The 71,912-nt window shown below is 29.4% G+C and overlaps 8 protein-coding genes across 9 annotated transcripts; 7 read left to right on the top strand and 1 right to left on the bottom strand.

The window, feature by feature from the left end:
* Positions 1–11,563: 11,563 nt before the first annotated feature.
* Positions 11,564–15,052, top strand: LOC123296950 (facilitated trehalose transporter Tret1-like). Its single transcript, XM_044878684.1, has 2 exons — positions 11,564–11,683; positions 13,485–15,052. The coding sequence occupies exons 1-2, from the start codon at positions 11,611–11,613 to the stop codon at positions 14,873–14,875; spliced, it is 1,464 nt and encodes a 487-aa protein (XP_044734619.1). The 5' UTR covers positions 11,564–11,610; the 3' UTR covers positions 14,876–15,052.
* Positions 15,053–16,435: 1,383 nt separating this feature from the next.
* Positions 16,436–20,057, top strand: LOC123296951 (zinc finger protein OZF-like). Its single transcript, XM_044878685.1, has 5 exons — positions 16,436–16,632; positions 16,813–17,466; positions 17,627–17,747; positions 19,459–19,680; positions 19,872–20,057. Exons 1-5 carry the CDS (start codon positions 16,495–16,497, stop codon positions 20,051–20,053), a joined length of 1,317 nt encoding a protein of 438 aa, XP_044734620.1. The 5' UTR covers positions 16,436–16,494; the 3' UTR covers positions 20,054–20,057.
* Positions 20,058–20,970: 913 nt separating this feature from the next.
* On the top strand, positions 20,971–24,659 carry LOC123296952 (zinc finger protein 567-like). 2 transcript variants are annotated; one of them, XM_044878686.1, is made up of 5 exons: positions 20,971–21,164; positions 22,036–22,617; positions 23,277–23,400; positions 23,740–23,955; positions 24,367–24,659. In XM_044878686.1, the coding sequence occupies exons 1-5, from the start codon at positions 21,021–21,023 to the stop codon at positions 24,546–24,548; spliced, it is 1,248 nt and encodes a 415-aa protein (XP_044734621.1). In that variant the 5' UTR covers positions 20,971–21,020; the 3' UTR covers positions 24,549–24,659. The 2 variants fall into 2 exon arrangements, with proteins under 2 accessions (XP_044734621.1, XP_044734622.1); XM_044878687.1 differs by lacking the exon at positions 24,367–24,659 and adding an exon at positions 24,101–24,270.
* Positions 24,660–25,108: 449 nt separating this feature from the next.
* On the top strand, positions 25,109–28,446 carry LOC123296953 (zinc finger protein 724-like). The gene is made up of 5 exons (XM_044878688.1): positions 25,109–25,253; positions 26,234–26,842; positions 27,498–27,618; positions 27,896–28,117; positions 28,207–28,446. The coding sequence occupies exons 1-5, from the start codon at positions 25,200–25,202 to the stop codon at positions 28,386–28,388; spliced, it is 1,188 nt and encodes a 395-aa protein (XP_044734623.1). The 5' UTR covers positions 25,109–25,199; the 3' UTR covers positions 28,389–28,446.
* A 4,050-nt stretch (positions 28,447–32,496) lies between these two features.
* LOC123296954 (facilitated trehalose transporter Tret1-like) lies at positions 32,497–37,553 on the top strand. Its single transcript, XM_044878689.1, has 2 exons — positions 32,497–32,653; positions 36,079–37,553. The coding sequence occupies exons 1-2, from the start codon at positions 32,581–32,583 to the stop codon at positions 37,452–37,454; spliced, it is 1,449 nt and encodes a 482-aa protein (XP_044734624.1). The 5' UTR covers positions 32,497–32,580; the 3' UTR covers positions 37,455–37,553.
* Positions 37,554–45,072: 7,519 nt separating this feature from the next.
* On the top strand, positions 45,073–49,465 carry LOC123294588 (facilitated trehalose transporter Tret1-like). Its single transcript, XM_044875665.1, has 2 exons — positions 45,073–45,318; positions 47,587–49,465. The coding sequence occupies exons 1-2, from the start codon at positions 45,249–45,251 to the stop codon at positions 48,948–48,950; spliced, it is 1,434 nt and encodes a 477-aa protein (XP_044731600.1). The 5' UTR covers positions 45,073–45,248; the 3' UTR covers positions 48,951–49,465.
* Positions 49,466–55,336: 5,871 nt separating this feature from the next.
* Positions 55,337–58,681, top strand: LOC123295406 (facilitated trehalose transporter Tret1-like). Its single transcript, XM_044876747.1, has 2 exons — positions 55,337–55,395; positions 56,497–58,681. Exon 2 carries the CDS (start codon positions 56,508–56,510, stop codon positions 57,855–57,857), a length of 1,350 nt encoding a protein of 449 aa, XP_044732682.1. The 5' UTR covers positions 55,337–55,395; positions 56,497–56,507; the 3' UTR covers positions 57,858–58,681.
* Positions 58,682–62,723: 4,042 nt separating this feature from the next.
* On the bottom strand, positions 62,724–70,983 carry LOC123296999 (E3 ubiquitin-protein ligase RNF34). Its single transcript, XM_044878748.1, has 6 exons — positions 70,800–70,983; positions 67,500–67,630; positions 66,889–67,080; positions 65,558–65,871; positions 63,564–63,789; positions 62,724–62,938 (listed from the first exon to the last, which is right to left on the bottom strand). The coding sequence occupies exons 1-6, from the start codon at positions 70,907–70,909 to the stop codon at positions 62,763–62,765; spliced, it is 1,149 nt and encodes a 382-aa protein (XP_044734683.1). The 5' UTR covers positions 70,910–70,983; the 3' UTR covers positions 62,724–62,762.
* Positions 70,984–71,912: the final 929 nt, after the last annotated feature.

Here is a 71,912-nt window from a genome sequence, read left to right on the forward strand (position 1 = left end):
TTTGTCAAGTTTAATATCTGCGTAAGGTGTACGCCTACACGCCCAACATTTTTTGTTTGAAGCATTTTTATCGATAAAACTTATTTTTGGAGTTTCAAGCATATGTCAACTTAAAAGGGACACCTCTGGTATATACAGGGTGATCTAATTTTGACAGCAGGACTTCATCAAATTGGCTGCCAGTTTTAAATAATTAGCTATTAATTAAAATAGCGAGCCAATCAGAATCGCGCTACAGCTACAAGTCAGTGAGGGGGAGGGGAAATAGCAAGAAGCTAGGGGACGAGGGGAAAGAACAAAGGGAAATAGTGTGCAAGAGTGTGAATTTGTAGTAAGCGGTAATTGTAAGCGTCTCAGAACTTTATTTGCTACCTGCTGATGCAACGGCGTTCGTTATTCTGGGAGCACCCTGCATTGGCTCTTTGCATTAAACTGTCAATTCAACTGAAAAAATTTTCATACAGCAATACCGATGTTCATTAATGAGAACGGAATCCTAAAACCTTGAACCAGGTTTCCGATCGATTTTCCAATTCTATTTATATACATTTCGTTTATATGCAAAATTAATAAACAAAATAACGGAAATTATCACTCTGATAACATAATTTATCACCTACATAACTGAGGAGTTTTTTTTGTATATACAATGTTTTGCGTGATTGATACAGTTTCGATAAGAAATGAATTTGGGCGTACAAGTTTTTTTTCTAAAAGTAGTTTTTTGTTAGCATACGTTGATTAATAAATTATTCAAATAGTTTCATATGTTATATTACTTGTAAAGACTATGTGTAACAATTTTGCCTATATGAACAAGTTGATTAATTTTCGAAAATACTAATGTGAGAAAATAAAAATTAATAAGATTCCCAGGCCAATTAATATTTTCTTATAATTATAGTGATATTAATGAAAATTTTGCATGAAAAATTATTAACTTACTGAGTAAATAATTACAACTTAATATATAATTATATTAATATTAAAATCTTAATTGTTTTGTATTTTCGTGTTAGAACCGCAAGTAATTATTGGACGTCATCACAATTTATAGAAATGAACACGATTAAATCGCATTAGTAGAATTAGAAGTAGAATTATTGATTTCAATTTTTATATTTTTAATTTAAGCAGAGGACTTAGTCTTAGTTTTTCGATTTTTCAGGAGGTTTCAATGAAAAAAGTTTTCTGATTTTTCCCGTAGATTTCAAGCAATTCCACATCGAGTGAAAAAAACTGTATCTTTCTAGCATGTATCGAACTGAAAAACATAATTTTGGTTTTTTTTTCGGATTTTTCTCAATGTTGCGATATGGATAATGAAAGTTTATTATTATATGTAGCAATGTAACTTGTATGGCAGATATAAAATAATTTTGCCTATATGAATAAATTCAAAGATTCATGCATGAAATCAAATTTTATTTTTTATATTTATTATATTTAAGGTCGCTTTTAACGTCTAGGTGGTCTAGGTCATTAGCGACCGCAGAGATTTATACATTATTTACATGTGTTATTATTTATACAAAATGTGTTCACACAATTAAGTCACTGTCGAAATCAAATTATTCAAGAAAAATTTCTGTTATATTATAAAAATATGATTTATAATTACGGCAACATAAATGTTTTTAATTTACCGATAATTATTTAGATTAATGGTAAATTTACAATTATTTATCCAATCTTGTGATCATGTACAGTGTGTCCCACAACTCTGTAAATTAAGTTCGACAGTCGAATATTTTGGATTTTTTTTTGTATTTTGAAAACAATTGTCAGATTTGTCAGATTCATCCGAATATGATCGTGTATTTGAAATTGAGTCTTTAATTCAAGTTCATTTAGGAAGAAAATGTACTACTAGTTCTTAACATGTCAGTAAGTAGACATTTTCTTGGTTCAAGAAAATTTTTATGCAGTTAAGTCTATTTTCTAGAATTATGTATTAAAAACGTTGACTCAAGAAATACTTACTTGTTTTAAGAACATCAACAGTCAAGTAAAAGTATGTACTTCAATCCAGTAATTTTTTTACTTTTGAAGAATTCTCATTAAAAACTATGGTAACGTTGAATTTTCCGCTATTTTTAATTCCAGATTACAAAATAGAAAAATCTCAGTTTTTCTATTTTGGTTCTGAAAAAAAGATTCCGAAAATAGGACACAGTATGAATAATCTGAGATATTTTATCATTCAAGTTTGAGTAGAACGTTCTGTAGGTATATTTTCAAAATTCAATAATAATTTATAAATTAGAAGTATGTTAAAAATTATTGGATGGTAAAATAATAAATATTTTCTCAAGGAATAAATAAAATAATATCATTCTTTTCAAGTTTAAGTATTACATACAAGTTCTAAATGAATTATTTTTATGTAGAAACATTACAAACACTTAATGGGTTCGGTAAACTTAAAATTTTAATTTGCAGTGCAGAAAAACAATTCTACTTTTTACAATTTTTCTACTTAAAAAACTATTTTTAAATATTTTTACATTTTACATTCGATCTTCTGTCAGAGTATCTATGCTTAACTGGTTACTGGAATGTGATATCTAGACTTTGATTCGACCAAAATGATGGAATTGTAAATGAAACAATTTAAGTGGACTTCTGTCTTGTCTTTGGAAGAAAGATTGATAGATTCGATAACGTCTTAGAGGACACAAACGAGGTATAACAAAGGGTTTAGAAAGTTTAGGAAAAGTATTCATTTTGGGTCGGTGGGTCAGGCCTAAAAAGACTTATTAACCAAGCTTCTGCCCTCCGTTATTACTACTGTTACAGCTACTACTAAAACGGCAATTAGATAATTTGGTACGGAATTCTTTAATTAGTAATGGTACTATAGATAAAAAAAATTAACATATGTTCACGTTTGGCTTGATCAAGTTCAATTACTCAATTGGAACGTCAGTTAGATAATACCTAGTGAGTTAATCAAGCTTATAGTTTCATTTGGAAAAAACCTAAATTATATACAGGAATGGATTTAGAAATTTGGCGCGCGTACGCAGTTTCAAAAATTGTGACCGCCATTAATGGTTGTGAATCCAACGGTAACCCTAGGCCATTGCCAAAAACTTGTCTACATCGTTTACTTTTTTTTGACCAACGAGTATTTCACCACCAATTCGTCCTCATCAAAAACCTCTTTTCCACTGGGTTCGCAGGGTTCTCAGTTGTCAATATTGACACTGCTGTCAAGTTCCAACTTTTCACAAAAATTTTTAATTTTTCGCTTAAATTTTTCGCCCACCAATTCTTGACTGATCCAGAAGATATAGACTTATACCGGTTATGCCCTGCAAATCGAAGTTCAACATGTTGCAATGAAATTTTTTACCTAGTTTAAGTGTAGTAGATTTTCATAAAATTATATGCTAGGAAAGAAATCCGAAGTATTATTACATAAGCTGAATACGTATTTCAATATTTATCTATATTATAAGGATTTTCTGATAAGATTAAAATCCGCTCAAGCTATGGATTTAAAAAAAAAATTATCTAATATGACATTTTTATTGGATGGTGTTTTTTAACTATTTTTTACACAGAGCTCCATCACTGAAGTCATATTTCCTCCTCATTCAATGTTTCTTATTAGGGGTCAATCATTAATTGCGTAAGTATTTTGAGAGGAGGGAGGGGTTTTTAATCTATTTATGAGCTTATGTGGGGGAAAGGGGGCCATTAAACCCATTCTTTTGTAAGATTTTATGAGTTGAAAAATATTAAAAATAATGTATGAACAATGTACATGTGCAACATAATAAAAATCTATAATTTACGTCAAACTGTGAGTTTTAGAGTAACTGATCTTTTTCTAACAATGATTTATTATTCGGCAAAACGAGATTAAATCTTTCGTAATAAAGGGGAGGAGAAAATCGAGAAATCTTATGTATGCTTACGTGGGTTAAGGGAGGGGTCAAAAATCGTCAAAAATCATGCTTACGTAATTAATGCATGGCCTCTTACTAGATGCTTTGTATTGAAATGAAAAATCGCGAAAACACTTTTTATTTTACAATATTGTCTCTTGCTAAATTTAGATGAGGTTGTAGAAGAGTGTTTTTGTGTTTTAAAATAGGGGGTAGGTGAGCTGTGAAGTCGATACCACAAAAATACGCATCCTTCACGATAACTCAACCTTCACGCCGATTTCCAACACTCTAACTAAATTTGGTGAGGTTTTACAGATTATCAGAGCCATAAAAATGACGACAAAAGTTACTAGTTAATGTTATAACTAATAAATAATAATTATACCTATTTATCAATGGTAATTATTGCCATTGATAAATAGGTATAATTATTATGATTCATTTACTAATTTGACATCACAAGAGTCAAATTCGCTCTCGTAATAATTTCATGAATGTAGACGAAAAACAAGAATAAAATTTTATCTAAAATATTCCTAAAATATTGAAATATCTAAATAATTAAACACATTTTTCGATATTTTGAAAATTATTACTCCAGATATTGAAAAATTTTATTCTTATTTTTCGTCTTATATTGTCAAGTTATTCACCATCAAAATAGAAAAAATATATTTACTTTAATTTGTGTCCCCCACTACCCCACTACCATGCTCATACATCCTTAATTAGTCGGACACAACCGGTTCTTTTTTTGTTTTTTCCATTAAGGAAATGTAAATATTTTTTCAAATTTTCACCGACTAGTAATAGATTTTCTTGGAGAAATCTATAAAAAAATATCATTTATCTACCATTTTACCATAAAACCAATGTTAAATAAGAGTACTTTTGAAGTCATTTATTTATTTAAATAATCTGGCAACTCCCCTTAATATTTTCAGAATTGATTTTAGACATAGTCCAACTTCATATTTAAAAAAAATCATGCCTCTTATCCAAAATTGCCCTGGCGCCAGTGCCGGATTAGCCACGTAGCAAGAGTAGCAAATGATACAGGCCCCGCGAGTTTGGGAGTCCCGCGCCAACGCTTACGAAGGTGATTTGGAGAAAAGCCTAGGTGGTGAATTAGTGCCATTCGCAGAGCTGCAGAAAACAGATGTGGCTACAGCAAGAAACAGCAATTTTATAAACTTTTATTAAAAAATTCTTTAGAATCGTGTTTCCCAAACTTAGAAATTGCCTTGCGCATTTACTTGTCTCTCATGATCACTAACAGCAGTGGCGAATGTTCTTTTTCAACATTAAAACGTATTAAAAATGAATTAAGGAACACGATGGGCCAAGCACGTCTTAATTATCTCACTTTGTTGAATACAGAGCTTGATTTGCTTAAAAAAGTCGATATTGAAAGTGTTATCTCTAAATTTGCCCATATTAAATCCAGAACAATTTATTTGTAACAGTTGTGTTTTATTAAACAACCTAAACTTGAGAACCTAAGCAAATTAAGGGCCCTTTGACAGAATTTGCTACAGACCCCGCGCTGACTTAACCCGGCAGTGCCTGGCGCTCGTACATCCTTAATCTATTATTATTATTAATATGTAATAAATTTTAGAAAATTGAATTACATAAATTGATAAAAAAGTTTATCAAAAAATATGTTGTCAATAAATTATAAATTTTCAATAAAGTTCTCATACCATTTGTGGTTGTCAATTTTATTATTCAATTTTGCAGTTTTAGTCATAAATTTTGTTAATTAATAAGTTAAATAGTCTTATCATATAAAACATATCTTAATTTGTATCATTGGTCCTTTTGACCTATTTGATCTGTGATTTTCTTTCGTTTTTTTAATGCTTTTTAAATTTTTTGTAAAGTAGTTAACTAGCACAACAAGATTAATGACTTCACAGCATTTTTTATACCGTGTGTACAAAGCTACAGACCTACAAATTTTATTTTTAATTTATTCGAAAACAAAACAATATTAGCAATCAGTCATCAGCCTGCCTGCATTCTGATAAAATATCCTCATTTCAATTCAATTCAATTTTAGTCATTCTTTTTTAAATAATACAAACATTGTACATAACATGTCCTAAAAATGGATAGGGCAAAAAAGAGAAAGGAAGGGGGAGGTATGCAGCTATGGTTGACTTGGTTAGGAACCATTCCGGTATTAAAATTTGTGCAACCCTAATAGAAAACCATAGAAAACAAATGCCTTCCGAGTATGACTCAGTAGTGTCATTCAGTTAAGGATTTGGATTAAATGCGGTACTCAGATTTGCTTTGATTTTTTTGCTGGTTTGAATGATTGATGCAATGCACATGTTCAATTTTGTAAGATCAATATTCAGTTGGACTTGTAGCCGATTAGCTATAAAAAGGCAATTCCATAAAAATCCAAAATATACAACAAGATAAAAATTATTTGAAAATACAAATAACTGTATGAGTAATTAATTGTATATATTAGTTTTGTGATACGCTACCTTGCAGGTTTAGTGCAATTAGTTTCTTGTAAATGTTTTTTTTTAAATTTTTCTCTCACAATACTGTTTGCATATCTGTGCATTGGTAATTCTGAAAATTTAAAATATTAATTTAAGAAGTCAAATACTTGTTTTATTGTTTAAAGAATTATATTTTAAAACTACTTTAACTCTATACTTTATGAAATAATTGTAATATTATTTTAAAAAAGACATACTTCTGATTCAGTAATCAGCCCAATATGTGCGTACATTACCTTCATTTGGCTTGATCAAGATATTTATTATGACATAACATAAAATTTCCTTGTTCTTACTTTAATTTATATCTATTATGTCTAACTTCTTCTGATAACTCACTTTAAAACCTCATTTTTTTAATGAAAAATATAAACTTTGGACAAAAAAATTAAATTGACAGATTGTAAATTATTTTCAAAATATTCTCAAAATTAATGGCAAACTGAATCGATTTAAAAAGTTTTCGTTTTCTAGGTAACACATCGTCGAATTTTGGAGTCGTTTTAAATTGTTGCACATTTTTTGATTTTACCTCCCAACCAGTAAACAAATTATAACGTACGATAAGGGACATAGTTCCAAAATAAAAAATTAATTTTTTTTAAATGAAACTCTAAGGCTCAAAGCAATACTTCGTCTAGAGAATATGGACATATATTCAATAAATACTTTTTTACGGCAGTTACAAAAGTCGTTCCATCTTTCTCCATTATAGAAAAAATTGTTTTACAACCTAATAAAAATTTATTATACAAGCGAATAGTCTGTCTCTCTAGTAAATAGCAAAATATCTACCAAAAACTTACAGGTTATTCAGTGTATATTTTACTCCAGTTACTATTTCTTACCCTACTACATTCACAAAATTTTGATTTCCGTGTAAAGTAAAAATTTTATAAGCGAAAAAGTTTCATTCAAATAATTATTGTTAAAAAAATTATTATTTTTAGTATATTATAAATAAAATTAATAATTTAGCCTTCATAAAAAAAGCTAAGCGCTATTTAAATATAATTTTGTTCAGCGTACTCAGTTAAAGTATTTTTAGCTTAATTATAAATTAAAAAAGTAAATAAAATTTTTAATTGTTTTTTTTTTTGGCTTATCACTTTAAGTATCTAAAATTCTAAACGTATGTATTTTTAATACTTTTAATAAGGAGGCGTGGCCAATAAGGACCCGGTTTTTTAATCTCTAATTTATTTCAAATTTCGTGGGCATGACATTGAAAAACATTAAATAATTTGGAATTTTATTTCCATTGCATTGAATAATTTGTTAATTGTTAAGAGAGCGCGCGAAAAAACACCCAAAAATAACAATTTTCTCTTCTATACATTTCTATACGTGCTAGAAATATGGGCTTTTCACCAGTCAACTCGAATTAAAGTCAAATTAACAGAAAAGTTCGACAAATTTCATTTTCAAAAACGCAATCCCCTGGAAAATTAGAAAAATGATTTTTTGATTGATATCAATCAATAATTTCGATTCAGTTGATTGGTGAAAATCCCATCTTTCTAGCATATATAGAACAGAAAATTGTTATTTTTGGGTGATTTTTCACGCACTCTCTTAACAATTAACAATCAAGTCCCAATTCTCATATCAATACGTCATAAAACATCACAATTACTACCGGTAAAGAATTATCATTACAATTGCTACAAAATGGAAAATTCCAATGTTTTATAGAATTATTATTAATAGTGTGATAAATGAAAAACATAATTCAAAAATATTTTTAAAATAATTAATAAATGTCAATTGAATGTTTAAACTTCTATCAAGCGCCAAATATACCGAGTGTCAACCATTAAATCATTTAATTTACTAAAATTAATAATAACAAGTAACTTTTTTCGTTTTCGAGTAATCGCGACAGACGACAGACAGACAACCGAAAATGGACTAATTAGGTGATTTTATGAACACCTATACCAAAATTTTGTTCATGGTATCAATATTTTTAAGCGTTACAAACTTGGGACTACACTTAATATACCTTCGTATAATTTATATACATGGTATAAAAATACAAGTTTCCATTTTGAGGTGGAACTTTATAAAAATACGTTTTTTAAAGTCGATTTTAGTTCTTGCGGAGCTACGGATTTAAGCAATTGGAAAAGAAGAATTGCCAGCCTCTAGTCCTGCCTCCCTTCTAGTAGAAGAATTTCAAAGCTGCCTTCAGCAATATTAGCACTTTTTATACCATGCATAAATGTAATATGCAAGGTATACTAAGTTTAGTCTCAAGTTTGTAACGCTTAAAAATATTGATGCAACGAACAAAATTTTGGTATACCTAAGTGTTCATAAAATCATCTAATTAGTCCATTTTCGGTTGTCCGTCCGTCCATCGGTCTGTGGACACGATAACTCAAAAACGAAAAAAGATATCAAGCTGAAATTTTTACTGCGTACTCAAGACGTAAAAAGTGAGATTGAGTTCGTAAATGAGCAACATAGGTCATTCAGGTCTTGGGTCCGTATCAGCATCTTGTAAACCGTTAGAGATAGAACAAAAGTTTAAATATAAAAAATGTTCCTTAACAAATAAACAACTTTTGTTTGAAACGTTTTTTCGTAAACATTGTTTACCCGTGTGGGCGCAAACTAGTCGTAAATTGTATAGTATGTATTATATGGGAATATCAGTTATGTATGTGTGACATGTATGTATGTGTAATGTGATAGAGTAATTAACACTGTCTCTTCATGGTATTTCAACAATTAACTCAGTCAATTATTTGTTTTCACTTGTTATTACAAAATTTAAAAGGTTTCATTTCTGTTATGTAATATTATGCTGTGTATTTTTCAAAAACATCTTTCGAAGAAAATTATGAATGAATCCTGGACCTTTTTTCTTAAAGCCACTATTAATGTGTTGCTTATTAATGAACATAACCACAAATGGAATATGATTTGATTGACTCCCGGTATAATATAATATTTATATTAAGTATTATATTAATGCATACTAAAAACTTTACACTATATTAAAACTATCGATTTTCATATAGAAGTTTTATAGCATGTGGCGTTACTAAGAAACGCATGATAGATACAATACCGTAAAAGAAATAGGGGGAATTTGCATTAACTTCAAAATATATCCCATTTTATAAATGGACTTATTTTAACCGTTGTAAACTTATTAATTAATATGAAATACCGTAATATTTAATGGACAGTTATTACATTCAAAAATTTTTTTTTTAATTAAAAAAATTGTTCTAAATTAATAGTAGTTAATCTATCTTTACATCACTTTTGTTTTAATTAAAATTTAATGAGCTTGCGAATCCGGATAGTGCAATCATCTTAGAGTTTCACCTCGGAATCTAACAAAATAAGCTGAATATTTACAAACCGTACAAACATTTATATTGATAGTACAAATTTTATCTTAAAACTAACATAAGATTACGTGTGCGCGTCCTTAGTTATTCAAGGTCAAAGGTCGCAAAAATCAGTTAAATAATTATTTGATACCTTATATTTATAAATCCTGCATTAAGGTACGTATGGCTCACCGCTCCATCTTATGCGCCCTCTATTTCAAAAACGGTTCAACGTTTATAAAAAGGGTCCAGACAAAATTTGTAGAATACGATTGAAGACAAAGGAAACGAGATATTCTCAAAAAAACTGATGACTTTTGAGACACCATTTTTTCTATCAAAATAAAGGTTTGTACAAATATTTAGCTTATTCCGTTAGATTATGAGGCTGATCCCTTTTCTTCACTAAGATGATCGGGTTATGACCAAATTTCATTAGTGGTCAATTATTTCAGCCACATTACAAGCCAAAACTTGAATGATTTTGAAATTTTAAGAAAAACAAGTGACAACAAACAATTGACTGAGTTAATTGTTGAAATACCATGTAAAGACAGTGTCGATTACGCAATTGTTTGTTTTTTTATGTCATGTAAGTAAAAAAAGATAGCCACACATACATAACTGATATTCCCTTATAACACGTACTATAGGATTTGTGCCTAATTTGTTTCAAACAAAAGTTGTTAATTTTTAAAAGGAACATTTTTTATATTTAAACTTTTGTTCAATCTCCCTATGTTGCTCATTCACGACTCCTCACTTTTTACGTCCTAAGCACGCTATGAAAATTTCAGCTTGATATCTCTTTTCGTTTTTGAGTTATTGTACTTACAGACGGAAAGACGGACAACCAGAAATTTGTTTGCAGGATCAATATTTTTAAGCGTTACAAACTTGGCTCTAAACTTAGTATACCTTGATATATTTCATGTATACATGGTATATCAAGCCCATATCGGATTGTTAAGCCCATGGTATAACAAGCAGACCTTTTCTATATTTTACCGTGTTTCGCTTAAGCTTAAGGGGAGATAGCCAAATAATAGTTATACAAGGCCGATCAAATGCTTAGACTCGGTTCTAGAAGAAATATACATCCGTACATTCGTTGCACCACTAACGCTTTTTTTTATTAAATATATGCTAATAATCATTTCAAATACAACCAAGAAATAATAAATATATACCCAAAAAAAGATACTAATAATATATTTTTTGTTATATTTACATAATTTTTGGCACATGACTACTTTTAAAATGTATCTATTTGCTCAGAGAGTCCCTGACTACCTGCTTGTACTATTCGAAATTAACGTTCTCAATCTAAAAATGTTTAACATTGGTTTAACAGTAGCAGAGACTAAATCAGTAAAATATTCTCTGCATGCATGTATGTAGTTTGTTTACTTTTATAAGAAACACTTGTTATACTTTATAGAAATTATTGTTTTATACTTGAAATATTGAGATAAATATTTTATAACTCTCATCGTAATATCGTACTCATTTCAGATATTTAAAACATGTGTTCGTGAACGGCGGACGGAGAAGGGTATTAACATTGAAATTTTAACAAACAATTAAAACCATGTGCTAACACTCAAACTCTATTTGTTTTACATAATTTATAACAATAGAAATTAATGCTAAAATTAAATAGTGTTTTATAAATAAATAATTACTTTATATTTAAATTATGTTAATAGTTTTAACATATATATTTTAAATTATTTAATAATTATGTGAAATTAATTGTTTAAAATAATGTGTTAAAAATATTGTTTTATAAAATAATTTTGAGTTTATTTTTTGTGTTTGTTTTTTGGAAAAAAAATGCATGATATAGTTGCACCGCGAAATTCTTGTATAACAAGACGATGGGTACAATATGCTGGTGCTATTTCAGGTAAATTTAAATTAAAGGTTTGTCATAACTAGACGACCCGTACAAAATTTCCATACCCCCTATTATATATAGACACCACCAAGTCGAGAATTTTGTATAAACAGACGATTTTTTACGTTCAAAAATTGGTTAACTTGTGGCGGAAACGAAACACTAAAAACAGTCAAAGTTCGAAAAATTTGTAAGATGGATTTGAATGCAACATCAGCAAATTTTGTGATCTAACTTGATTTATAAGAAATTAAAAATATGCAAATTGCATAATTATGCTTTTTATAATTGCATTTTCATTTAACTGTAAATATACTAAATTCACAATTCGATTAATATAGTGATGAAAATGATCCCAAACTTTGTTACTTGGGGATTTTTGAAGTCGGTGAACACGAATATTGCATCAGAATTGCCCGAAAACTCCAAGAGATGACGTAGATGTCGTTCACTTTATACACCAGGTACCACGGAGGCCGTTTCTGTCGTGATATTCGTGTTCAGCGACCCCAAAAAACCCCCGAGTTACAAATTTGGAATCACATTCATCACTATTAATCGAATTATGAATTTAGTATATTTACGCTTAATTGAAAAGCAAATTATAAAATACATATTATTTATACAAATTGCACATTTTAATTTCTAATAAATCAATTTAGGTCACACAATTTCCTGACGCTCTAAAGAATCGAATGCAGAAAACCGCATTCAAATCCGCCTTACTGTTTAAATGTTCGAACTGCAGTGCTTCGTTCTGCGACTAAAAATATAGACAGTTTTAGTTTTTTTTTACACAAATATATAAAAATTAGTAAGCTGAAAATGTTTTTTAATTATTTAGACCCGGAAAATTCCGTCATTGAGCAAGCATGATATTGTTTAAACTAATTTTTTTTAAACAAATAAATATTATTGACCGAATCGGACTTGTATCATCATATAATTGGGGTCAAAATTAACAGTTCTTAGACATTTTTCTCTAAAACATCCAGTTTTCGAGTAAAAAATTCGTAAATTTTGAAAAAAATGCGATTTTTACGATTTTCATCCTTCAGAAATGTATAAAAAAATCAGATTTTTAATATGTATAAAATTTTTATTTGTAGGGCTTACTCAACAACATCCCGCATAAATTTTTGGGCTAAATGCATTTTAAGTGCTTGATTGTTAATTGTTAACAGAGCGCGCGAAAAAACACAAAAAATACGGATTTTCTGTTTTATACGTGCTAGAAGGAAAGGATTTTCACCAATCGAATCGAAATAAAGTCAAATTAACAGAAAAGTTTGAAAATTTCATTTTCCACCACGCAATCACCCGAAAAACCGGTTTTTATGGTTTCCCGAGGATTTCTTTGCATCAAAAAGCAACTTTTGTCAGAAATTTTTTTTTTCTAAGACTCAATTTTCACAAGAAAAAAAAGTTTTCACAAGAAAATTTGTGACCATTAAATTACATCATGCATAAGTTTTTTGAACTCTAAAAGTTTAATTAAAAGGCATAAATTTTTAATATGGGTAGCTAAATACCTATTAGCTGTTACTCGCTGCTTCGTGTTGCGAGCTGTTATTAGCTGCTTATTAGCTATTATTATCTGTTACTCGCGGTATAATTGAAACAATAAATTAACGATAAAATAAATTTACTCGACTCTCTGCTTCTATATGTAACACATTTTATCCTTTATAGGCCCCACAACTAGTAATTCTTCTCGTTAACTTTCTTACCTCCTTACCAAGGAGACCTTCGGCTCCTGAAAGAAGCTCCCAGTTTTTAGAAATTAAGTCAAAATTTGTATTTGTTTCAGCTTCCCTGGTGATATTTACAAGTGGAATGCATTTTGTCTGGGTATCAGCGTCATTACCCAAATTATATGCAAATGATTCTATAATACCTTTATCTGTGGACGAAGGTTCATGGGTTGCGTCAATGGAATTATTTGCAGACTTACCTGGAGCACCTTTAGGAGCATTTTGTGCTGATTATTTTGGTCGGCGTCGTGGTTTATTACTTACTGGTTTACCATATTTCATTGGATGGGTAATGATTGCTTTAGCTACAAACGTTCCAACATTATTAGTAGCCAAATTTTTAGTAGGTGTCGCTGATGGATCTACATATACAATTTTACCAATGTTTATTGGTGAAATTGCCGAAGATGATATTCGAGGAAAATTGGGGAATTGTATGACAGTAATGTTGGATTTGGGTTCGCTGTTTTTATATAGTGTTGCGCCATGGATACCAATACGAACAATGGCACTAATTGCAATGATTATTCCCGTATTATTTTTTGCTACTTTTTGGTGGATACCAGAAACACCATATTATTTGCTGATGATAAAGAAACGTGATAAAGCAAAGAAATCGTTACAACAATATCGTGGTTTAGCAAATGTAGATGCTGAATTTGAAGATATGTCGAATATTGTTGATTGTCAAATGTCTGAAACGTCTAATTGGTCTGATTTGATAAAAAACAAAGCATACTTCAAGGGTATGGTTATTATGTTTGGTCTAAAAACCATGCAAATGATGAGTGGTATATTTGCGGTGCAAGTTTTTGCCGAACTAATTTTTTCGAAAGCCGGAGGTTTTTTTAGTGGATCCATTTCAGCTATAATATTTGGTGCAGCACAATTTTTAAGTGGTTTTTTTGCTATGTTAATTGTTGACAAAGTTGGGCGCCGTCCTCTGTTAATTATTTCTTCGATTGGATGCTGTATCGCCCTAACTGGACAAGCTGTTTATTTTTATATACAATTCCATGAAATTATGGATTTAGAAGCTTACGGCTGGGTCCCTGTGACAGCTTTAATGATTTATATAATCATGTATAGTGTTGGTTTGGGTGCAATTCCGCTTATGGTTCCAAGTGAAATGTTCCCAACAAATATTAAAGCCAAAGCGTTATGTATTACCGATCTATATTTGGCTATGTTAGGATTTTTAATTGTACAATTTTATCAAATAGTAGCTAATAAATATGGCAGCCATGTACCATTTATTATATTTGCCTTATCATGTGTTTTCGGTGTATTTTTCACAATATTTATTATGCCCGAAACAAAAGGTAAATCACTGGAAGATATACAAAATATGTTAAGAAAAACAAAAGAAGTAAAGAATTTAGTCGAAAAACCTGAAAAATCTAAATCTCCAACGTCAGAAGCTTCGATTTCGCAAAGTTCATTGTAAAAAAAAAAAAAAAAAAAATGGATTTAGTTAAATTAATGATTTAAGCGTTATGACTGAGATTGGCAGAAAGAATAATATTGTGGAATAACTGTGATTCAGAAACCGTTTAAAGACTTAGGTATGAGGCAATGGCTGAGAAATATAATTTATTTTTATAACAATTGAATAAAATTGAAATTGTAAAGCAAACTAATTTTATTTCTTATTTACTTTTTAAAAAAATGATTAACTTTGTAAAAATCACGAATATGCAAAGTATTGCAATTTTTAAAATAAAAATAATAAATTAAAAAATCCAAAAAATCCGACTGCGTTAAATATAAAGTGAAAAAAGTCCAGCAGTTTACACAGCGACTTTAACAGTCGGGCCCCATTATTGGGAAGATTTGAGCCGGTGTAGATTTAAAATTGTGTAAACTGCTGAAATTGTTTTTTTTCTTATCAGTTTATATTTAACGCAGTCGGGTTTTTCGATTTTTAAAATTTTTTTGTTGTTGTCCTTTTTAGTTAGGATTTTCAAAAACCCATTCAACGATACCCCACTTACCGTAGTTCGTCGACTTTCATTTTCATAGGTACATAAAGATATAGTGTGTCCCCGGATAGAGATAACTATACTTGTAAATTTCCTTATTTTGCATTTTAAGAAAAAAAAGTCATTCTTTATAAGAAGTTTTGCTTATTCTGGAAAGTATGTAGGTATATTTAAAACTTCTTAATAATGTACAGGGTAGCCAAAAATTTGGAATCACTATTTTTATTTTTGGTAAACTACCCTTTTTTTTATAAGTTGGCGAAATGTTACTAAGAAAAGTTACACGCAATTAAAAATTATGAAACTATACAAAATATCAAGAAGATCCGTGTATTTTAATTATACAGCATCACTTTTTATTTGAACAAAAGCTCTAATTATAAAAAAACGTAAGAAAGAAAATAATAATAAATCAATTAACATGTACTATCCGAAAGTGTAATTTTTTGTGTACTAGTTTAGAAAATTTATTTTCTCGGATAAACATTCAATAAGAATGAAATTGTCAAAGTTCGAAAGAGACTACGGTGTTGTGATATAGTTGAATATTTGAACTAAATAATACTAAAAACCAAAGATCTAGTGAAAGGAACATGGCATTGGGAATTCAGAAAAAAAATCGAAACTTTTGATTTTTTTTTTACATTCTTATTTTTCAAAACGAAATATTACATTTTTTGCATATGATCAGCTCCAAAATGCGCTACGGCATATATAAAGATTGGGGAAAAATATTGATTCATTACTGATAAATATGTCAGGAATTGGTGACAAGTGGAAAATAGTGAAAAAGTACAGCACTTCTGATGTTCCTTAACTGTCCCTGTCACTGAGTGATTTTTGGATGGGGCCCCTAAATTTGGTTTTTTTCGGGCTCTTTTCAGTTCTAGTTTGGGTCCCACTCAAATCTGCTATGGAAATTTATTTTATTTCGTAAATCAGCCAATGACCGTTCGAGATCGAGATTCGAGAGTGGCAGTCTAAAGATGAAAGTTCGAAATAGATACACTGCATATAATATTGGCTCTCAGATCGCATGGTTTTCAAAGATTTCAAACACAATCGGTTCTTGATAAATTGAATCATGGAAAAATTCGATTTTGAAACAATTTGTAGAATATGTTTAACCAAAAAAGAAGAAATGATTTCATTATTTCAAGAAATTTCAATTCCTGAATTAACATCATTTAAAGACATGATGCAAGAGTGTGCTTCAATAGAAGTAAGTTAAAATTTATGATTACAACAATATTAGTTTTCATGTTATGCATTAAAACAAGTAAAGTTTAGGATTAAATTATGAGGAATGTATTGTTTCTCGAAAACTAAATATCGAAAAAATCTTTTCTCCCCTTCCAAGCTTAAAATTTTTACATTTAACGAGAACATATTATTTTTCAAGATACCGAAGGACGATTTACTACCGAAAAATCTATGTATTCAATGCTCAAAGGAATTGGAACAAAGTTATAAATTACGATTACGATGTTTGTTATCGGAAAAAATAATTCGAGTTTTAGTCGAGAAGTCCACTGTCAAATCTGAAACGGAAGAGTATATCAATGATATAGAAATAAATTTAAATTCTTATGAAAAATCAGATAGCAATGATATAAAATCGGAAACAGATACAAATGATGATGAAAATTTTTTTGAACCAGAAACAAATACTTCATCAAATTTTGTAACAGAAGAAACAGTTTTTGTAAAAGAAGAAATTTTAGATGAAATCAATTGTAATAAAGTCTCATTGAAATGTAAATTTTGTAATCTAAAATTTGGTACCAAACATGAATATATTTCACATGTAGAACAAATTCATTTTAAAACAGTTTATTCGTGTGACAAATGTGAACAAATTTATTATTCGGCGGATGGTTTAAAACGACATTCATTGACACATGAGAATCGATGTCGTTATTGTTTAGAATTATTCGATAATAAATTTCAGTTAGCACAACATATGAAAGAACATGTCGAGAAATCGGAATTTCCATGTGGAAAATGTGATAAAGTGTTTCAAACGAAAGATACTCATCGTATGCATCGTAAACGAGTGAGTGCGTTTTTTTCATTCTCGAAAATTTATGTATTCGACTAGAATCTAATACTTTTTTTTACGAGAAAACAAGTTAATCATGCATTCGATACATAAATTTTCGAGTAATTGTTTCTTATAGGATATGAATTAAAATTACAATTATTTGTATTTTTAGAGTCATAATGTTAAATCCTTTTTATGTACATATTGTGGGCGTTCATTTCGAGATTATTCGAATTTACAAGTTCACATACGAATTCATTCTGGTGAAAAACCGTATTCCTGTGATATTTGTGGTAACTATGCTTTTAATTAATACCATAGTAGAATTAGACAAGGTATACTCTTGCGCATGTAAGAGTAGGATGGAGACATTCTTTCAGTCTCGGTAATCTCTCTCGCTCGGTACCTAGTCATCGTCATATTGATTATTTGTTTACATTCGAGCTGCCAATTTGTAGACTAAGAGGGACATGCAAGTTTTACTATCAAACAGGTACTTGAGTTTTCTCTTGTGGAAAATAAAAATTTAAGATTACCCTAACAAATGCCGGAAGATCAGCCAGGCAACCGGGGACCGTAGGGCCGGGCGGAGAGCCAAACATGAAAAAAAATTTTTTTTTTTTGCAACGTGCAGGTACGCGGTTGATGTTTTGTCATAATGTTAACAGCGATGTTAAAAACAGTTTGCCAAAACATCAGCCAGGTAGCCGGGGACAGTAAGTCTGGTCGGAGAGTCAAACCTGTAAAAAAATTTTACAGATACTTTTTTTGCATGTTAGGCTTTCCACTCAAATTTACGGTATCCGGTTGCCTGGCTGATGTTTCCAAACTGTTAGGAACATTACTTTTAACATTATGACAAAACATCAGCCTCGTACCTGCCCGTTGCAAAAAACTTTTAGTTGCATGTTTGAATATCGGCTCATACCTACGGTCCCCGCTTGCTTGGCTGATGTTTTGGCAAACTGTTTTTAACATCTCTGTTAACATTCTGACAAAACATCAGCCACGTACATGTTCGTTGCAAAAAAAATTTTTATTTTGCATGTTTGCCTCTCCGCCCAGACCTACGGTCCCTGGTTGCCTCACTGATATTCCGTCCTTTATTAGAGTAACCTCAAATCTTTACTTTCCGTAACAGAAAACTCACGTACCTGTTCGATAGTAAAACTTGCATGTCCCTCTTGCTCTATTGGTCAATGTTTTGTTTACATATTTGCAATGTCTAGTTGTCTTGAAAAAATTGAAAAAACCTGATGCGGAAAAAATTCATAAATTCATTGTAAGGAACGATTTTTTCATTACTAAAATCAAGGATTGTTCACACAAACGTATTCACGTTTTTTACAACATTTGAATCAGGAAGCGGGACCGAATATACCTTGTCTAAGTCCACTATGATTAATACTATTATTTTGTGAAATTGAGTGTATCTAAGCACACAAGGACAAATATAATTTGACATCTTCAACAAATTTTGGTAAATCTAATTTGATATAGATGTTACTTGCTTGATAAGAAGCACACTTTATCAAAATAATACAATTTGTCACTTTATGCGTCATTTAGTTTTCTTAGTTTGTAGTATAGAGTGTAGAAGTAAAGGAGCACAGTCTCTTATGGCTGTTTGATTCAAAAAGTGTCCCAAAGTAGGAGTAAATAAAGTGGCTAGAATGGCGCTAGTGTAGCAAAAGGTGTTTGATATGAACTTCTCTCCTTTTCTCTAACAACTTGTTTAGATCTTTATCTTATTCTTACTTATTATCTTGTTACTTTCTTTTAAAACTTACACTTTTGCTACTTAAAGTCCACTTTCTGTGAGTAATTGGTTGTTAGCGTAACCAAAGTAATATATGAGAGATGGTAGCCATAGACCTTTATTGATCTTGCATAAGATCAAAAAGAAATAAGAATCACAAGGTTGATACATCCTCTTTATCTCTACCCTTCATAGTTTGTATTTATTAGTTTTTAAAAGACTTTAAAGTTCGCCTTTCTTTGCAGGTGCAAAATTTATTCAATGGTATTCCTTAAAAAGTCATACAATCACACATTCCAAAGAAAAAAATTATCAATGTAAAATTTGTGATAAATCATATTCAAGACGTAACGGATTAGCACGGCATATTTTAACACATTCGGGTGAAAGGAATGCTATTTGTAATATTTGTGATAAACGATTTTTGGATAAAAAAGGTCTTAAAGAACATCAAAAAACTCATACGGGTAAATATTCTACAAATTACTTTTACTGTAGTTATGGAATTGTCAAGGAATAGACAGGATATTTCATGGAATCAGTTCGAATGAAAAACCGGGCGATTTAATTGTTTTTAATACGAATAAATCCTCAGCCTGTTATTAATTTAATGTTCAAAGTATTTTAACAAAAACTAAAGATAAATTTTTTGTTTTAGGAGAACGTAAACATATTTGTGCATTTTGTGATAAAGCATTCCTAAAAAATGATAATCTTAAAGTTCATTTACGCACTCATACCGGCGATCGGCCATTTGTTTGTAGTCGATGTGGTAAAGGATTTGCACAAAAACATGTTCTAAATAGTCATTTACGAACGCATGGCGAATCTCCCGAATAAAATATATCAACTTAAATGTTATGTTAAAATGTATTAAAAATTTAATAAAAAATTAAATACTCGGTTCTTTTTTGGAACTAAAGAATCATAAAAACAACTTTTTTTTTATACAATTTAATATTTCATCATCAGTTGCATATTGAATTTTAAAAAATGAGTCAGTGAAAAGTAGCCGTCAACCGGCCTGCAATTAAGTAATTGAGAGTTTTCGATAATTCTAATTTTTCAGTTTTAGTCGAATCCAAGTATAGTTACATGTGATTCAGTCCGACAGACTGGATATTACATAAATAGATAATAGCTTGTGCTTATCGTGTGGTCCCATTTCATTTTGGTCCAGTTCTGATATTGCCATCCATGGGAAAACCACAAATCTTAAATTTGTATTAAGTATGCGGGACAAGAGGATGAATAACTCAATAACACGCCAACCGATTTCGATTATTCTTTTTTAGTGACAAATTAGTTAGTGTACTTCAGATACTAAAAATCACAAAATAAAAAAAATTTTAACAAAAAGAAAACCGACTTCAAAAGAAAAACTTTTCCAAAACAAATTAATATGCGCTAAAAAGAATAAAAATAACGATAATATAATGTGGTTAAAATTATTGTTATTTTTGGAGTCGGTGTCAGCCAAGCTAATGTAGCAAACTGTTCTGCCAGAGTTGTTCCCTTGGCTGACACCGACTCCGAAAATAACAATAATTTTAACTACATTATATTATCGTGATTTTTATACTTTTTAGCGCATATTAATTTGTTTTGGAAAATACAGTCGAATTGATAACCTCCTCCGTTTTTGTTTGAAGTCGGTTAAAAATTTTATTATAATCAATTTTAAAATAGACACGCGCGTAAATTAAAAATGCTACATAATTTTTATATTACGTTACTATGGCTACGGGTACGTTTTTAAGAATCCTTAAAATTGGATAAGTAAAGCCGAAATGTTAATTTTTTGATTATGGAAGAGAAAATCATTGATTTCCAAAATGTATGCAGAATATGTTTGGAAAAAATGGATATAATGGTATCGATTTTTGATGGAATTCAGGCACCAGATTTAATATCTTACAAAGATATGATACAGGAGTGTGCTTCAATACAAGTATGTTAAAAATATATTTCAAAATCTAGTCGTGAAATGCAATTCTCAAAAATTATTATTAATAAATTTTTTTTATCTCAAAAATTACTCAAACTGAGTTTTATACTGTAATTAGAAACCCGGACAACTTGAAATTAACTAGCAGATCCCTGTGGGTCAGAGAATGAACGCAATCACAGGACTAAAACAAAAAACCCACAGACCCATGCCAACCCGACCCCATTTAAGACATGGTCAACCGTGGATTTAAGTCTGAATATCTGTAGCTAACTGGCCCGGACAACCGAATACTTGAAGGATAGGATTGGTCCGTCGTTGGTGTCATTAGACCCTTCATTTATTTTTGATTCGATTAATTATTATTTTTTTTTTTTTGATTTGTTCACTTTCAAACACAGTTGCTAAGAGGATCTTGTCCAAAAAAATCAAAAACTGCGTTTAATTGTCGATTGAATAACTGGTTTCCTAAATATTGTCCTTGAAAGCGTTTTTTTTGTATTTAATCTTTAAATGCAGTCAGAAATTTCTGTTTTTGTATTATATTTTTGGAGCAATTTCGATCAAAAAATACTCAAAAATTTAATTCTTTTGGAGACTGGAATAACAGTTTTCAAGATATCGTATATCGTACATCTAAGAGCGATATTTTGGATCGAATTTAGGTAATACTGTGAAAATTATTATTCCAATCTTCGAATGAAATAAATGAGTTGTATCTGATTCGAAATTACCTTTAAAAAAAAAAAAAAAACAAGAACAGACAAAAATTCACAAATAATCCAAAGTAGTGAGCGATTAGTGTAAACCACCTTAAATTGTAAAAACTTTATTAAAAACATTTTTTTTAACTCGAAATTTCCAATTAATTTAGGTTTCAATTATTGATATACTACCGAAAAAAATATGTATAAAATGTTCGGAACAATTACAATTAAGTTACAAATTAAAAATACAATGCCTATTATCCGAAAAAATTATGCAAAATTTCATTTCAAAAACAAAACCGCACAATATAAAAGCCGAACAATATTATGACGAAGAATTTGATAATAATGATGACATAAAAAACGATAATGATTACGATACAATATCCGATAATATCGAAAATACTGAAATGGAAATTATTCTTAAAGAGGAAAATATTGAAAATGAAATAAAAGAAAATTCGGAATTAATAAAATGTGAATTGTGCGATGAAATTTTTTTAACACAAGAGAATTATTTAAGTCATTACGATAGCGTCCATTTATTTAAATGTAATTTATGTGAACAAATTTTACAATCACAAGTACAGTTTAAAAAACATTTATACACACATAAAAAGCAGCGTGTAAAAACGATGCATAAAATACGTTTCAAAAAATTAGGTCAAGGTCAACCGAAACTAGAATATCGGTGTACGGAATGTAATAAAATGTTTCAATTTAAGTCCAAACTTGAGCAACATATGAGCGTAAGTGAAATTTTTTATATTTATTTTTCTTTCAAATAAAGTGTCTTAAGGTTGATCGGACATTAAGACAATGTACAATATAATACCTCTTTCTACACATTGCATTGAATTTTTTATATTATATTAATTTGATAACTCTGGTGATATATTCTAGGTCATATAAGGACCTAGAATAAAGGAATTCTTTCCTCTTTGTCATTATGTGACGGTTTTTCAATCGGTAATCTTCGCCATGCTGAGAGGTGCCCAAATCCCTTAATACAAGTTATCATCTGCAGAAATCTGAAAGGCGTCAGATTCAAAATGTTCCGATCCGAAACCTTAGATCCATCAATCCTGGGAGAGATCCCGACGAAGCAGCTGTGATCTCTTACGTGGCGCGTGACAATGATATAATTATATACCTTCTTCTGCTTAAAATATCTCTAACTCGAGGACGTCTCGCCTTCGGATGATAAGTTGTTCTAAAGGAGTTTACAGACAATCTCTTGGTCTGGGTAATAGGGGCATTTTTTTCTTTTGTATTATTATTCATTTTTCACTTGTACACGATGATAAAACACCAAAAATGGCGGCATATTTAAAAATAATATTGAAAATGGAACCCTTATTACATGAAAGTTGAACACTAATAAAATCGAATAACTTTCTATTTAAAGGTACATTCGGATGAAAATCAGTATTTATGTACTTATTGTGGGAAAGCACTGAAAAGTGGTTCATCATTACGAGTCCATTTACGAACTCATACCAACGAGAAACCATATTGTTGTAAAATATGCGGTAAAAACAATTTTTTAAATTATGTTTATAGCACTAGAGCAACCAGGAATATTTTTATAATCATTTCAAATGGCTGAAAATTTGAGAAGTTGCTAATTTTTAAGGTGTAGAATAATGAACATCTATTTCTTCTTCTTTCGATTGTTGGATAAAATGATTTTTGTATTTTTGCCTTCCTGAAATGCAAGCCCCGGCTAAGAAACTTTACGTAGAGGATAAAGTTGTTAGACAATATTGTCTTTCAAATTTTCAGCCTTTTGAAAAGACTCTCAAATACGCGTCTATTTTGTACCCTTTTTTGATATATGAATAATACACAAACTTTGTGTTTATTTTTAGGTTTCAAATCAGGTTATCCATTACGAGATCATTTAATTTCACATTCTAATGAGAGAAAGTATGAATGTGAAATTTGTAAAAAATCGTATGCACGACGAAATACATTAAAACGACACATTAAAACACATTCAACAGAACGAAATTTTGTTTGTGATATTTGTGGGAAACGATTTACATTTAAACATAAATTACGAGAACATCAATATATACACACAGGTACGAGATGAATCTTGCGATTAAAATAATAATTACACTCCGCAAAAATAAAAACGATAAGCGAAACTTTTTGTTTGGTTAAAAATTCACCATATTTTCATGAGTGTAACTTTATTATCCTTGATTCTGTTGGGTCTGTCAGCAGGGCCATCTTTAAGCTTTTGGAGATCCTGGGAGTAGAAGGATCACGGACTGCTTTATTTTTGTAAAAGTTCATTTAACTGATAGATCAAGAACGCGCACCTTTTTCTATGTCTAGAATATAGAATGGCTTTTTGAGAACAGTGTGCATAATGGAAAAAAAGGACATGGATACCAGGGTTTATTTTAAGAGGATAGCAATAAAATTATGGCAACCTCTAGGTGAATCCACACTTTATGAATATGACTACACAAAAAAATTTTTTTTAGGTGAACGTAAATACATCTGTACATATTGTAATAAGCCATTCAATCGACTTGATAATCTTCGAGTACATTTACGAATTCATACTGGTGATAAACCATTTGTGTGCAGTCGATGTGGACGAGGATTTTCAGCTAAACATGTACTGAATAGTCATTTAAAAACGCATACTGAATCACCGGAATAAAAGTAGTTAAAAGAAATAGATGCGCTTTAACTAAAAATTTATGCGATATTTAAAAAAAACACAATTAAAACAAAAAAATGCTATTTAAAATTTCGAATTTTATTGTAAATTTCCAGCTATATATTTTTCTAGAAATTTTCGATAATAATTTATAAAATTTGGAAAATGTTTATTTATATATCGAAGAAAAATTTATTAATAAATTAAAATTATAAAACGTTAATAGAAGTTGATATTATTAAAGAAACCTTCCGTTTGCGAGTCCCCCCAACATCAGGTGTAAAGGAAAAACGAATCAAAGGTGCTAAACGTTTTGGGAAAAATGAATACAAAACATCGAAAGATACTTTAACCAGCTACCAAATTCTTAAAAAGTTGATTGTGGGTTAATATTTTGAGTGATGGAATCCAATTTTCGTCTCTTAATACACTAGTTTTTAAAGAAAATGATAAATTCAGCATCTTTTTTTTCATGCTAGCGATCTAAAATTGGCATACAAATCTGTGACATATATACTCTGATTTAGAAATTGTAAACATACTTTAATAATAATGGAAAATCAAGCGAATGAATCTTTTGATTTTGAGACAATCTGCCGAATTTGTTTAAAAATTAAAGAAGATTTCATTTCAATATTTCAAAAAAGTCCAATGGAAAAATTAAAAACATACAGTGAAATGTTAGAAGAGTGTGCCTCTGTACATGTAAGTAATATAAAAGTCTTAAAAATTTCGTTTTTGGTACATTCTTGGATAATGATAAGAAAATTCTTGCAAAATTCAGTGAATTACACAACATATTTATTGTTTGCTCACTTTATCTCACTAAAACTACAATACAGACAACTCATTTTTAACTATGTATCATCTACTAGTGAATGAGAAGTACATACTGATCTGAATGGGATATGGAGAACTGAATATGTTTCCCATGCACAGGCAGCACAGTTAAAAACAGAAAGTATGTTTCATGTTTATATGAGCCGAATCTTAGTAGGCCTGCCAGGTTGCCTCAAGGTTGAATCTAGTAGGCCAGGAATCTGGTTGGTGTCTTAACAGATTTTAACCAAAAAAGAAAGTGGTAAACCATCTTTGCATTTAAAGAAACTTAAAACTGTAAATCAAGCTTTTTTAAATCAGACATCTCGGACTTACGGAATTTTGGGAGTGATAGTATTAGAGTTAATCGATTTGTCAGTATCGTTGGTTCTACTTTGAGTTAAATTGATTTTCTTTCCACAAAAAATTACTGCTAGATATTACATTGTTTCTTATCATATCGCTGTTTTCTTTCACTACGTTTATCGAGAGTAGAGATAAGAAGAATCATACCTGATTTAAAAAGTGTCCACGAAAAGCAGAAAATTGGTAGCGCTGCTGTAGCAAAAGTGTAAATTTTAAAAGAAAGTAATAAGAGTAAGATTAAAGGTCTAAACAAGTTGTTAGAGATGGATAGAGAAATTCACATCAAATACCTTTTGCTACACAAGCGCCATTATGGCCAATTTTAGAACTGTTATTGTCTGTTTTCAGCTAGACACTTTTTTACTTAGACCCCTATCAAAGAATACATCTAGTGTTCGATAATGTTTGCCCCTATTTAAGATTGTTCGCCTTACTTCTACCTTCCATATCCCCGTTTAACTGAACAATTATTTAATGAATGCTTCCTCCATCTTATGTAGATATCAACAGATGATTCTTTACCAAAAAAGTTATGCTCACAATGCTCTGAAAATTTAGAACAAAGTTATAAATTTAAAATTCAATGTTTATGGTCTGAAAAATTACTCCAACAAATAAATAAAACGAAAATTTCAAATTCTTTTGAAAATTCTGACGATTCAAAAGAGAATTCTTTAACAAATACAACACTTAAAACCGAATGTGATGTTTTCATTAAAGAAGAAGAAGAATTATTTGATGATTTTAATGATCCCGGTGGATCAAAAACCGATGATGATCATGAAGAAGAAGAAGAAGAGGAAATCAATAAATACGAATGTTCTGAATGTTCAATAGAATTTCAAACAATATTCGAATATGCGGATCATAATAAATTGACACATTTGAAAAATGTTTTTATGTGTCAATTTTGCAATAATGTATATAGTACAAGTTTTGGATTGAAGAGACATTGCCGTACGAAAATCTGTCAGATATGTAATAAAGATTGTGGCTGTGGGAAAAAATTACGTCAACATCGAAGTGAACATAAAAATACAATTATTCGAAAGTGTGATGTTTGTGATAAAACTTTTACGGATGGAAGACGGTTTAGTCAACATAAGCAGGTAATAAGTTCCTATTGGAATTTGTAGTTTAGTTCTCAGAACCACTGAGACAAAGATATAATATTGTTATAAACACCTATCGAAATTATATTCCTCCTAGATAGTGTTCTTCTTGCAACGAACAAACAGCTTTTTTTTGTTAAATAGGCATGTTGACTAAATTTTTTTTATCACTTCAGGTGAAGAATTCTCACTGCCCGGGCAGGAAAGTGAAGTTGGTTTTTTAAAAACTTTAGAAGCTCGCAAAAACGTTTAAAATTCCTATTTATTCAAAGAGGAAGATATAAGTTAGCGACGTCATTGCCCGATATCACCATAGAGATACTTATAAAATACATATAATACTTTGTTTTACTAAAAGGAGATGGATAATAATCTTTGAATGCTTATAACTTCTTCGTTTTTTAATCAATTTTAATTTCACTTTCCAATTTTGTCATGATATCAAGTTTAGTTTTACATTTTTATGCTTAATATGGCAAATTCGACATCAGGCAACTAACGTATTATATTTTTCTCAGAACGGGTGCTTCTTGCAAAAAATGTGTCGAGAAAATACTATTATTTTAATCTCTAGAAAGGAAAATACAAAAGATGTACTTGTCAGATTAATCCATTGTCTGGTCTTTGAGGTGATTCAAACTTTTTTTTCTAGGTTCATAAAAACAAATCGTATTTATGTACATTTTGTGGGAAAGTATTTAGTGATGGAGCAAATTTAAATGTTCATATACGAATTCATACGGGCGAAAAGCGATATGAGTGTAAAATATGTGGTAATTATTGTTTTTTAAATATTCCAAAATTCCTCTCAAAATCATTTACACTAGGTATCGAGTAAATCGAGTTTACTCGGTATTATTACTGTGTTTACTCGGTGTATGTACCTACCTCTATTTCACAAATAATACACGTGTTTTAACATTCTAAGTGCTATAGCTGTAATTTTATATATGAATTACATGTACTTTTATAGTAATATCACTTAAAATGGTTTAACTTTTGCGTTTATTTTGTCTTAGAGTGTATGCTCATACTAAAAATTGATTTCAGCGGCCAAATTTAAAGATAGTGGAAGTTTACAAAGTCATTTAACATCACATAGTGCCGAGAAAAAATATCAATGTGGTATTTGTAAAAATATGTTTAAATGGCGATCACAATTATATCAGCATAAATTAACGCACACCACGGAGCTTAATTTTAGCTGCGAGATTTGCGAGAAACGTTTTAAAACTAAACATAATTTACGTGATCATAAACGTATACATACAGGTTAGTATTACAGATTAAAAAATTTAGTAAAAATGCTTTTTTGATTCGAATGCTCCCAGAAGTGTTTAATTTGCTCTCGAATTTTTTAGGCGAACGAAAGCATATTTGCTCGTATTGTAGTAAAGCATTTTATAAAGTAAATCATCTTACAACGCATTTACGAACTCATACTGGTGAAAAACCATTTCCTTGTACGAAATGTGGCCGAGAATTTTCTGCAAAACATGTGTTGGTTAGTCATATGAAAATCCACACGGAGCAAAGTGCATAAATTATATACATATTAAAATAATTGATTCACGATTTTACACTACAATCAGAATTCAAGACTTTTTTTTTAAGAATTTTTAAAACTGTAAATATTATTGTAGAATAAATTTTATTTTTATATGACAAATAAGTTTTTTATTTATTTATCAAAAACCATACAATATTTCCTAAAATTACCACCCATGGGCAATACTTGTAGTATTCAAATAAATTTGAAGATTAAATGTCATGTCAATAGGGTACTTTCGTTAGAGAAAAATAAATTATTTGAGAAATAAGTGTGATAAAAATTAAAATTTATATAGAAATATACTTAAAAATTCTGATTTTTAGTCATAATGGCACATTATTGTTTTATTATATTAAAATTAAAAGTCATAATTTTTAATCTGTATATCACGTGACCTTAAACACGAGCCACCATGATGTGACATCATATAGGCAAAAATAATATGTCTTAATTACTAATTTGTTGATGGCTTTCATAGTAATTGTAGATTATGTTACCATCAACTTTATTTATACATATCACGAAGTATAGATACAAGGATTCCCGAACGTAATGTTGAACGAATGGTCTCTATTTAGGGGACAGGTAATAATAGCATCCATACGTCCTGAGTTTTTGCGAAGCCAGTGGCAGAAAAAAGAACTAAGATCTGGGTTTATTATTGTGTAAAAGCATCTGTACGTCCTGAATTCTTGCGCAAGCAGTGGCGGAAAAGAGAACTACGATCTGGGTTTATTATTGTGTACATGAATATCATGGAAAAGGCTATACCGTTCGGACTCCTATGCCAATGGTTTTTATCAATATTACGTCACCAAAATATACGTCACCAAAGACAGCGTTTTTGCTAGAATAAAAAGGTTTAAAATTTAATTTAATTTTATGGCAACAAATCGTGTTTATTTTTCCGAAATATATATTTTTTTGTGGCTTTTTATTAGGAAAATCTACCTTTTGGAGTACTTTTTCAAACATTATAGAATACGCTATTATAATTTCGAGTTTATATTTAAAGTGTGGGACTGTTTTTTTTTTTAAATTTATTCAAAAGATCATAGTAAGAGAAAAAACTTTGATTTTTTTTACTGTACCGTTTATAGTGATGTCGAGCGAGACCAAGAATAAGACCAAGACCATAGTTATTTTGATCTTGGTATTGGTATTGTATTATTAGTTTTAGTCTTGATTTTGCAAAAATATGTCTTGATCTTGCAGAATCGTGTCTTGGTCTTGCAGAGATGATTCTTGGTTTTGCATAAATAATCTCAGTCTTGGTCTTGGTCAGTCGAATTTTTGTTTTTGATCCTACATCAGACATATTTTGAACTTTTAAGTTTCTATTAAGTCTTATATTGTATTATTTCAGAATTTCTGGAGTTTTACTTTAATAATCGTTATAAAATTAATCATAATAATCTATATATACAGAGTGGGTTATTTTAATCTATAATGGCTAATATCTCGTTTTTTAATAAACCAATCAAAAAATAATTTGAAAAAATAACAAAAGTTGCTAAGTTTGATGGGAGACATCATGTTCTGACAATAGATTGGACCTAGTTCCATGGATTTCTTTAATAGCCAATTTAGATCTTACACGGTAAGACATAGAATATGACCGTGTAGGTTATAGGTATGACCTTAAAATATGCCATTATAGCATTTAATCGAAAGAAAACACGCTAACTACGGTAAAATGCTTTAACCAAAAGTTGTCAAGGGCAATAGAGAACATTTGTCTGTGCCCATGACTTTGTCCTACAATTATCGATATACTTAAAGCGTATTTGAAATAATGACATTCTTAAGTGGTCCTTCCTTCCTTTCGAAAAAATGTTTTAAACGAAAGTTGTTAGTTTTTTTATGAGCATCAACTTTCTAATTTAAAATGTTATTCTATCTCTTACCGTTTAGGATCTAAATTAGTTATTCAAGAAATCTGAAGAACTATAGTCTAATCTGATGTCAGGACTAACTACAAAACAAGATATTAAGGTGTATAAATTTAAAAGGCACATTCAGTATTTTTAACCTTGTGAAAATATTTCAGATCAAAGGCTTAAAAAGTCTTACAAATACAAAAGAAAAGTTTTCAAGAATTAGAAAAATTTTTTAAGTGTTTCCGTTTGAAGTATCTCTAGAAGGTTATTTTTTGAAATTTTTCCTTGAGAATTTCTACATTTTTATTGTGTGGTTTAACTGTTACAAATTAAAATCACTTTTAAAAAATTTAAAAACCTCAAGAAATTTTACAATACATGTGTGTATTTTAATTTTATTTTTTGAATTTTACGGCTTGTTATTTAGGTATATATTAATCGACTTAACAAAATTTTGTGTTTATTTTTTTTTGTCGAACTGGCTATAAGAATCTGTCAAGTGATTAATACATGTATGTTTTCTGAAAAATTCATGTATCCAGCATATTTCGATCATATGCTCATTTGAAAACGCAGTACTTTACAAACAAAAAAAAAATCGAGAGGAAAGTTTGGTAGACTCATCAAAAGGAAGCCACTCACGAAGTTTCAAGTATGTATTCTCATTTAACAAATTAACAAAAACCGTGCTATCCCACGGTATATTGAAGCTGCACATAAATTTTCATCTCCCTATCTTTTATAGTTTTGGAGAAAATGGACACCAAAATTTAGCTCTAATTTGCTCCTTCACGGGGAAACAATGATATTACGAAAAAATGTTTTAGATAAAAGTTATTTATTTTTTTATAAGGAACATTTCTTATGCTTAAACTTTTGTGCTATCTCTAATGGTTTACAAGATGGATCTTAAGGGTTTAAGACACAAATGACCTATGTTGCTCATTTTCTCGGTATCGGTACAATACTAAAAAAAAATATCCACAGCTTATACCACTTTCAATCCTTGTATTCAGTCTCTGACTAACCTTACCCCCCTCCAAATGTAGCACTGGATGGGCGCCTGCATGATAGCAGCACACTTCCATAGTAATTTATAAAATTTGTTATTAAATAGACCCGGTAAAATCCGCCATTGAATATAAATAATTTTCGCATGGAAAATTTTTACAAGATCTCGTTTAATAAATACTCTTGAACGTAAAAGTGCAGGTTCCCGGTGGGTAACCTGGTAGGATATTGTTTAAAATAATTTTTTTAAACAAATAATTAATATTGACCGGAATCGCTTCGACAAAAATTTTATTATATAATTGAGATCAAAATTAGTAGAAAACTTCCAGTTATCGAGTCCGTAAAATTTGAAAAAAACGTGATTTCAACGATTTTTTAATTTAAATTTGTAGTGTAAAGCTTACTCAATAATATATCGCCAAAATTTTTAGCCTAATTGCATTTAAAGTGCTTGATTGTTCATTGTTAAGAGAGCGCGCGAAAAATCACCCCAAAAATAACGATTTCCTATTCTATACATGCTAGAAAGATGAGATTTTAACCAATCGACTCGAAATAAAGTCAAATTAACAGAAAAGTTCGAAAAATTTCATTTTCCACAAACGCAACACCCGGAAAATTGAAAAAAAACCGTTTTTCCAAATTTTTATACATTTCAAAAATTTGATTTTTTCGTACACTTTTTGAGAGCTGAAAAAATCGCAAAAATCGCATTTTTTCAAATTTGACGAAAACTGGAGAATTAAGAGAAAACTGTGTAAGAACATTTTTTATCAATTTTAGCCCCAATTTAATGATAAAAATTTCCGAAGCGATTCGATCAATATTATTTATTTCTTTAAAAAAAAACCGGAAACCTGCACTTTTACGTTCAGGCGTATTTTCTAAATGGGATCTTGCAAAAATTTTCCATCCGAAAATTATTCGTGATCAATGATGGATTTTACCGGGTCTAAACATTCTTAGGTGAACGGGTTTTTAGCAACGAATTTTTCCATATGTAATTTTTAATTTAATTATTATTTTTGAAATAGTAAATAAACATGTACCTAGTAAAGAAGAAGTACCAATCACCGACGATTATTAGCATTAAAATTAAAAAAAAATTGTAGTATTATTATTTTATGCTTTTACGTTTTTTATATTTAAAAAATCGTGATTTAAAAACCATTATTTATTTAAACCAGTTTGTTTGAATTCTAAGTGATATTTTATATATTTGAAAAGGTATTTTGTGAGTGTGTTCGAGATTTTCAGTTTATTTTTTTTGGTTTGATGTGTCCGGGAAAATGTTAGATATTATTCGTCCATTAAATTCTTGTGTTACAAGACGATGGCTGCAATACGTTGGTGCTGTTACAGGTAAAAAAATTTAATGAAAATTATTAATGGTTTTAAGATTTAGGCTGAATTTTACACCGGTTTCGAGATATTAAATTCGCCACTTAAGAGTTTGAAAAAATAACACTTTTTTCTTAAAAAAATTTGTATACTATGTATATAAAATATACCAAGGTATACTAAGTTTAGTCCCAAGTTTGTAACGCTTAAAAATATTGATGCTATGAAAAAAAATTTGCTATAGGTGTTCTTAAAATCACCTAATTAGTCCATTTCCGGTTGTCTGTCTGTCTGCCTGCCGTCTGTCGTCTGTCGGTCTGTCATCACGATTACTCAAAAACGAAAAGAGATATATCAAGATGAAATTTTTATAGCGTGCTGAAGACGTAAAAAGTGAGGTCAAGTTCGTAAATGAGCAACATAGGTCAATTGGGTCTTGGGTCCGTAGGAACTATCTTGTAAACCGTTGGAGATAGAACAAAAATGTTTCTCATAAAAAAATAAACAACTTTTGTTTTAAACATTTTTTCGTAAACATCAATGTTTACCCGTGAGAGCGCAATTTATGCGCAAATTTTTTAGTATGTATTATATGGGAATATCAGTTATATGTATGACATGTATGTATGTGTAATGTGACAGAGTAATCAACTCTGTCTATACATGGTATTTCAACAATTAACACAGTCAATTGTTTGTTTTCACTTGTTTTTAATATATTTTTAATTTTTTATTAATTTTTATTTTGTAAACTAAGCGCCTTGAGAAAAAATTTACAAGAGTACTTTTTTGCTTAAAACTGATCAAAAAATACAAAAAGATTTTTATTTTGAAATAATTAAAAATTTTATACTTTGCGCACCCCTCTCCTTTGTTTATCAGTCGATTTTTCTCATTAACGAACTTAACCCTTCAAATACCAAAACCCCTCTTGATACCAAATTTTATTCAAATTGGACTTAAATTGCGCCCACTAGAGAGGGTACAGACATATAGAGATACATATTTATATACATATATATATATATATACAGGATGTTTCTTAAGTTGAAATATGCTAAACTCGATTATTAAATTTAATCGAGGAAAATGCTTTAAACGAAAAATGTTAGTTTCAAAGGCATACATCTTATACCGACATCGTATTCGATCAAAGTTTTCAAGTTCAATTAAAACCTCACTTTGATTCCTAACTGACAATAATTAGATAAACGTTTTAAATTAAAAAGTTTTTCTTATAAATACGCAAACATTTTTTTGTAAACCGAATAGTTTAGATAGTAATTGAACAAAAATGGTCTTTATAGAAAAACAAACCACTTTAATTGAATTTTTTGGAAAATTTTTTTCGAAGAGTCTCTAGATTTTGCAGAAATAATTATACGAAATAACAATTTGGATACGAAAAAACAATTTTGGGTAAAATTTGTCAGTCTGTTTTTGCCTTAACTGTACGGTTTGCGGAAAAATGTTTCGAACAAAGTTACTTTTTTAATCAATAACAACTTTCTAATTTAATTTGTTAATCTATTGATCACCAGTTACGAAGTATAATCAGTTTTGCATTGGGTTGAAAATCTAGATCAAGTTTAATGTCTGTCAGAAACACTTTCTTGTTTCATTGTGCCCCACTTTCTCTTATATACAGTGTGTTCAATTAAGTTGCCACTATATGGGCAACTTTTTTATTATTTGTTTTATGAAACAAAATTATTTTTGATAAAAAGGACTGTACGGCCTATAGCAATGCAATATGAAATATTCAGCTATCAATTGTTTGTATTCGAGGTTTGTCGAAAAATGTAAATTTTGCCCATGACTATACAAAAATACAAAAATTGATATTTTTTCATAAAACAAATATTTAAAAAAAATTACCATGGAGCCAATTTAATTGGACACACTGTATAAATAGATAGGCCGTATGTATGTATAAAAAAAAACACTGAATAAATTACCATTGAAAAAATTTCATTACGAGAATGAGGTAAGAATAAATATAATAAATCAAGGTAAAAACTTGAACACCTTCAACAAATCCTGGAAAAATCTTTGAATAACCTAAAATTTGTTTAATAAACATCTATAAATTAATAAATCACTAGCCTTTACTCGCGGCTACGCGATAATGATTCATTTGAATGAATTCACTAAAGTATTCATTCGAAAATAGTTATCTTTCGGAAGAAATTCGGCAATTTGTATGACGTTAATGTAAGCATTAGTATCATGCTCGAAAAATATCGTAAACTAGGCAATTTGTATTACGTAATTTTACTAAAATGCTCTAAAAATATCGTAAAAGCGTCAAAAACCAAAATTTTTATGTTTTCTGTGATAAATTTTCTTCGTGATGAAAACTTTTTTGAAGCACATTCACCGATTAATTTTTGTACAATCAACATTATTTTGAGATCTTCCATAAGGTACTATGTTAAAAATCACAATTTTAAAATGAAATAATTCAAAATTTTGCCCCGCAAGAAGCCCCAAAACTGTATTTATTGTGATTGAAATAAATACCACGATACTCGAAATAAAATTGTATATTAATAAATTCTATTTAAAAAATACAATTAAAAAACATACAACGGACTTACATGTCTCTAAATATCGATATTTCGATTGCATTTATTGTGATCAAGGGACATTATCAAAGACAAAAGTTATCAAGGACAATAAAGGTCATTCGCCTGTGTTAATTTAAATCCTGTCCTCGTAAATTTTCGAGATCATTTGAAGAACAAGGCCAATTGAAGTTGAAACTATCATTTCAGTTGAAACTATCACTTCTATTACTCTTGACGACATTTGGCTTAATCATTTTTTTGTAACTAGCGTGTTTTCCTTCGATTAATAGCAATAATGACATATTTTTCCGAAAGCTGACTTTTGAAAAAATGTTTTTAATAAAAAATTTTAGTTTTTTTATGCGGATCAAGTTTCTAATTTATAGTGTTATTCTGCCTCTTACCTTTTAGGAACTAAATTGGCTATTAAAGAAAGCCGGAGAATGTCAGAATATGATGTCCCCCATCAAGCTCGGCAACACTTGTTTAAGTTAGTTGATTGGTTTGCTACAAAACGAGCTTTTAGCCATAATATATTAAAATGGTCCACCCTGTCTACCTCTCTTTATATATAGAACCCCAACTTTAAATGTGATGGAAAAGTCAATCAGATTTTTTGACGAATTTTGTTAATTTGATTTTATCTAGCGTAGAATAGAAGTGAAAAGGGTAGTTTAAGCGATAAAAATTAGCCTATGGCCTTTCCTAAGATTTCAGCTATCTCCATATCAAATTTATGGGGTTTTATTGGGAGCCACAAATAGAAAGTCACGCAAAAAATCAGCTTTCCGGTAATTTTTTCGAAGGGAAATGTCTATATTCTCTACTATTTAAAATTTCATTAAATTTTTTTTCATAATTCTAATTTGTTTTTAGCTTCTATGGTAATATTTACAAGTGGTATGCATTTTGTCTGGGTATCAGCTTCATTTCCCAAATTATATGCAAATGATTCTACAATACCTTTAACTGTGGAAGAAGGTTCATGGGTTGCTTCCATGGAATTATTTGCAGACTTACCTGGAGCACCTTTGGGAGCATTTTGTGCTGATTATTTTGGACGACGTCGTAGTATATTACTTACTGGTGTACCATATTTGATGGGATGGATATTAATTGCTATAGCAACAGACGTCCCAACTTTGTTACTAGCTAAATTTTTAGTAGGTGTCGCAGATGGATCTACATTCACAATTTTGCCAATGTTTATTGGTGAAATTGCCGAAGATGATATTCGAGGAAAATTGGGGAATTGTATGACAGTAATGTTGGATTTGGGAGCTTTAGTTTTATATAGTGTTGCACCATGGATATCGATTCGAGAAATGGCACTAATTGGAATGATTTCTCCCATAATTTTTTGTATCACTTTTTGGTGGGTGCCAGAAACGCCATACTATTTGTTGATGCTAAAAAAGCAAGATAAAGCCAAGAAATCTTTACAACAATATCGTGGTGTGGAAAATGTAGATGTCGAATTTGAGGATATGTCAAAAACAGTTGAATTTCAAATGTCTCAAACATCGTATTGGTCTGATTTGATAAAAAACAAAGCATACTTCAAGGGTATGGTTATTATGTTTGGTCTTAAAAGCATGCAAATGATGAGTGGTATATATGCGATGCAAATTTTTGCCGAGCTAATATTCACTAGAGCCGATGGTTTTTTTAGTGGATCTGTTTCAGCTATAATATTTGGTGCGGCACAATTTCTAAGTGGTTTTTTTGCTATGTTAATTGTTGACAAAGTTGGACGTCGTCCCCTATTAATTATTTCTTCGATTGGGTGTTTCATTGCCTTAACTAGTCAAGCTGTATACTTCTATATACAATTTCATGAAATTACGGACTTAGAAGCTTACGGCTGGGTCCCTGTGACAGCTTTAATGGTTTATATAATCATGTATAGTGTTGGTTTGGGTGCTATTCCGCTTATGGTTCCAAGTGAAATGTTTCCAACAAATATTAAAGCCAAAGCGTTATGTATTACTGATTTATATTTGGCTATGTTAGGATTTTTAATTGTAATATTGTATCAACCTGTTGCCAATGGCTTTGGCAGTCATATACCATTTATTATTTTTGCTGTCTCATGTATTTTCGGTGTACTTTTCACAATATTTATTATGCCCGAAACAAAGGGAAAATCATTGGAAGATATACAAAATATATTGAGGAATTCGAAAGAAGTAAATAATTTAACCCTAAAAGATACGCCCCAGTCGTTAGAAACTGCACAAACATCATTGTGAAATCGATATACTAAAACAGTAACTTTTTTCGAAATATGTTTTCATTGCTCAAAAACTACTAAAGATATCAAGATGGATGAAGGTTTCATGGCAAATGAAGTAAGTAAAGTGTGGTTGCATGTTATGATGTATGCATATCTGATCAGATATCTCGAGATGCCATTGGTCCGTTTTGGCTATTTACAAGTGAAATATATGTTAATTGACACCTATGTTAAGTGACACCGTTATTTATTATGTGCGATATATTATTTTGGAAAAATAATAAAATACTTAAAAATTGAATATGAGTATAGGTATTTTGAAGAGTATTTTACGCATATGTATCTAACAAAAACAAATTAAATTATTGTTGTTAAATTATAAACCGTTTTTATTTTCGTAAAAAAGTTGTCAGCCATTTTGGTGACGTAATATTGGTAAGAGCAACAGTTGTGTATATAATTATTATATGTATAAATAAAGTTAAAGTTAAGGGTAACATAATCTACAATCACAAGAAAGCCATCAACAAATTAGTAATTAATGCTTATTATTTTTGCCAATATGATGTCACATCATGGCGGCTCGTGTTTTAGGTAACATGATATAAGTACAGATTAAATATTACGACTTTTAATTTTAATATAATAAAACAATAATGTGCTTTTATGACTCAAAATCATAATGTTTAAGTATATTTCTACATAAATTTTAATTTTTATCAAATTACATAATTTATTTTTCCATATTGAATACCCTTTTGACAAAGGTTAAATCAAACATTACACGATTTGTTTTGGCAAATAGACTATTTTAAAAAAAGTCAGTCAGTCTCTAAGTAGGACTGGGGCCAATCAGTCAGGTTATAAGGATGTGAAATTGCTTGTAGATATTAAAAAATAAGTTTACAAAGATTAAATCAATATACATTAAACGATTTGTTTAGTTATTTAGATAATTAAAAAAACAATCAGTTTTCTCTAGGTGGGACTAGGAGCAGTCACGCAGGTTATAAAGCTGCGAAATCGCATGTATTAAAAAATACATTGACAAAGTTTAAATCAAACATTAAACGATTTGTTCTAGGGCAATTATAAAAAAACGTGATTCACATTTTCAAGATATTTTGTTCACAACAAATTTCCAATATTTCAGTTACAGAATAAAGAAAAAAAATAAACTTTAATACGTTGAATTGTTTATTTTTTATTCAATTTTTTAAAAAAGATTGAAGGAAGATGTTATATTAAAAGTACTGATAAATTTTCATTTGATATTTCATCAGCTGAATTTATTTGCTCATTTAATTCTTAACTTCAACGTATTTTATTTTAAAATTAAGGCCGACGTATCTAATGGAAAATCATTTTAAATAAAGTAAAATCCCACTTCGGATTAAAATGAATTAATTATATATGTTTAAACCGCAGTTTTAAAAATATATGTTTTAATGCTAATCTTATAATTTTCTATTGAATATATTTTTTCCTTATCAAGAATGTTTGTATATATTAGCGTTAAATACCTACCTATATTTTTATTTGAAATTTCAAAAATTTTTATAAAATAATTTTATTTGCATTTTAAAAATTTTTCCTTAAAAATATTTATAATGTACAAAGAAAATCATTTAGAAGGTATGTATACATAGATCGCACAGAACAGGTCCGTGCTCACGGGAGGTGTTTTAGAGGGTAAATGCTTTTGGATATAAATCCAACGATCTGTCAAAATTTCAAACCAACTCATAGACTACTTTTCGAGTTTTGCAGTCATAAACTTATGGAAGGTAAACTTTTATATATAAGATATCCAATGGGTATAAAAAACTTTTATAAATAATAAAAAGGCAACAATGTTCAATGTTGCTTAACTACATTGTTCGGTCGTAAATCGGTGTTTTCAACGTGACATGTATGTCATGATGTGGTATGCATGCCACTACCGAAGTGACGACCCAAATCATGATGACCGCCAAAACAAAAATTTTTATCCCCTACTAAAAAACTATTCTAATATTCTAATCGCTCAACGCGGTTTACAAAACTTTCTCTTAAAAAATGTGCGTCGCGAAAGGGAAAAATCTATTGAGCATTGAGCTTATGAAAAATGTATAACGTTATATAGAGAAAATTTAAAAAATATTAAAATTTGTGGGTTAAGTTAGTCCGGCTGTTGTGTTGTCAACTGTGTAGTTAACTAGGCAATTTGTATGACGAAAATGTAATAAACTGCTCTAAAAATATCTTAAAAGCGTCAAAAACCAAAGTTTTTTTATGTTTTCTCTTGGAAAGCGCTGTAAGGTACTGTTTTTTTTTTGTTGCATAAACAGAATCTGTGATAAATTTTCTTCAAGATGAAAGTTTTTTGAAGCTCAATCACCAATAAATTTTTGTACAATCAACATTATTGTGAGCTCTTCCAATGTTACTGTGTTACAAATCACAATTTTAAAATGAAATAATTCAAAATTTTGACCCCGCTGAGGCCCAAAAACTGAGTTTATTGTGTTCAAAGATCTTTGAACTATCATTTACCGCAAAAAATGAACATTCACCGTACTTGCTCAAACAGCCGGACTACTTTAAGCATAAGTCTTAATTGGAATTCGATTTATTTACATCAATTTTTCGAATAGTTCACATATATTGACAAAAAAAGTTTTATGCAAGTGGCTCATAAATATTATCTAAGTATTTGATAATTAATTATAAATTAAAATTTTTGGCTTGCGGTCATCAAGGACGAAATTCCTGAAAAATTACAGCTAAAAAAATGAAAATATTTAAGTTCAAAGAGGTATCAATTTTTTAATTGAAAGTATTGTAGACTGAGACTGCTAGGAACTAGCCTATGACATTTGAAAACCATATTTGTATGTGACCCAGGACCGTTGATTATCCTTTAGAAAAGTTTTGAATGTGTGTTGAACAGATATTTTAATTGGTAAATTAAAAAAATTGGATTTGTGGGAAATCTGTCATACTCGTGATATTTATATGCCTAGATGTAAATCGAACATTCTGTATAGATCTGTAGAAATCAAATGTTAAGGAGGAAAATGCCTGTGATTTTCAAATAATTATATCACATCAAAATTAATAGTCTAAGAGGTAGATTATTTCAAAAATCGACTGAATGTTGTAAACTGTGAGCCGAGTCCATAATGAAGTAAAAATTCTTTGATTCTTGATTCTTTTGTCTGCGTGAGAATTGATATAGGTAAGTTTGGTAATAAAGGAAATCGAGTTTTTAATCATGGCCGGAATACTTATTCCATTAAAAGAAATTAAGTTTTTCGTCTATTGTTTTTTTTTTCTGTCGTATACATTAAACGAAAGCCACTGACCACACAATTCGTAAAAAAGTAGCAGAGATTTACAAGTGTCGAAAAGATTAATAACCCAAATTAAGTAGAATTACATACAATTATTTTTTAGATTTTGATGATGAAACACCAAAAACTTAAAAAATTCGACTTTTTGATAACATAGGCAAATTTGATCCGAGCCTATTGGAATTTTCTATTTTGGGTAATTTTTTCAGCTATGATGTCAGTTTTTTGCTAGCTATCACAAATGTGCTTAATTCTGGGACCACGACTCCACATTCTTGAAACCTATTAGAGCTAGGTTAATTTTGATCACAAATTTTAAAAGTATGACCCAAATTTAGTAGGATTACATACTAGGTTTATCAAAATTGAAAAAAATTTGGATGTGATAGAGCAAAATTAAATTTTTTGGATTCTGATGCCGTCATAAAGTAAAAAATTCGATTTTTTTGATAACACAGGCAAATTTGATCCGATCTTATTGTTTTGAAACCAACTAATTTTGGGTCATTTTTTGCAGCTGTGATATCAGTTTTTCGCTAGCTATCAGTTCTGTGCTTAATTCCCGGACCAGGACACCATATTCTTGAAACCTATTAGAGCTAGGCATGGTTGAACTAGAGAACTGCCTTATTTTACCAAGGAGCAAGGTAAAATAATTTTGATCACAAATTTGAAAAGTATGACCCAAATTTACTACGATTACCAAAAGGCTCATCAAAATTGCCAAAATGGTACTTTTTGATACATTTTAATGCACAGCGAATATATTAATAATAACTACGATTTTAATCCAATTTGGTTTGTATTACTCTGTATTATTTACTTTATTTATTAACCACAAAATTTTGATTTTGGAGATGGTTCCTTATGCAAAATACCCCAGTATCATTTAGGAAAGTAATGAGTTCCTTAAAAATATGTTTTGCTCGGAAACGTGGAGAGAAATCAATACTTTAATTTGACAGTCTATCATTTGAATAAATTAAAAAGTTTATCAGTTAAATTTACAGACTCTTTAAGGTAAAATAACACGATTATGGCTACTCTCTCCAATTTTACCTTTACTCTTATGTTAAATACTATCAGTATACGAATTTTCATTCTCGTTCCAACAATTTTGAACAAGTTTTCTGGCGCGTTTGCTCATTAGATTACGGAGGATTCTTTTCAATTTTATGAAAATGACGTAGATATTCTTTATTGATTTTTAAGACCTTAGACTATAATAATCAATACGTTTATCTTATTTTTATCAAACAATATCTCAAATATATAAAACATACGATATTGATTAGGTATCTCTACCTATTTATCTTTGAAATTAATAACGATATAATTAAAATATTTGTCATAATAATTAACGTAATTACTTTGGAATTTACGTCATAATTTCATTTATTTATAGATCAATTGTTAATACTTTTAATAATGTAGGCATATTGATTTTTATTAATATATATTTTTATTTTATTGATTAGATTTTTCATAAAGTTATTTTTAAATATTTTAATTTTTGATACAAGAATCACGGTTTTAATATGTGATCAATTTGAAAAACTACCGTTTGAAAAGTTGTCTGTATAGAGCGGTTTCTAGTCCTAAAAAAAGTTTGTTGACTCTGATCTAGACGCCATGCCACTCCCATCAATTGTTAACAATAATAATTCCAGTTTAGACTGAAATTTTTCGAATAAAACGTAAAAATATATTGGAAATGTCTTGATTTGAATTTACGAATTTTTTACGTAGAATTTCCAGTCGTTGTATGTATTTCGAAGTAAATGGGAATAAAAAGTATTACCGGACCAGTCCAGGATTATTAGTCCCAATAATATATAGAGTGGCTTCTAAGTAAAAAAAAATGCAATAAAAATGTAAAAATAAAACCTTTTTTAAAAGCTTTTATTTAACTTGCAATGTATGTATGTATGTTACGGTGGATTCTTTGAACTCAATTTTGAAGTAGATATCTCCAACCGATTGAGCTGAAATTTTGCATGCACATTTAATTTGGATGACAATTCATGGTAAGGTTGCACCGTCCTGATTTTCCCATCGCTTCCACCATATTTTATATAAATACATTTTTTTAGTCTTAAATTAAAAATTAAAAAAAAAAAAACTTTTTAAGAGACAAGCTTTTATTGTACTCAAAAGTAGAAAATAATTTTATCTATAAGTCACTCATACCCGACTATTTGTAAAAGCCTGAGGCGGTAAATTTAAAATATCAAAAATGAATCGGAACGCGTCATCTACTCCACATGCCTCATTACTTTCCAATTCATCCTTGATATTAAGCACCTCAAGCTTTTACAAATAGTCGGATATGAGTGGCTTATAGATAAAATTATTTTCTACTTTTTAGTACAATAAAAGCTTCTTCCTTAAAAAGTATTTTTTATTAAAATATTTTATACGATGTGTATTAGTACAGTAAAAGATTTTACAATCGGCTAATATCAGTAGTAACCATTAGTTTTTTTGATTGGCCCAAATGTTTCAAATTGTTAATAAACAATAAATGTATAATTGATTGGAACGATCAATGGTAAAGTTCACTTAAAAAAATCAGTAATTAGGCAACTTGTATGACGTAAATGTTAAGTTAAAAGGTAATTTTCAAATAATCGAAAATATACTCATTCCAGTTGCCTATTTATTAATTTTGTAAGTCAACTTTAACATTAACTGTTCCATTCTATTAACAATTTATTGTTTATTAACAAATAGAAACATTTGCGCCACTAACTCATGCGTTGAAATTTTCCTTTATTTGTAATATCTTTAACTGTACTATATATGATATAGTACTCCCATAATGTTTCCAATATACAGTGGAGCCTGGAAGGTATCTCACACTGGAATCTCAAAGAACCTGAGATTTTTTACCACTTGAAGAGGTTTACTCAGTTTCAACTTTCAACACAAATAGTCGGGTTGAAATAGCCAGTCTCCCAAATACCGAGGTTGATGGGGAAGAAATCCGAGTGTCTATGAATGAACGTTTCATATATCTAGAGATTTCTGACATATCTAAGCCCACTTAAACAGGTTTCACTGTAATATTTCAAAGAATATTTTTGAAAATTTCACTTTCACGTTTCAAATTTTTCGTTTATATGTAATTATAGTATATGTAATTATTGTATTATGGCACTGAATATTTTTTAAATAATATTTTCCACTGATTAAAACAAACTTTCCTTATAAGTAATCGAATTTTTTCACATCCGAAAAGGTGAGGTTTTATGGCCTACGGAAAATTCAATTATTAAAATCGGTAATAATCACAAATATTTATCAGTTGAATCACTCAATATAATTTTAATTAACTACCGGCAATTTTCCATATTTTATTAAACAACTAATGAATGCAAATGTTTATAAACAATCACTTGAAAGCAGGATAAAGTTAATTATCAAAACAAAAAATTTAAAAAAAGTCAAGTTTTTGCATATATGTCATAAAACTATTTTTTAATATTTCATCAATAAAAAATTTTAAGTCACTATTTATGTCTTTATTATTTTCTTGAATATTCCAAGTTATGTGTCCGATGGTCCTGTCGAAAATGAGATTCAATTCGAATGATATCCGATGCCTGATTCCCACAGAGGAAGCTCTGATTCGATTTTCGGTATCGAATTATAATAATAATAATAATGATACTAAATGATGATGATTTTTTGTCAAAAAAATTCACATCGTTTCTCGCAACATGGGTCGAGGTCTTGTACGGACCATGTTGTAAGCCGTTAGAGCTAGAACAAAAGTTTAAATGTAAAATGTTCATTATAAAAAAATTAACAACATTTTTTCGTCAACATCAGTGCGTTTACCCGTGAGAGCGCAAAATATCTTAACAACATCATATAGTATGTATACAGGAACCTATTGTTTATATTTTACATTTATACGTTACATATATTAATTACGTATGTGTTTGTTTGTTTATCTTTCTTTATTTACATGACGTAAAAAAACAAACGAATGCGTAATCAACACTGTCTATACAAGGTATGTCAACAATTAACTCAGTCAATTGTTTTTTTTTTTCACTTGTTTTATTTAGCTTCTTGGCCATTACAGCGCTAAGTTTAAAACGGGTTTCTTCTATTCAAAAAAATATTTAAAAAAAAATAAACTGTTATCTTTTAATTGTTTCTATAATGTCATTGATTTAAGTTTGAGATTTGATTTAATACTCTGTAATTAATCAATCAAAAAAAAATTGATTATAAATTTTCATATTTATTAAGCGATGTCTTTGATGTCCGACTGACATAATAAATTATTCAATCCTTGTGTGGTGGTCAAACTCAACTCAAAAGTGTGATTTATGTTTTTAAGTATATTTGACTCAAACAAAAACAAAAATATTTTTTTGTAGTTATGATTATTATTTTTGAATATTAAAGAATTAATATTGTGAAATTTTTTTTTAAAAGAGAAAAAAAAAAATTATAAAAAAATGTTGTATTCAAAAAATAAGGATACTTGTTATACTCGAAGATGGTTGCAATACACGGCTACGGTTTCTGGTAAGTTTACAATTTTCATTGTCATTTTTACCCCTACCCATACGACAAAATAATCGTAAAATCTACCTAGAAAGACGTTTACCGAAATCAAATATTCTATGTAAATCTTCTGTTTAAAAAGTTTATAGCCTGCAGAAAGGTGTCAGGTCAGAAAAATACGATTCTAAACTACCCTGGTAGAAAAAATATTTGAAGAAAGAATAAGTCTTTATAAGTCTTAGAAAATAGAAACTCGAGAATTACTATGAATTTCTCAACGTTTTTGGACTAGTCTAATTCAGAGTTATTCTGATTACTCCAAAAACGTTGAGAAATTCAAAGTTATTCCCGAGTTCTTAAGACTTTTTCAGAGTTTCTAAGATTTTTTCAGAGTTTTTCTAGGACTTATTCTTTCTTCAAATATTTTTCCACCAGGGTACATGCAATCTATTAAAATTCATTAATCATCCCTTTTAAAGTTACACAATCACCGAAGGAACAGCTCTATTTACCTGCTCGAAAAATATTAATCTCATTCGATAATAATTGGCCCAAAATTTGTTTTTGACGATTAAAAACTTTCCATTATAATTTCCGGTTATTATCAGTTTTTTCGTAATGGAAAAATAAATGAAATTAAACAAATTTTTTTCAATAATTTTATTTGCTTATCTTTTTTGACATATTTACTAAACGCTTATGAAATCAAATTCTGGATAAAACTGCAAAAAGATATTTTGTTGTAAATATAAATATTATTGTATGACATTTTAAGACCTTGGTCCAAAAGTTATTTTAAATTACGATTTAAAATGTGGCTTACCTATTTCATTCCCTCAAATTTATGCAGATTTTTACAAAATAACTTCGTACAACAGCATTTACTAGGGCGCAATCCGGAAAAAAAGCTGGGAAAGTTGCTTTTTATAGTGCGTAGCGCATTTTGGAACTGATCATATGCAAAAAATGGTCGATTTTTTTTACTGTAATGCTTTGAATGAAAAGTTTATTATTCGCAATATTTCGTCTTAAAGAACAAGAAGTAAAACAAAATCAAAACTTTCGATTTTTTTCTGAATTCCCAGTGGCATGTTCCTTTCGCTAGACTTTTTGAATATGAAGAGCGTCATATCTTAGAGAAAAGCGAGTTACATTTTAAAGTATTCAAAGTTGGTACACCATTTTCAATAACACCTTGTAGTTGCCTCCATCGAGTGATACTGTGGCCAAAAAATCGTAAACAGATTGAACTAACACAAGAGTTTCAAGGCTTGACGCTGATTGATCCTTCACAGCAGTAAATGATGTGAAATGACTTAAACAATTTTTTAAAATTTTGTCATTTTGTCAGTTTTGCCATTGTTAACGACGCTTCAGACATCATTGTAATAATTAAAGAAAACATATTCAAATCAATTTAATGGGGCTGTATCTTTAATATGATTGAGTTTCATAATAAAATATACAAATTTTTATTTGACAGACAGAAATTCGATTAACACAACCACTCTCAGATATCGATAAGACGTACTTCATTCCAATCTTAGTTCAATAAGGCAAGAAAATCCGAAATTGAGCCGTTTTTAAAATGAACGCTCCCAAGAGTCCCAAGAGGAAACATTCTAGATTAAATTATTAATTAGATTTAAAATAAAAATTTTGATGATAAAAAGCATTAGTCATTAATCTATAAGAATTTATGAATAAAAGTACTTTCTTGTTCATACTTGTAATCTAAAATTAGGATATTACGATTATAAATATCTGTCTACATTGATAACAAAAAATTTCTTTACAAGGGGGGCTACTTCAAAAAAACATTGTTTAATTAATGATGGGTTCTTAATATTATCATTTTATCACTTCTACGGTCTGACTACTTGTCAATCAAAATCAAGTGTTTTACTTGGTTTTACTAATATCAACTTCAAGCATTATACACTAATGCACATAAAGTTGCATATCTATAAAAGCATGTACATTTTGAACTAAGTTTTTTTTGCAACAAAAGCAATTTTTATACTCTGTATACAGGATATTTTTCTACCTTATTTTATACATAAATGTGAAAACAGCATTATACACTAATGCACATAAAGTTGCATATCTATAAAAGCATGTACATTTTGAACTAAGTTTTTTTTGCAACAAAAGCAATTTTTATACTCTGTATACAGGATATTTTTCTACCTTATTTTATACATAAATGTGAAAACAGTTGCCTATATTCACTAAAATATTTAATATTAGTTTCGAAATAAATTTTAATTAATTTTGTTTTAATTCTAGCATCGTTGGCAATATTCGTGGGTGGAATGCATTTAGTATGGGCTTCTGCATCATTACCAAAACTATACGCTGATGATTCACCAATACCCATAACACAAGATCAAGGTTCATGGATTGCATCTCTGGAACTTTTAGCTGGTATACCAGGCGCACCATTAGGAGCATATTTTGCTGATAAATTTGGTCGTAAAAATACGCTATTCCTTACAGCAATCCCCTACATTATTAGTTGGATATTAATAGCATGCGCAACAGACGTATGGCCCTTATACATAGCAAAAATTTTAGTAGGACTCGGAGATGGATCATCATTTACGATTTTACCAATGTTTATAGGAGAAATTGCCGAAGATGATATCCGTGGCAAACTTGGAAATTGCATGACAGTCATGTTGGATTTGGGTTCGTTATTCTTATATTGTATCGCACCATGGATTACAATTCGGCAAATGTCTTATGTGGGAATGGTTTTCCCAATATTGCTAGTTATTTTATTATGTTTCATTTACGAAACTCCGTACTATTTACTCATGAAAAAGAAATCAGACAAAGCACGGAAATCTTTACGAAAATATCGTGGTACAAATGAAATCGATGAAGAATTTACTGAAATGTCAAATATTGTAGAAAAACAAATGTCGGAAACATCTAATTGGCTTGATTTATATACGAATAAAGCATATTTTCGAGCTTTCATAATTATGATTGGTCTAAAAACTATGCAAATGATGAGCGGAATTTATGCGATGCAAGTTTTTGCTGAACTCATTTTTGAAGCGGCTGAAGAAGAAGCTGATAATATGATGCTGTCGAGTTCCGTGCAAGCAATACTTTTTGGTGTAGCACAATTTGCAAGTGGTTTTGGGGCAATGTTAATTGTGGATAAAGTTGGAAGACGTCCTTTATTGATTATCTCATGCCTGGGATGTTTTTGTGCGTTAAGCATGCAAACTACATATTTTTACATTCAATACTACAACTTAGCTGATCTCGGATCAGTTCAATTATTACCAGTAATTTCGTTAATGTTCTATATCACAATGTATAGTGTTGGTTTGGGAGCAATTCCTTTAATGGTTCCAAGTGAAATGTTCCCCACGAATATCAAAGCGAAAGCAATATCCTTAACTGACATTTACCTCGCTTTATTAGGATTTTTAATAGTGAATTTTTATCAAAGTGTAGCCGAAAATTTTGGAAGTCATATTCCATTTGGTATTTTCGCTTTATCATGCTTATTAAGTATATTCTTTGTAATATTTGTTATGCCCGAAACAAAAGGGAAATCTTTAGAGGAAATTCAAAATATTTTAAAAGGAGAAATTCCATTGAAAAAGATTAGTGCTGTTTCGAATATCTCGTAAATTTTGGATTGAATTTGGGTTGTATTCCCCCAAAAACCAAAATATACGAAAGTACGCGTAAGTCGGTGCGGGAATTACGATCTGATTTAGTAATTGAATTACAATTTTGGATGACTAGTTAATTCGATTCAATCTCAAAGTATCGTTAAATTTTTGTTATCAGATTACTTAAATTTTTTTTAGAAGTTAGTATTTCGATTACTTAGTGGTCATTATCAGTCTTAATAATTTAAAAATATTAAAGTTAGCTGAAGAAGTACTGATGTCGATTTCAATGTATCTTTCGTTAAAATTTGAAAAAAGGCGAGAATAAATGACAAGATCTGAAATAAAAAATAAAATGGATTGGTAAACATAAAAGATATTGATAATTGGGAGTTGCAACTCGCCAACTATCGATAATAATTCGTACTAATTTAAATCAGAAGAAGGCCCGATTTCAGTAGTTACAATTTCGACTACCAAATGGCAATACTTGTACACCATTTTTTAAGGCCAATAAAAATCAGATAAATCCCGCCAAATGGCAAATAATATTTGTACTATTAAACAGGAAGTGAACCGCTTTTTCAGTAGTTCAAATTTAGACCACCTGATTACTTACCATTTATCAATAAGCAATTTAATAATTTTTTCTCTTTTATTCTTGCAAAACAACTTTTGATATGAAAACTCTAGCCTATGGCAATTGCAGGTTATGACGTCACCAAGTGTTATTTTCCTTTCATTCTATTTGTATATTTAAATCCTTCATATCTTCGTAGTTATTGATGTAATCCAAAAGTTAATTTCACAAGATGTTTTGGCTCGATAACGAACGTCTTTTAAAGCAATACAAAGGCCCATTACTGTACAAACATGAAATATCATTGAAAAAAGATCTCTCTAGGAGCACTAACTTAGCAAAAATTGGCAATATACGATTTTAAAATTATTTTTGTTTTTCGACAAAGTGAATGTCAATTAAATTCAGATCATCTTATTGTGAATGAATAATAATGTACTGAAGAAGGCTATTTAATAATCGAAATGTATTTTGACTATTAAATCAGAGCAATCGAATAAACAAATTTTAATTTATTTAGAATGTTTTAAATAAATGCTGGCCATTTAATGAAAAAATATTAATATTACAATAAAATATTATCGGCTCTAATAATTTTTATTTTTTATAATAAAACTATGTAATAATAATTAATTTATCTATAAAATATTTATAATTATAATTTAATTATTGTAATTTAATCAATAATTTATCGTTAGAAAAGTAAGTTTTCACTAATTTATGTCAATGAGTTGTTTTTTTGTATTTTAAAATAAAAAATAAATTTTTTTTTATTACATATATTATTCTTAAATGATTTTTAAGAGGGTATACAGCTCCGGCTTTAAGTGTTCGGTGCCCCAAATTCTTCTTTACTCAGGTAATGGTATTGTCAAATCAATTAAATTATGAAATTTGATAAAAATTAAATTTCATGTAGAAATATCAAACATTTTGAAAAACTTTTTCAAACATTGTAGAATACAGAATACCCTATTATGATACAAAGCTGTTTGAACAATTGCCAAATTGTTTAATAGTAAAAAAAAGGTATTTGATATTGGCACAAACGAGTTAATTGTATGTTCTCAGGGCTAATAAAAAGTGGCGTGAAAAATTGTCAATTCTTACACAAATGCTACAAAACAGATTCAACTGATTTGGCAAAAAAGTCGTAACAGAAATGACACTGTTCAAGATTCGATATACTAACTGTTTGTACGATAATTAGGGGACAATTTTTTCTAATGCCACAATTTTTTTCTGGTATTTTTGTACTTCTGGTGCCAGTCTCTTATACATCCCAATAATCAAACTGAGCAAGAATATTTGCAATTCCAACTCTGTTCTACACACAAAAAATACTTCGTGACTCGGATCCGGTCCCGGATCAAATACCCGAATCGCTAAAAACGTGAAACTTTTATTTCGTAATCTAAATATTATTATCTCACGTGGCTTTTTTTAATATAGCCGGTACTAAATTCCTAAGTTCAAATTTTCAATTTATTCGTATTTTTAATTTAGATATTGATTAATTTATTAACATAAAAAAAAAATAATACTTTGATCTTACATAATACATGGTTTTAAATTTATAAATATAGCAAAAATTTAATCAAAAATTCGCCATACAAAATCATCAAATTATTTCATATTGTCTAAATTCACCTTGAAATCTTAACAACAAAAAAAAAACTTAGACAAAATGTACAAAATTTTAATCTAATTACGATTTAAAAAATTATTTATCCAGGTATTACTTTACAATCTATGGAAAAATTGATTTTCCGAATAGATTATTCAAAAAATTCCACTACATTTTTTGAACCTCTATGCATGAATCATATTCAAAACTGAAGTGAATGTTGGATACCAAAATAAGGTTGAACAAAAAATGATTTTTTATTTTTTTTCGAGCAGTTATGGACAAAGAATATGGACGAATAAAAGGCAATTTTGGATTAAAGGGCTTGACCTTTTTTTAATAGATATGAAGTTGAACTAAGTCTCAATCAATTCTGAAAATTTTAGGAGGGGTTGCCCGATTATTTAAATAAATAAATGAGTTCAAACGTAGGCATATTTAACATTAATCTTATAGGAAAACGGTAGATGGATGATATGTTTTCATAGATTTCTCCAAAACTAGTTGGTAGCAGTTAAAAAGAAAACTATTTAAATTAAAGTTAAAATAAATTATTGAAAACAAAAAGACCCGTTGTGCCCGACTAATTAAGGATGTAAAAGCACGGTAGTGGGGACATAAATTAAAAAAAATTTTTTTTTCAATTTTGATGGTGAATTATAACTTGACAATATAAGACGAAAAGTAAGAATAAATTTTTTCGATATCTGGAATAATTTTCGAAATATCGAATTGAAAATTTTTGTTTAATTATTTAGCTTCCGATTTTTTGGAAAACCAAGGCAGGTATCGAAAAATTGTATGCTTATTTTTCGTCTACATTCATGAAGTTATAACAAAATTCATCATCAATGTTGAAAACAAGGGACAAATAATTTCAACCACAAGACTAAACTTGACTTAGTGCTCGTATTGCTTAAATGATTTCTATGCTTAATTTTATTTCAAACAAATTAAAATTAAAAGGTTTTTAATTTATTAATTTGTTAAAGGGCTTTTATTTTCCGATAAAAAATTCCACCCATTATTATTGATATAATTGGTAAGTAGCCTGGTGAATTGGAACTACTGAAAAAGCGGCACACTTCCTGTTTTAATTAGTTCGAATTTTTATCGCCAGGTGGCGGGATTTTTTTATATTTGAATTTGAATATTTTGATTGGCCTTTAAAAATGATAACTACAAGTATTACCGTCTATAGTAGTCTAAATTTTAACTACTGAAATCGGGCCTATCGCTTGTTTTAATTAGTACGTATTATTATCGCCAGTTGGCGGGTTGGAACTTCCAGTTTTCAATATTTGTTTATTTCTTTTTTTTTTTTACAATTGATCTCAAATGCTGGAAAGAGCCCTATCAAGTTCTTACCCCAGTTTAAGAAACGCCTAGTTTGAGACAGAGTGTATAATATATATATAGAGGTTCGGTAATTTGCACAACAATTTTTTTACTCTAGGTAATAAAAAAAGGATAGAAAATCAAAGTTAATATATAATTTTTTATTTGTATCTTTATCTTTTAAACCTAATTATTGTATTAATTGTTTTATTATTATTTTAAATAAAATTGGTAATCATAAAAAATCCTCATTTCATTGATTTTTTTTGAATAAATAAATAATAATAAACAAAAAAATGATAAGATTTCAAACACTTCAATTTTTTTCCATAATTAGGTAAACTTTCTGGAAAAACTGCAGTGTTAAGACGCATTCAGAGTTGCATTGAATTTTAGTAAAATTCAAACAAACAGATAAATTAATTTATAGAAAAATAAATTAAATTCAGTGATGTGTCGGATATCATCAATAATTTTGCAGAAATTAATACAAAAATTGGCAGTTTTTTGTGGAATTCCATATTTTATTTATAGAATCTTATAAATAATGTTTTATTTAATTTTTATTCGCCTTTCGCCCTACAAACAGTAAGTATTGAAAAAGTTTAGGTAATAAAACAAGGCAATAGGGCACAGTTTAAATATCGGAATTAGATATTCGCATTTAGCTCGATAGAATTTATTATGTATTAGCCAGAAAATCGAAACATTCATGTGCAGTAAAATGGTATTAATCGATAAACTTACCATGTTTCTGCGCTCTCATCCATATGATAAAACGGAAACTGGTTTGCCGTCTAAAGTTCAATTCTCAGCGAATAAAAAATTGTTTCACTTCTCTACTATTTCTAAAACCAAATAATAAACGTCTTACTCACGGAGCTGGTGAAAGCTAAGTTCGTGGAGCATGAAAATTTTGAGGGTATCTTGAAATTTTTTGAGTCGTGATATCAAAATTTCGAATATTTTAATTCGAAATCTGATCCAAGAAGGCTTTCAGTCAACTTTTAAAAGCCAGCCAGTAAGATACAGAAAGCTATCTTAAGTTCACATATGCTTGAAACTCGATAAATAAATGCTTCAAACGAAATATGTCAGTTTAAAAGACACACATTTTATACCAGCATCGAATTCTATCTAAGTTTTTAGGTTCAATTAAATCCTCACTCTGATTCAAAACTGACAATCATTATATGAACGCTTTAAATTAGAAAGTTGTTCAAAAATGATCTTTATGGAAAAACAAACCATTTTTATGAAAATTAGAAAATTTAATATGTGTGTATGATTAGCATAAAAACAAAATTTTTGCAAAACTAAACAAAGTTTTGTTTCTCGCAAATAAAAAAATCCTTGAAATTTATGCGAATATAAAAAGTTATTTAGTATAACATAAAAATCGATCATAAATTAATATTTCAATAGTTACTTTTAAAATACAAATCAAGGCACCCGAAGATTAATTGTGTCCAACGGATTTTAATTATGTCTGTTATAAATCATTTTGTCAACAATTAACAATTATTGTTTAATACTTTTGCGAAGATTCACATCACTTCTATAGAAAGACTCCGTTTATACACACAGACTATGATGATGAAAGTGATAGTTTGTATAACTAGTGTAGAAAGTAAGGTCTTTCTAATTTTCTGAGGAGAGAGAGATCGAAATCTGAAGTCGACGAAGTTCAAATTGATGAAATATAGAAATATTGGTCGATGTTTAGAAAAATGTGCCAGAAGCGTTTTTCAGCACATAAAAATTGCCAAAGTTATAAACAATTAAAGATGAAAAAAAAAGGTATTTCGTTTTTCGACAATATTTCATAAAATATTTATATTTAAAAAATACAAAAGATTCTTAAAGAAAATGAAATTTATAATAAAAAACTCCCACTACCGGAAGTCTATCTCCATTGACAATAGGTCTTTTTGCGTCATTTTTAGATCGTTGTAACATTGTCAAAAACGAGTATCTAACATTATATAATTTTTAAAGATATTAAATATTAATATAAAAATTTGAAAAAATAATGGTGTATTCTAAATATTCTAAAGAATTTATTACCGTTGGAAATTTTTCTTAAAGTTAATTTTTCAACAAGATAGACAATTGTTTTTTAACAAAATTTTCTCAAATTTTCGTTTTCATTGTAGACTAAACAAAAATGTTTAAATAATTGGCGTAAACTATTTTGACTTCGTGAAGCCCTTCAACTGGAGTTGTTTTATCGAGGCCAAAATTTAAAAAAACACAGTTTAATTTAAGTAGTTCGATCTTTTAATTCTAATTAAAAATAACTTACCTATATTTAACTATAAGGCTTGAAATCACACAAGTTCATAAAGTTAACCCCCATAAAACAACTCAAGTATAGACTAAGAGTGAAATTTCAGTGATTCGTAATTTTTTAATAAGATGTGACCGACGCACGTTAACGTCTTATTAGAAGGGTTTTGTGTTCAAGGTAACTCACACTATTGTCTGAGAGAATTCTTAGACTTTTTCCGAAGGATGTAGGTTGCAAATTTGCAAATTTATCGAAAATTCATACAATGAGTTCTGATGAGTTTGAAATATTGAATCCTACACTATAATATAAAGGTTGTCTGTACATGGAAGTTACATACATTGTACAACTGTATAAATATATAGTTTCAAACTATAAATATATATTCATATTACATGGTTTGAAAATTTGATTAGCTGAAAAAATTTTTAAAAATATTTATTTTCCGGAAGTTAGAATATTATTAAAAATTAATTTTTGTATACTAAAGTGGTAATTGTTTTATAATAGGAATTAAAAATGGAATTAAAATATTTATAAAAAAAAAATAATAATAAGAAAATGGCATATAAAAATTTAAAATGGTTTCAAATACGATGGATTCAATATTTGGCAACAATATCTGGTGAGTTTTATTCAAGTCTGAATATTTTATTAATTTAAATTTGCTAACATATGCATTCATTGTTTTGAATTATTCTTTCTCCAGTACCATCTGTGATGACGTAGTATCCATTCATGCGTTATTCACTTCTGCGCATCCCTTAAATGTTTAACTAGACAGTTTAAAAACTATTTCATAGATATAAAACCACCTTTACATGTCTATGGAACTGTTTAATATCGTCTCTCTCACTCTGTCCCATGCCAAATACATAGAACGAAGTATCTGCTATCAACTTCAAATAAACAAATTTTGTTTACTTTAAATTGATGAAAATAGATATGTGTGTCTATTTTTTTTTTTAACAATATTTTTTAACTGTTAAATTCCATATTTAATTAGATCCATAGGAAAAACGCTATGGCTTACTTAAGTGTTGTTGTCGGTTTAATCTTTAGGGGAGGGGGAGGTACTAACATGATGGACATGCCGAGTACACACTCCCGGAACCTGCGGATAGGAGTTATTAAACAAATTCGGCTGGAAATTTTTTTTTGCTTCCTTGTAAGCAACATAACTCCTAAATGGTAACCTTTAGGATATTGGTGCTATGGAACTTTTAGAAGTTTACCTATAACTTTACGGGAATCGAAAGGGCGAAATATCAGCTTTAATTAGCAATTTATTATATTTGATAATATTTATATGACAACAAGTGACAAATATATATTCAGCTATTCTTAAGAAGATTTTCGCTTAGTTTATGATGAAATAAAATTAATATGAAGTAATTTTTTATTTTTATATAACTTTTAATTGTTTGACTGGACACAATATTACGGATATAGATAAATAAATCATTGAAAATCGATTGTTTTTCAATAAGCCCAAAAAAAATTTTACAACGTAATTAATACTCTGTGCCGTTTGTCTGTTCGTCCATTTTTCTTTTACCCGTTATAACAAACCAGCTGAAATTAGCATAGAATAATTATTAATATAGAGGGAAGGGTGTTAACAAGGGTTGGTGAGACATTACTCGAGGTAAGGTACTGAGACGTCTACTTCATCACATAGATGGTATTGAAGAAGGGACAGGATCTTAATCGAATTTTTTTCTAGCGTCATTATCCATGTTTATAACTGGAATGCATTTCGTATGGTCATCCCCATCTTTACCCAAATTATATGCTAATGAGTCTCAAATTCACATAAGTATAGAAGAAGGATCATGGATCGCCTCAACGGAATTATTAACCAACATACCAGGTAGCCTGATTGGAGCTATTCTGGCTGATTACTTAGGAAGGAAAAAATCGATCCTTATCACAACACTCCCCTATTTAAGTAGCTGGCTCCTGATTGCATATGGAAAAGATATCAAAACACTCTTAACAGCCAAATTTTTGGTAGGAATAGCTGATGGTATTACTTACACAATATTACCTATGTATGTAGGAGAAATTGCCGAAGATGATATTCGTGGAAAATTAGGCAATTGTATGACGGTGATGTTTGACAGTGGATCATTATTTTTATACAGTGTTGCACCATGGATCTCAATTCAATCGATGGCCCAGATTGGATCGATATTTCCAATAATATTATGCATACTGATAATTTTTATGCCTGAAACTCCCTATTATTTGCTAATGAAAGAAAAAATTCCTGAAGCAAAAGAATCATTACAACTATTACGGCAATATTCATCAAATATCGATACCGAATTCAACGAAATGCGGAAAATTGTTGAATTCCAAACTCATCAAACATCAAACTGGTCCGATTTATATATGAACCCTGGTTATTTTAAGGGAATACTTATCATAATGGGTGTAAAAACATTACAACAAATGAGTGGTATTTACGCTATTATGGTATATTCCGAAATAATATTCGAAGAAGCTGATGGTATTTTTTCTGGTGCAATTTCATCGATTATATTTGGAACATTTTTACTTATCAGTGGAATTTGTGGATTATTAATAATTGATAAAATCGGACGACGTCCGTTACTGGTATTTTCATTTTTGGGATGTTTTCTGGCACTTATCACTCAAACCATATATTTTTACTTTCAATATTACAATCTATGTGATTTAAGTATGGCTAGTTGGGTCCCGATTTCCGCAATGTTGGTCTATATTATTTCGTATGGTATAGGGCTAGGACCAATACCCATGACATATATTGGCGAAATGTTTCCCACTAATATAAAAGCAAAGGCATTATGTTTTTTGGATATATATTTTGGATTAATTGAGTTTATAGTCGTTAAAAATTATCAAATTATGGCTAATTATTTTGGAAGTTATATTCCGTTTGCAATATTTTCTATGTCTTGTTTAATTGGAATACCATTTGTCTTATATTGTATTCCAGAAACGAAAGGATGTTCTTTAGATTATATCCAAAATATTTTGGGAAATAACAATATTTCAAACGAGAAAAATACAAAGCATGTAGAAATTACAAAATTGTAATAGTGTTTTTGATTGCACAAAAAAAAATGTCGTGATGGATAGGCTATGGGGATAAGAAGTCTTCCAAGGTTTATACGCGAGAAGATGTACGTAGGGGCAAATTAACGTACGTTTAGAAAAAAGAATATGTAAGTGTTTTTGTTTTCACTGAAATTTATTGGAAGGCAAATTTCTTTCATTTGTGTACAAAGCTACCAGTTATAAAATTTTGCTAAGAGTTTGGACTTTTGTTTAAAAATTCCTTGACGTGAAACTAAAGACACAGTGATTCTTGTACTTCTTAACGTGAGTCGAACTTTCTCTGATCTCTGATTTCATTGTTTTTATGGCAAAACGTTGTCTTTATGAGGAACGTTGTTTAACGTTCGCAATCGTTCCATTTAAAAACTAATTTCATTAATATTAAAACTTAAAAGAGTGGGATGAATTTCAAATCTTGAGAAAAAAGTAGATTTATCAGCAAGTAGCCCATTGACTAATGAATTCCAAAGAAGCTTTGGTATCATTAAAACTTGATTTTCAAATTAAGTAACCGTAGCCACCTCTCCAGATTTGATCGGGAGACTCCCGAAATCGTATAGTCTCTTTCGATTTCCGATATCAACATAATTTCGATAAAAAAGTTCAGTTCAGTAAAAATAGTATATTACACACCTAGGGAGCAAAAGTAAAGAATGTTTCAGATCGGAAGCAATAGTAAAAATGTCTCGCGAAGCTTCAGGCGACAGTGAACATGAGATCTGAGACATTATTCATTTGCCCCCGTGGTGTGTATATTATTTTTCTCCCCGACGGATGCGGAAAGCGGCAACTTCGTTTTGCACAGTGGGTAGAAAGTTGACACTTTCTGCCCGAGGGTGAAAAAATATAGTTTTATAAATTTTGGATAGAAATAAATATTAAAATTATTAAGTTTAGGTTATATTAATCAAAAACATAACCTACCTTTTAAAAATATTTTATTTGTAATAATTATTGTACATTTTTAAAAATTGAAATCAAACAATAAAATAAAAAATTTTAAAAAAAATGAAAACTAAAATATTTATTTGAAACAGTTTTCCATAATTTTTTTAGAATGATAAAAGTTATTTACATTTACAGAGAGGTTGATCCTTAAGAATACAAAACAGAATCTTAAAATTTTTTTATTCTGCATATAATTAAGAAATACCCATTTTTTCTTTTTTTTATTAGAGTAAAATAGAGAAATATGAAAATAAAATTGTATGAAAAATCAAATTTTGTTTTTAATTTCCAAGAATTATTATCAGAAATTAAAGTAGATCAGACTTTGACAGTTTTTTTTTTTTTTTTTTATCACAGATTATTTTGAAAATTTTTGTTATCGATCAATTTTATATTAGACTAATGGCAAAAGAAAATTGAATTTTATTTAAAAATATATATAGGTTAGGAAAAAAAATATATAGGATTCAAATTAAATGGTCAGTCCCTAAGGTCCTACAATCAAAGCAAGGCAAAATTTGAATAATAAAATAAACAGTTCATTTTTAATAGACATCAAGTAAATTGTTAGAAGCACAGTTGCTACATTTTGAAATCTAATTTGATGATTAACTACCTATTTACATTTCTAAAATTTTAGTGTGCCCATTATTTACCTTTAATTAATTGGATATCGTTACGTATGCCTTTCTTTATTGCGTACGTACGGCTTTTCTTTATCGCAGACTTTTTAGCGATATCTTTTTTGATAAGGCTTTCATGAATTCCTAAAACATCCATGATATCAAAATAAAATTTAAGATTCCCTTCCACTGACTCGTCATGTAGCGTCAAGCGTTCGCGTTAACTAATAAGAAAGGTAGCATTTAACGTCGCAAACACGGGGTAGATCGCGGCTACCAACTACAAGCTACGGTAGTCTATGATGAATCTGTTAGATGACTGCGTCCTAACGCGGATGCATGGACGGGATGGACGCTTTATACCGGAGAGTTGAATAATTACGACGTTAAAGCAAAAACTATCTTGGAGAATAAAAAAAAATTTGCTCAAACGCGATATTTTTTTGAAAATTATGACTTGCGAGATTTTGAAAATAATTCACTCATATTAGGAATAAGAGGCCCGGTATGATGTAACAAAGTTAGAAGATATGACATATACCATCAATCAATCAATGAAGTACCTTTTTTGATTAAAAACCGTTGGTGATCATGGCATTATACCCGTCCCTGTTTTTGGCGAGATGAAGAATGTCAATACTTGACATGTTTAATCTTAAGCTTTTAAGATAACTATGACGTTTTCTTCCTCTCGCCAAAGATCAAAAAACGAAATCTTAAAGTCTTTATTAGTTCACGGCCTACACCCGTTTTTCGTAGAACAAGTTCATTTGTTGCACGTTGGGTCCATGATATCCGCTGGGAGCGACGCAGGAACCACATTTCTATCGCAGTTAATATTTTTTCAGCAGCAGTTGACACTGTCCATGTTTCGCATGCATATAATAAAACCGGCCAAACGTAGCATTTAAAATACGAATTTTGGTTTTATGACATATACCATAACATAACTTAAATAATTTTATTCAAATCGAAAAACAAGTCTGATCGTTTTTTTTTTGTATGTTCAAAGCTTCCGCTAAATTCAAATATACAAGTTGTAACCCTGAATTATCACGGAGTTATTTATCAAAAAATTAATCAAATTATGTCAAAAGATTTAAAATTATGAAGAAATCAATTTATTAGAAAATATTTATAGCTTCTAAATCTTTATTAAGGATGTATTAGGACGATATATTTAAAATATCAGATATTATTCTAAAATTTTGGGAGGAGACGACTCACGCTATCGGTATATTTTGCGAAGAAACCCGTAAGAAAGAGCATTCATGTTTCAGCAAAATCCTTTTTATTTAGTTTATTAAACGCCATTTGGTTAATATATTTCACTAGCTGCCATCTATTCGTGAATGTGCTAAACTATAGTCCCATCTTTGAAGAATTTTTATTTAAAAAGAGTATAAAAAAATAAAATATATTGCGGCCATCAGTTTCTACTATAAATGGTTTAATACTGATTTCTACTCTGCTACCTGCCTTAACGTCCTCGCACATCCTTAAACCAATTTTAATTTATCACCTGAGATGAAACATATTCATAAATACAATAAGTTTCTTTTAATCTGGCTTACTGTAAATCAATTTAAAAAGGCGCTTTGTCCCCACAAGCATCTTATTACTTCGACCAAAGAACTAATTGTAGTAAAGTCATAATTAAATTAAAAGCTAATTAAATAATATTAAATACATTAAATAAGTTGAATACTTTTTAGGTGTAAGTAAATTATCAAAAATAAAATATTTAGGCAATATGGAAGCAAGAACATTATAAATGCTCTTTATATTCATACTTCGATAACGGGCAAGGATTAAAATTGGGTTAAAATTTGGCATAACTATTTAAAAAAAGAAAATATAAAACTGTTTGAGAAAATATATTCTCTATTTATCGTTTTATCGAGTTAGCAAGGACATCTATGCATAGTGGTAGAATAAAGGTGTGTCATTTTGCATTTAAAGCGATCCACTCCTTTCTGCAAAAACAGCATTTATTATCATAATAAATATTATTTACGCTGGCGTCAGATCAATTTACCACTATTAGACTCCCTAAAACGCAAAAGAACTCAACTTAGTAGGCTATGCAACCATTTCGCTAATGACTGTATATTAGTCAAGCAATTTCAATAATAAGAAAAGGCAGTAAGGGCAAATATCCGTTCAAATAGAGATTGCTTTCTCGATAAATTGAGTATAAAATTCTCTACTTTGTATGAACGTAAGAGGATTGAGGAACAATAATTTCGGAAAAACTAAAAAGAGTCGATGCAAAGGAGTGAATGTCGATCTGTAGCCAACATGCTTTAAGGAAAACATCAAAAGTTGAATACTTTAAATTAATACTCAATTACCGTAAAGACAAGAAGGCAGTCAACGTTAAGAGTTTTGTTAAAGTCGGTTATCCATCACTGTAAAGCAGTTGTGCGCAAGCCCGAGCCCATCGTGTCAAACCCGTCAATCTGAACCAGCTAACTTAAAAAAGGGTCAGCTTGTTTCAAATGTTTGATGTCGATGTTGTTGAAACACATGGAACATTCTCTACTTTATAAAGCAGAATTCACACGTAGAAGAAAAGATTGAATACTACTTCAAATTCATAGCTTGAAAGTAAATGCAATTCTAGCGGGATTTCCGTCGATTCTAACGGAGGTTTTATCTGAAAGTGGGATTGTTAAAATAGTGAACCATTCACGAGATCTAAAAGACATAAATTTCGATCAAATCTTTATGGACCTATTATTTTAAACATTAACGCAATCTCTAAAGAGCTTCCTTGAAACCACTTAATTTCTAATTTAAATATTTTAAGGATTTTTAAAAAAGGCATACAATTGTCTACGCAGTTTATTAAACCGAGTCTACTAAGATTATTCTGTATGCGGCCCAGTCACTCTTGGTTGATCCCTTCGTCTAATGCCTTGTATATCAAGTAATAACCTTCGACTAACCAAGCAATTACCTTTGATATTGGCACACTTCTCTCTGTAATAAAGACAGGCGATGCCCTGTCTATGTACTATAATGTCAATGAGCCTATTTCACAACATGTGTGGCCAACTTTAAGAAAAACAATTTATAAGCGGAAAAAAAATAAAGACAAAAATTATGGCATTATTATGTTTGGCACAACTAAAAACTAATATATTACTTTTTTTGGTTTCAAAAAAATGAAATTTTCTAAATTTACAATTAAAAATCTTTTGAACATTTATTGGATTTTTTTTACTATTTGTTTGTTTTTGTAAAATGTAAAGATGACATTGGGGGGGGGGGGATTACAGTTTTGACAAAGAATCTCTTTTTATTTTTATTATGCACGGAAAGTACGAACAACACGAACAACATATTGTCTACATATAGGGCATTCTGATAACTGTTTACCACACAATGTACATGTGGCCATATGACCACATTCTAACATCACACATTCAATTGGAGCATCCATACATATCTTACATAAATCGTCTATAGGAAGTGTTTCCAATCCTGGAAGGAAAAAATATTTATTTATACTAAGATGTCATTCATAAAGAATGAATCTTTCAGCAAGAAGTGTCATTTTTAATTTTCCAACTTTTTTTTATTAGTTGTCAACAAACAACCGTCATTCGATGACGTTTGGCAAAGAAAAAATAGGAGATTTTTAGTTATGGATCGATATCCATTCGCAGAAAGTATTGACATAGTGAAAATTCACTACAGAAACGGTGAAAATATCGCGAACACGATTCGTAAACTTCATACCGTTTTTGGTCATCATTAATCATTCGAACTCGTTACGGACGAGTTAGTACTAAAAACGCAGGTTTGTCCATTTCGAGACGATCACAAGAATTTGATCTATCCACAGCTATTTTGCACCGTATTTTACATAAATATCTTGGCCTACATGGCTTTTTTCACAAAAATATCACGTTTTTGTTTTTAATTTTAAATGACATCTTTTATTGAAAGACTCTGTATATAAAGTCATATATTAACAAATAAGACGGGCAATTCAAATGAGAAGCAAAAAAATGACATAAGCGTTACAAGACAGAAATTATTTGTCCTCATTGATCAAAAATAGAACAATATTTAAAGTAATAAAATTAAAAGCATATTAGTGTACCTTCTCTGGATTGATAATATTCATTCCATAATCGTTGTACACGTTCCAATAATTCAGCTTTTTCAACACATCCTTTAAAATCGACCCGATTCTTAATTAATAAACATTTTAATTGTTGTATTGTTAAATCATGTAATGCCTGTTGATTCTTAATATCTGATAATTGTAAATTATGAAATGATTCATTTGAATTACTTATATCACGTTCTGATGCTGTTAAATTACTCTGTAATAAAATTTTTATTTTAATTAAATATCTCGCGAGCAAATTTCAATCGATATTGGAATTTATCTATTTTTTATAATCTGTTATTTTTTGCGAGTAGATTTCGAGAATCATTTGATATAGCAATGTAATTGTGTTTTGGAGTTGATTTTGAAGGGAAATTATCGTGTTTTGGATCCTTATTAGGGCTGTCTTTAACCTTTCAGGATCACTTTTTGTAAAACTTCATTTTACTTCTAGATCGAGGACGAACTCGATCGCGGATCACCCAGTGGAAAAGAGAGGCCTGGTGCCGCCTGACCTCAGTTTAAATATTTCAAAGAACGAAAGCACAGTGACTATTTGGAATCACCACTATTTGGACAGAATGAAAATGAATTGTTTTAGTGTCTCCAAGTGTCTTGTATTTAGGGTGGACCATTTTAATCTATTATGACTAATAGCTCGTTTTGTGGTAAACCAATCAAAAAATAACTTAAATAAAAGTTGCAGAGTTTGATGGGGAACATCATACTCAATTTAAAGCCTAAAAAGTAGCAGATAGGATAACTCTTTAAATTAGAAAGTTGTTTCATATAAAAAACTAACACTTATTATTTAAAAAATTCGGAAAAATATGTCAATTAATCAATAGAAAACACGCTAGGTACAGAAAAATGCTCTACCCTAAAGTTGTCAAAAGCAATAGAGGACGTTCTCCCACGACCATGACTTTCACTTTTTAAGTTTTTAAGTGCGACTTAAATTTCCTATTAAGACGTATTTCTTCTGAAAGCTAACGATTTTCGAAAAAATATTTTAAATAATAAATGTGTCCTGATAAACCTGATGTCCCCCCATCAAACTCTGCAACTTTCATTTAAGTTATTTTTTGATTGCTTAACTACAAAACGTGCTATTAATCACAATAGATTAAAATGGTCCACCCTGTAGATTATTGAATAAATAAATATGCAAAATAAACAAAATGTTTAAAATATCATAAATAAGGAAACGATTAAATCAAATTATTGAATAATTATTATTTGTTTAATTTAATTAATTAATTTTGTCAAAATTATAAATAATACGAAAATTTGGCACGGCTTTGCTAGCAGATAATTATTTTAAGATTTTTACAATGTCAAAAAATGTGCAGTGACTTATAATTTCTAAAATAAAATATTTGCAAAGCCGTTTTCAACTTTTTGAAGGTCATGGACAAATAAAGATCATGTGGTTCTCCTTTTTTGTAAAACTTCATTTGGCAGCTAAATCGAGTACGCACTCCTTTTTTTGCGTCTTTGGTCACGTCATTATTGACATACAGAAAAGGAAAAACCTCATACTTTTCTTTTTCTGACACGAAATACAAAATATTAGCATTTAGTTGACTCTGGATAAGTTTTTCGACATAATATTAGTGTGCTAATTAAATAATTATTCAATGTCATTGCCGCATTTTGTCTCATTTTATTTTAAATTGAACCTAATTTAATTATATAAAACCAATAAAAGAAACCTAATACTGCTTCATAAGTTTGGAGCTAGAAACTTCGAAAATCGAATTACAAATCAATTATTTTGCCATTCAATGGCGTACAATGAAACGATGCCAACAAAGATTGCTTTTTGAGGGCAGGTCGGGGCTCCGTCGATCTTGGGTCTCTGGGCCAATGTCCAATTGAAAAAGTGGCCTTCACTGACGTTACAGTCAATAGAGGGAACTTTAAGTACCATAATCTCCAAAAATAACAATAAAAAATCGTAAAATAATAATCAAACTTACATTATTACTAATTGTTGTAACAATTATATCACTATCAGTTTCACTCTCAGAATTATTTTGTGGACCTTCATGTGGCAGCTGTTGGGATGGTGTATCCGTAATAAGTGAGGGTAAAATAATTGATGAACTCTCTGCATTGGAAACATCATCACCACTACCAGATCTAGCTTCTTCAGCTGACGATACAACAGCAACATTTAATAATGGCACGTCTACATTCTGTGTAGATGGTGTTGTTTCAGTTGTTGTCTCAAGATTTGGTGGCGGAGGATTATAATATGGTGGACGTGCGTGAAATTGAACTCGGGCACCAGCTGTTTAATTTCATAAAATAAAATGAAGAATTACTTTTTAGAATTTCTCAAATTAAGATAGTTCACTCGTAAATGGTTTTTCTTAGAAATTTAATAAAATTTAAACATAAGATAATAAGAGTATTATGTATTTAATATAAAAAACTAAATTTTTTCACCGTCTGAGTATAATCTAGAAATAAATCTCGAAAACAGTTTTGGTACCAAGAAAACGATTCTTATCCAATTTGTTGAAAAGATAAGCAAAAAAAAAATTTACAAAGGATCCTGCACAATTGGATAAGAAAATGGCTTTCTGTGAAACTTTTTCTAGCCAAATTGTGCCTGAATACGAGCGTGTTATTATGGACTTGACAATAACAAGTACATTACCTAAAGTAAGAATTTTTCAATAACATGGTGATCACAAGAATCAACTTTCAAAAACCCCTTTTTGATTCCCGATTTATAGCCACTACACCATCTGGCCGTTGTAGTTGCTATGAATATTTCAAGAAAGTAATAAAACTAAGATCCTTGATTCTAGTGATTCTGGTCAGTAGACTAGGATAAAAATATTAAATTATTGTATTGTCGTCGGACCTTGATACGTGTGCAAATTTTCAAATTAATAAGACAATTAGAAGTAAGCTAAAATTGACTTCTAAGACTTTTTTACATTATTTGTTAGGCCGGACATACACGTTACGGTATACTGGAGAAGTTTAAATCGAAGTTTGTGTGGCGTCTGGAGAAGAATCGAAATTCGATTCTTACTACATGCGCAGGCGAGTAGACCTGAGCGTGTGTATGAGTCCGTCCGACAAACCGATACAGGTATAAAGTTAGTTTCTTGAGCAGAAAGCATGTCGTTTTTGTTCCGTTGTTTTTCGGATTTTCTCGATTGAGTACAAATCTTCCGATTTACCGTAGCGTGTGGATGCTCTAACCTGCACCAGGTTTAACTACACAGGTACACTGTAACGTGTATGTACGGCCTTAAAGTTACAAGTAACATTACAAAATAATTAAAATAACCTGCTGTAGTAGGATTGTTTGCTTCTGGACGTGAATTACTCGATACATCCGATGTAGATGTAAAAAACGAACGTAAATTTTTAAATAATTGTCGTGTAGGATTTGTTTGATCATCCGAATAATTTGTTTCAGTCGGTGTTTCGGTGGTACCATTTGCATGTGCCAATAGTAAATTTACTAAATCTTCTTTTTCTATAAAAAGGAAAAATGATTTAAATAAAAGTTAAATTCAACGGTTTTTATGAAAATCCCCCAGCTGGCTGCGAATATTGATGCATTTAATTTAATTGTACATATTCACTGCGAAAATCCAGTCGATAAAATTGTTTATTTACTTTGTGACATGCTATTAAAACGTAGAAATTCACTAATGGCTATTTTTCATTACTTTTGTCTCCGATTGTACTTCCCAAAACATCCTTTTTTTATTAACAAACTGTATTACAAAACGAAGCATGAAAACATAAGAGTACATATGAACTTCCTCTTATTTTTGAAAGACTTATTACCTAATTAGTTTTCCAAATTAAAAACTGAGACTATCAAAAATTCAAATATTTATCTACTATTTTGGGCCACTGGGAGGATCTCCTTAATTGTCGTAAACAAACCTATACATCCTTTCGTTGATACTTGTTTATTCGCTAAATAAACTTGTAAATCCTTTGCTTTTAATTTTAATAGTTGTGTTTTATTTAAAGGCCTTGATGTTAAAACTGCACAATTTTCACAATTAATATGCCTGTAAAAATAAAAAAACGTTAAAAATTACTTTTTAAAGCCAAGGCTCCAACATGCGTAAAATAAATCACGTAGTCAAAACTAACAAATATTAGGGGTTAGAAGTTTTTCTGTATTAATAAATTTTTCTAAAAAATTAATAAGATAAAAAATTTTGGATTCAATTTTTCTTAAAATTGGCTACAGAAAAATAGAAAACATTTACTATTTTAATAAATTTTATTTATTCCTTAATTTCAACAATAACATTTCACAATTTTTATTTATTTATTCGATTCAGTGTCTGTCTGTCAAGTAGATAAATCGAAAAGACAAAGATAATTCAAATTTCCACTTAATGAAAATTAATTAACCACTTAATGAAAAAATGCATAACTTACTTATTTGCTTTACGCATTACACAATTTTTACAATAAAATCGTCGACATTCTGAACACCGTTTTCGTGTTCTCATCAATGAAAACTTTTTATAACATGTACCACAGTGCATTTTTACTTAACGTTTGTTTTTTTTAAATATCATACAAACAATTTTGATTTTTTTGTTAACTACGTTTTTGAGATTTGCTTATAAAATTTTTGAATTCAATTAGCTAACTTTTTTCTGATAAAATATTATTATTCATCAACGATAAGAGAGATTATTGTATTGTGTTATTTTAAATTATTATACATTTTTCTGTATCATTAGTTGTATAAAAACAATTCAAAAACGTTTGCTGAATTGACTAAATTGTTTCCCGTCTCGATACTGCTATATAGTCTACAAGTTCAAATTATAGAAAAATAGAAATACTGGTCGTAAAAATAGTAGTGTTTTTCAGCACATATAAAATTGCAAAAGTTATAAACATTAAAAATGAAAAAAAGGGATTTCGCCTTTTGCCAACGTTTCATAAAATATTAAAATTTAAAAAGTTAAAAAAAAAAAGGTTTTCAAAGAGGGGGAAATTTCCAATAAAAAACTCCTATTCCCGGAAGTCTATCTCTATTATTTATAATAGAGAACTAATGGCCGCCATTTGTTCTAGTTTTCGTAAATTTCGTAGTATTTTATCTAGAAAAACTTTTTTTGCCCTAATTTGCGCCTTCACGGTTAAATATTGATGTTTACGAAAAAATGTTTCAAACAAAAGTTGTTTATTTGTGTTTACGCTTAAACTTTTGTTTAAATCTCTTATATAATATTTATCTTTTTTCGTTTTCGAATTATTATGTTTCCAAACAGGCGCGCGGACAATCGGAAATTGACTAATTAAGTGATTTTATGAACACCTATCCCTTGATATATATATTTCATATACAAGATATTCTATTATTGTTTGCAGAAAATTATACCAGTAAATTAAGCTTATGAAGACAAATGGAAAAGCTCTTTACCAAATTTCGATCTGAGGCCTGATTCGGGAGATGTGACTATGGGAAAAATAGAAAGATTTGTTCATTCACAGACCAATCAAACTCATTAAACGTAGTAGGTGTCACTTTAGAATATAGAGATAGCTATCATAAAACAATAATTGATTGTAAATTGATTTAATTGGGTAGAGAATACTAAAAAAAATATTTTGTTACTAATATTAATACCTAATGTAATCCCCCCGTATGTATAGTAATACATATGACGACACATCCTACTTTTAAGTGTCTCTGTATTGGTGAAATAATTTAATAAATACTTATTATTTTTTGTTGTATTTATAAATAAAGACAACAAAATATTTTTTTTAGTATTCTCTACCCAATTAAATCAATGTACAATCAATTATTGTTTTATGATAGCCATCTCTATATTCTAAAGTGACACCTACTACGTTTAATGAGTTTGATTGGTCTGTGAATGAACAAATCTTTCTATTTTTCCCATAGTCACATCTCCCGAATCAGGCCTCAGATCGAAATTGGGTAAAGAGCTTTTCCATTTGTCTTCATAAGCTTAATTTACCAGTATAATTTTGTGCAATCAATAATAGAACACCCTGTATACGCCCGGTATAAAAATTAAAAATAAAATCCTAAATGGAACATCCGTCATTCACACACAATCATCGATAAAATATTTCGTCATTTTTTTTTTACTTTACAATTATTATTTCTTATCTTAATTTCTTAGAAAACGTTACTTGGAGTCCATAAAACTTTGCTGATCTGGCATTCTTAATATATTAACTTTTTTTTAAACTCTATATACAAAGTACTGTAGAAATCGTTGTAAAGTTTTAAGTAAATCATTATATTTTAAGATTCCTTAATTTCAACAATAATATTTTTGATATTAATTATTTTTCAATTTTTTTCTTTAATAAAAAGTGAAAAACAGAAGTTTAAAATATTTCTTGAATATGCAAAATTATTCGACTGAGTGTTTCTTGCCTGTCAAGAAAATAGACCCAAAAACGAAAAGACGAAGATCTTTCAAATTTCTCACATAACTTCGAAAAAATACGCATATGATGGAGTTTTGAAAACCATTCAGAAAATTTTAATCCTTTTTCCAAATTCTGCCAAAACATTAAAAACAATTCCTTTTCAATTTTTTTTTCTTTAATAGAGAGTGAAAAATGGAAATATAAAAATAGTTCTTGAATGCAAAAGGTCACGGATTCGAATCCTAGTTTAATTGAGTTACCTTTTAAACTATTTTTCTTTATTTATATGGAAATAAAAAGTAATTTTAAAATTAATTTAAGTTTTAAACTTAAAATAATTGTTTTATATATTTATTAAATGGACTCGAAAACAAAATGTAGTTGTTGTTTTGTCAAGAAACCGAATCTGAATATTTTGTTCCTTTCTAGGTTTGCTATATTCTATTATTATACGAACAAGAGTTTAGCCATTTACATCCCATTTTTTAAACAAATGTTCACACCAAATAATTTGAAGCAAGTTTTAAAGATATTCAATTTATTGCGGACTTTCGGTAGTTATTTGCGTTGCATTTGGGATAATTCTAGGGATACAAAGACCTATAGCCTCGCTCTTAATAAAATTATCATGTTACTAGTAATTACCAAATTACAAGGAGTTTCCAGAACACAGCAAAATCTACTATGAGTATTAAGATCAATATCAAGATAGGATAATTAATGGAATGTAGTCAAGTTAAATTTTCAATAATTAATTAATCTTAAGTTTAACTTAACTTAATGAAAAAATGCATAACTTACTTATTTGCTTTACGCATTACACAATATTTACAATAATATCGCCGACATTCTGAACACTGTTTTCGTGTTCTCATCAGTGAAAACTTTTTATAACATGTACCACAGTGCATATTCACTTAATGTTTTTATTTTCTTTTTAAATATCATACAAAAAAATTTTGATTTTTTTTTTGTTAACTACGTTTATAAGATTTTTTTATACAATTTTTTAATTCCATTAGCTAACTTTTTTCTGATAAAATATCATTATTCGTCAATGATAAGAGAGGTTTTATATAAAATATATATTTTAAGGTTATAGCATACTTAAGCTACTTTTTTCCCATTACAATTTTCTACATAATATTTAATTTATTTTGCTTGTAATCAATCACAAAATACCAGTAAGAATTACACTTAATAATTTTGATACGAACATTGGTAATTAATAACTTTTCTTGAAAATATTTTTCATCATTTTTTAACTGTTGCGGAATTTTGTACAATTATTTTTGACGTTTACGAAATGTCAAAAGTTTGGATTTTTTGAATGTTTTGTTTATATTATGTTGGTCATAATAATCGAGCGCTTATTTTAAAACTGCTCCTCATACTGTGTTTCCTTTTATTTTATTATAATAAACTTTATTTTGAAAAATATCTCGAAAACTTTAAGTCAGGCGTTTAAAACATAACACTCTCATAGCTCTGATGTATTTCAAATTCAAGGACTTGAAGATCCAATGTCTAGAAAACTTTAAGTCGTACGGTTTAAAACCATCTTATTTTTATAAAATTTGGGTCAAAATAGCCATAGAAAATGACTTTTTATGGAGATCAACCCATTATAGCAAAAATACGAGAAAATCTTCAATTTTGAAAAAACTTGGTTTTAGACATATATCAACCCGGCGAAAGCGATAGCACTATGTAAAATACGATCCAATTTACGGTTTTCAAGAGAACACTCTCATGGCTATGAAATTTCAAGTCCCGAGGACTTCGAGGACGAAGATCCAATATCTCGAAAAATCTCCGCTTCATTAAAATCAGGAATAAAAAATATTTTTGTAAATTTTCAAATTTTTAAACCCTTCTTTAAAAAATTTGCAAAAATTCGAGAAAATTTATTTA

This window comes from Chrysoperla carnea, chromosome 3 (genome assembly GCF_905475395.1).
Source record: "Chrysoperla carnea chromosome 3, inChrCarn1.1, whole genome shotgun sequence".
NCBI classification, from domain to species: domain Eukaryota; kingdom Metazoa; phylum Arthropoda; class Insecta; order Neuroptera; family Chrysopidae; genus Chrysoperla; species Chrysoperla carnea.

Excerpts from the sequence above, each read along its gene's own strand:
- LOC123296950 (XM_044878684.1), top strand. The coding sequence starts at position 11,611 with ATGCATGATATAGTTGCACCGCGAAATTCTTGTATAACAAGACGATGG. Across the intron at positions 11,684-13,484 it reads ATATGCTGGTGCTATTTCAG|CTTCCCTGGTGATATTTACA; the intron begins GTAAATTTAAAT and ends TATTTGTTTCAG.
- LOC123296951 (XM_044878685.1), top strand. The coding sequence starts at position 16,495 with ATGGAAAAATTCGATTTTGAAACAATTTGTAGAATATGTTTAACCAAA. Across the intron at positions 16,633-16,812 it reads AAGAGTGTGCTTCAATAGAA|ATACCGAAGGACGATTTACT; the intron begins GTAAGTTAAAAT and ends TTATTTTTCAAG. Across the intron at positions 17,467-17,626 it reads ATCGTATGCATCGTAAACGA|AGTCATAATGTTAAATCCTT; the intron begins GTGAGTGCGTTT and ends TTGTATTTTTAG.
- LOC123296952 (XM_044878686.1), top strand. The coding sequence starts at position 21,021 with ATGGAAGAGAAAATCATTGATTTCCAAAATGTATGCAGAATATGTTTG. Across the intron at positions 23,401-23,739 it reads ATATTGTTGTAAAATATGCG|GTTTCAAATCAGGTTATCCA; the intron begins GTAAAAACAATT and ends GTTTATTTTTAG. Across the intron at positions 23,956-24,366 it reads ACATCAATATATACACACAG|GTGAACGTAAATACATCTGT; the intron begins GTACGAGATGAA and ends AATTTTTTTTAG.
- LOC123296953 (XM_044878688.1), top strand. The coding sequence starts at position 25,200 with ATGGAAAAATTAAAAACATACAGTGAAATGTTAGAAGAGTGTGCCTCT. Across the intron at positions 26,843-27,497 it reads GGTTTAGTCAACATAAGCAG|GTTCATAAAAACAAATCGTA; the intron begins GTAATAAGTTCC and ends TTTTTTTTCTAG. Across the intron at positions 27,619-27,895 it reads ATATGAGTGTAAAATATGTG|CGGCCAAATTTAAAGATAGT; the intron begins GTAATTATTGTT and ends AATTGATTTCAG.
- LOC123296954 (XM_044878689.1), top strand. The coding sequence starts at position 32,581 with ATGTTAGATATTATTCGTCCATTAAATTCTTGTGTTACAAGACGATGG. Across the intron at positions 32,654-36,078 it reads ATACGTTGGTGCTGTTACAG|CTTCTATGGTAATATTTACA; the intron begins GTAAAAAAATTT and ends ATTTGTTTTTAG.
- LOC123294588 (XM_044875665.1), top strand. The coding sequence starts at position 45,249 with ATGTTGTATTCAAAAAATAAGGATACTTGTTATACTCGAAGATGGTTG. Across the intron at positions 45,319-47,586 it reads ATACACGGCTACGGTTTCTG|CATCGTTGGCAATATTCGTG; the intron begins GTAAGTTTACAA and ends TTTTAATTCTAG.
- LOC123295406 (XM_044876747.1), top strand. The coding sequence starts at position 56,508 with ATGTTTATAACTGGAATGCATTTCGTATGGTCATCCCCATCTTTACCC.
- LOC123296999 (XM_044878748.1), bottom strand. The coding sequence starts at position 70,909 with ATGCACTGTGGTACATGTTATAAAAAGTTTTCACTGATGAGAACACGA. Across the intron at positions 65,872-66,888 it reads AAACAATCCTACTACAGCAG|CTGGTGCCCGAGTTCAATTT; the intron begins GTTATTTTAATT and ends GAAATTAAACAG. Across the intron at positions 62,939-63,563 it reads ATATTATCAATCCAGAGAAG|GATTGGAAACACTTCCTATA; the intron begins GTACACTAATAT and ends TTTTCCTTCCAG.